This window comes from Pteronotus mesoamericanus, unplaced genomic scaffold (genome assembly GCF_021234165.1).
Source record: "Pteronotus mesoamericanus isolate MK-2021 breed Mesoamerican mustached bat unplaced genomic scaffold, CSHL_Meso_final scaffold_85, whole genome shotgun sequence".
Classification (NCBI taxonomy): domain Eukaryota; kingdom Metazoa; phylum Chordata; class Mammalia; order Chiroptera; family Mormoopidae; genus Pteronotus; species Pteronotus mesoamericanus.
In genome coordinates, this window is record NW_026555329.1 from 2,883,735 (window position 1) to 2,955,823 (window position 72,089).

Consider the following 72,089-nt stretch of genomic DNA (forward strand, 5'->3'; position numbering starts at 1 on the left):
AGGGTTCAAAACCAACTTAGAAACAGACTAAAGTGTAAGGCAGATGGAGAGCAAAATACCAGCTTTGTTAGTAAAATTCTAATTGGAAAAATATAGCTTGGAACTAAGGTAAACTGAACTTCCTCCTCTTTTCCTCCGAATTATCCCCACCCACTCAGAGCTGGGAGGGAGGAGCCAGCCTCGGTCAGCTTACTCCTATGTGGTGCTTCTCAGCCCAGGCTTTCGTCTGTGGGACAGGGCTGTCCGACACAATACAGGATGGTTCACATTCCTGGCCCCCACCCATTAGATACTACAATTGTCCCCCAAGCATTGTGACAAAAAGACTTTCCTACATATTTCCAAAGGCTCTTCCAACCAAGGGTAGTATGCTGTCCTGGGCTGATAACCAACAGAGGCATTGAGGATGAGCTGAGATAAAATCCATAAACCTAAGAGTAGAAGGGAGACATGCTTAAATAATTTTCCTAGTCTCTGTCCCCTTCCCCTGCAATAATTCCTCTTCCTTTGGGTGTGAGGGAGAAAGCGAGGCAGCAGATGGAAAGACAAGTTCTCTGCCAAATTTTTCTTTGGGGATGGGAGTTCCAATTTAATTGTTCCAGGAAGAAACACAGAGAAAAAAGGGGATGGTTCCCCTTGAACTGCACATGTCCCTGTAAAGGCAAAGAAAATGTCTGGAAGGGCATATGCCATAATGGCTACCTTGCCTGGCTGGGTAGAGGGACAGAGAGAGAAGGGATAATGGGTGCTTCTTTTTCTTTGACTCTTTTTAAACCCCAGGTTTTCTGAATGTATGACTTTCACTGTTGAGAGGGATCTCCTTTTTTAAATAAGAAAGGAAGCAAACTAAAAGGAAGAAGAATTCCTGAGCTTTCCAGAGCTGCAGTACTGGGCAGTATTTGGCTTGAGACTCCCTCTCCTCTCCTTGCTTCATTATTTCTGGGTCATTGTCATATATTTTGTGAAGATGCTCTTTGGGGACACATTGCCCATCATCTATAAAATTCAGTGTGGCCTCTAGAGTGTCCAAAGTGCTTCATAAACAAGAATGAATTCTGTTTTTACCTCCCCTTAACCAAGGAAGAGAAACATGAAATGATTTTTCTAGAACAACCTCCACTTAGTGTCCTTGTGAGACTGACATTCAGGCATGTCCTGGATCAACCTTCTCAAACTGACCAAACCAAAGCCGCAGACACCTTATTCTACTGCAAAACTGAAGTCACAAAAAAACTGTACGCATTCGACTCTCTAAAGTTCTTAACATCAAAAAAATATATAGTGCAATACAATAGTGCTACTCATAATATGGTGACATGATTTGTTTAATTTATAATGCTCTATCAGTAGCGTTGTCCCATATAGGAAACAGTTGCATGAAAACCATTTTCCTTCAATGGTTAGGTAGCCTCATTTGAAGAGAACATTCAAAATCTAGGCGAGGCCCCCTTTAAATGTGAGGATGGCTCCCACATTTCTTAACACCCATCTCGCTCCAGTTTTAGCTCAGCTACAAGTTCCAGTAATCACGACAGACCCAACCACTATGGTGAGACTAAGATTTGGAAGGGCAGAGATCCCAAAAGAATTTTGGAACCCTTCCCTAAAAATGCAGCCAAGCAGCCTGGAGGAGCCCTCCTATAACATTGCACACACACCCACAACAATTATCCACCAATTCAGAATTTTTGAAGTGCTAAAAATAGAAGTTTCTTTAAATTAATGGTTTGTCCATTTGTGGTTGTAGCAAATGCCACGGACACCATAGGAAACTATCCAAGAGCTAAGAATAGTCTTTGTAAGGGTTGCTTTGAGAAATTCTGGCCCGCTCACCCCACAGGGATCTCACTGGCCCTGGGCACTGTGTGTGTTCTGTGAAAGCGTCTCACCTGAACAGAGACTCTGCTGACCGAGGGGGTTCAAGCCCAGCATCATTTGGCTGATGTGCCACCTGGGTCTTTGCCACCTGTGTCACTGACCACCTTCTCTCTGAGCCCTGTGCTTCCAAATGCTTAGCTCAGCTCCTCCGCCCAGGGAGTAGGGCAGAAAAAAGTTAAAAAGCACACACTGAATCCTGTCGGGCAAGCACTGGGCTGCCAGGAACAATATACTTGGGAACCAACTGAGGCTCAGCATGGCTGGTGAGAACCTTGGAGCCAGAAATAGGCTGGGGATGCTCGTATCCTGGGGGATGCTGGACACTATGTCAGGGATTCTTCAAATTTTTCTCTACCAATCCATGGTAAGAGATATAGTTTACATTGTGATCCAGTGCACAGATACCTACAAGTGGACACAGATATAACCATCTAACTGAAACCAGCTCCTAGAACACTGCTCACCACAGAATAGCTCTTCAATAACTATTTTTTGAATGAACAAAGCAAAACCAAACCTTAGTAAAATAATACCATCGTGAAGTGTAATGCACTTTGCTATTTCCTATTCTATTCTATTCTATCTTTTTCATTTCTTTAAAAAGGTAACAAGCTGCAACCCACTAAGGGGATGTCAGTACCACTGAAAGGGAGCCCCAACATGCAAGGAGTTTACACACTGCCGGTCCCTCACTGAAGATGACTGGAACTTGTCCATTCGGAAGCAGGGGATTGGGGGCATTGCAGGCAAGCAGGCTGGCACCAGGTGGTAACCCGGTCAGGCATGGGAAGACTGCTGAGTGGTGCCATGGCCTCACAGAGGAGCGGCAGAGCTGTGTTCTTGGCCAAGGGTGAGGGTGCCACTCTCTGGGTGCAGACCGATGTCCTGTCTCTAGTTTCCACACACTGTCCCACTGTCTCCTCACATGAAACCATTCTTCAAACCCAAGAAGATTTTGCAAATGGAGTCAGAAGTCAGACTGGCAACCGCTTTGCTTGGGTATCACTCAAAGGCTTGAGAAAAAGCATTGTTTAGGCTGCTGTGAAAATCACGGAGTAACTGGGCGCATGAGAAATCCACTCAGACCCACAAGGAACACAAAAGTGAGGAATTAAACGATTTTGTAAATAGAAGGATCATTACTCTCAATGCATTAATACGCACTTAGGACCTATTGAAAACTTCCCATTTCAAGATAAATGAAGAGCATTAAGCGTTCATTTTTTAACCTGAATGGGCTGTTTTCAGAGCCTGGCACTGGGGGTCTGGGGTCTAGGTCAGCCGGGGCTGGTTCAGGCGGCATGCAGGCGGGTCCATGTCAGGGAACCCGGAGGGGACGGTCCTTGCATTTCTGCTATGATGATGGTTATAACCGTAGCCCCGTTTTTCACAGAAGAGATGTACTCCGTGCACACCTGATGAAGTCAGGAGGAAGGTTCTACGCCAGTGCGTTTGCCTCCTCAAGTTTCATCATCATTCACCAAATAAGCATAATTGCTGTGTGTTTAAGAGGTGCTAGGAACTGAGGCACTGCTGGTAATTGCCTAACGGCCGGGCGAAATGAGGTGTGCGGCACATCGGTGTGAAAAAAGCCGTAGCCACAAGTTTATTAACATTGAAAATTAAAATAATCCCGGCCCCAGCCAGGCAGTCCTTGCTGAAATGAATCCCATTATCCCTCTAATAACTGCACGGGCCTCAATTGGATGCCACCCAGGGGGTAGAGAGGCCTTAATACAGGTCACCTCTCTGTCAGCTGCGAAGATTCTCCGGTTCACTGATGAAGATCGCAGGGGAAGCAAACACTCCCGCCTCCCCTGCAGCTCCTCCAGTGCCACCGACATCCGCGGGCATTTGAGGAGCTGTGGAAAGGGGGAGGCCGGAGAAAACTATTGATATTTACGTTCTGACCTCGGTGTCATCTTTAATGGTTGCTGAATGCAATTCGTAAAGGTGTGTTGGAGGGTTCTGGAACTGAGTGCTACTGGGTCCATTTGAAGGAAGTCAGAGGGCCGTGCCTGGGGCTCAGCAACCACCTTTGCCTTCTTTTTTGCACCTTGATCATATTATGAGATATTTCTAGATGCCCAGGGCAAGGAGGAGAGCTGCCCTTAACCTCAAGTACATCCAGTCTATGCAGGAAACAAGGCTGTCCCAGGAAAAGTAATCAGAAAACCACCATTGTATGCTATAGTCTGATGAAAATGCAGAGAAAGGAAAGCTGGGGCAGTCAAAGAACTCCAGGCGGACATGCTGCTTAGGGAAAGGAAAGGCAGAGGGACCTGCGTGATCAAAAGCTTACAGACATGAGGCCCTTGGAGGACTAGGGAGGAGACCCACTGGGCAAAAGGCAGGCTTTGAGCTGGGAACTAGCAGACAGAAAGCTTGGGTGGGTGGAGGGAGTGGCCAGGGTAGAGTTTGTCTTTAATGCCGGGCTGAAAGGAATCCTTGTAGGTTTCGGGGGGGGGGGGCGGGGAGGAATCAGGATTAAAGTATTTAAATCATCTTACATTGAATTGGCTTTATATTTAAAAAAAAATACATTTGGATTTCATAGATCTCATTCACTTTATAGTCACAGCCACTTACTTCGAATGGCCTTCGGTGCTTCCAGAAATCCTATTCTACTCCCCGCACACTGTGCCTGTCTGTTGACTAACTCCCTCAGCTTCAGTGTAACAATGTTGCCCCTTTTTCCCTGTCCTCCCAACTTTCAGCACCTCTGCTTGTGCCCTCCCTGCCGCCGCCAACCTTGCGTCCTACCCCTGCACCCCGACCCGCGTCACCCGCCCCCCTGCCTGCGCTCCACAGCTCTGCCCCTGGCGGTCTCCTGCCCCGGGAGGCCACCCCTCCACCTGCACCAGTTCCCCTCCCTCCCCTGCTCAAGGACACCCCTCCACAACTTCTTCCCTCCTGCTCCCAACAGTACATAAAACATGTAGCATTTCCATCATCTTAAAAAAGAAAAAGGACAGAAGGAAGGAAGAGAGGGAGGAAGGAAGTTCTTTCTTGACCTCACATTTCAGCTCCTATCCCATTTCTCTGCTCTACTTAGCAGGACTATTCCTCAAAAGAGCTGTCCATTCCCGCACACAGCACACCTCTCCTCTCCTCTCATTCTCTCTTGGACCCACTCCAGTCGGCTCAACCCGCCTCTTGCCAAGGTCACCACCGGCCTCTGTGTTGCTAAATGCAATGATCAACTCTTTGTTTTCATCTTATTTAAACTCTTGACAGCTTCCTTCACTTGACTGCCAGGACTCTGCTCCTTCTCCATCTCCAGCTGATTTCTTCCCCTTTTTTTCAACCTCGAAAAATTATAGTGCCCCAGGGCTCAGTCCTTGGACCTCTTCTCTCTGTAAATTACCCCAAGTTGATCTCATCTAGTTTCTTGGCTGTAAAGAACATCTATGTGCTAACAAGTCCCAAATTTATATCTCCAGTCTGGACCACCTCAGACTCCAGAGAGATCTCTATTTGGATGTCCACCAGCCATCTCGAATTTAATATTCCCCAAAATGAACTCCTGGTTTCTGTCCTGCCTCCCAAGCCCACATGACACACACATGCATCAAAACCACCTCCTCCTCCAGCAGCCTCTCAGTTAAGGTCAATGTGCTCCTACCCTTCACTCAGGACCGAAACCTTAGTCATCCCTGACCCCTCTAAAACCCCAGATTTCAGTCCATCAGCAAATCCAGCAAATTGGCTCTCTCTTAAACTATATCCAGACTTTGACCATTTCTCACCACCTCCCCTGCCATCCTCTTGCTGCAGACCACCCTCCCTCACCAGAATGATGGCACAGCCTCTTAACGGGTCTTTCTACCTTAACCCTTGTCCCAGGACAGGCCAAGCTCAACACGACAGCCAGAGTGACCCTTTTACAGTAAAAGTCAAATCATCTCACTTTTCTCCACTCAAAGCCTTCTAATGACTTCCCACATTATTCAGAATAAAACTCAACATTCTTACAGTGGTCTGAAAAGTCCTACACTCTCTGGCACTGGCTACTTCTCTATCTATATTCATCCTCTCCCTGCCTGCCTTGCTCACTCTGCTCAAACACACCCCACACCTTCCTGCCTCAGGACCTTTGCACTTACTGCTCCTCTGACTGAAATGGAATTCTCCCAGATAGTCACATGGCCCCCTCCTTCAGTTCCCGCCCCTGTCACCTTATCGGGGAAGCCTTCCTCAACCACCCTGTATAAAACACCCATATACTGGTCCTCTAGTTCTCTGCTTCTGCTTGACTCTCCTCCATTCCACTTAGTACCTTCTATTAAAGTACATTCTACTTTTTATTTATTCATTTCCTCCATTAGACTATAAGCTCACTTTGGGCAAGGACTATGTTGTGTTCACCATGTCAGCACCTGCTGTGTCGTAGGAGCTTAATAAATGCTTGAGGGAACAAAAGTTATTTGAACTCTTCATTCAAGCACCTATCTTTTACAAGAAAAACACAAAAACCATCTCTGCTCCAGCCACCCCGTGTCAGGCGGCTCTATATCTAAGCCCTTGATAACTCCCATGGATGCACAAAAAAAAATATCTTGAACACATGGTATTGCCGGCATCCTCTTTCTTCCATCCCCACACCCCTCAGGGTTCCCAGGATGAGTTTATTCCTGCCTTCTGTTCCCTTGCCTAGGAAATGAGTTTTCCGATGCCAGCTGCCGCCTGGTTGCCACCCACCAAAACAAAAGTAATTGACTGTAGCCCACTGTTTCCTCCCATGAACCTAAGGGAGCAATGGCCAACATGTCGAGTCTCAGCTCTTCCATTTACTTCCTGTGTGATTTTGATCAAATTTCTTAATCTCCTGAATCTCAGTTTTCTTAAAAAGAGACGGGGAAAAATAAAGCTAACTTCTAGAATTATCCTGGGATCCAATCACATGAGAATGGATAATGCTTGACATACAGTACTTGTTACTAAATGTTGGTTTCCTTTCTCTTCCCACCAGAAGGTGAGCTTAGTTGGAATCACTCCAAAATCACCCTTTTAAGCCCAGTACTTGACCATGGCCCTCCAGAGAGGTCTGGCCAGGGCTCAGCTGTGTTGGAGACCAGCATGGGCTGTCTCAACCAGTTTAGGCCGTTCTCTTCCTTCTCCTCCTCCCCTCCCCTTCCTCCCTCACGCAAGCCCCTAGGGGGACAGGCTGCCTGTGGCAACCCCCATGTATTTATGTTAATCCTTCCTTGTCCTGCAAGAGTGGTGAACTGAATTCAGAAAAAATAACAGGTCATTAACAATATATTGCATGTTGTAAAATGAAAGAATGTCCTTGTTAGAAAACCGGATGACTTACTTTGGGGGTAACTTTAAATGTTAGGCACAGGATATTGCAAATGCAGAATGCACATGTACACTTTGGTATAAGACGTTAAATATACATGTGGCGCTCTAATATCGACACGTGTGGACATTGGCATTAATTCTTTCACTGGAATGCTCTCTGACATTAACTGTCCATTACTCAGCTCTCTATTGATTTGGGTTCATCTCTAAAAGTTCAGACTTGGAGAATACTCAGGCCAGATCTCCTTTGAGGAGAGTGGCATGGAGCGTTGGTAATTATCCAATGACTTCCAGTAATTATGCAATGAATTACAATTTGTCTATGCCAGTGCTTCCTGGAATATTTAATTCAACAACATACCCATGAACTTTCCAGGATACCTGTGTAGGAGTGGGTGGGGGGAGGGATGTCCAGTGTGAGGGCCTTATCCAGTTAGCACTGCCCTTGTACTTGTTCATCTACATCTCCTCACCCTCATAAATTCTTATAAACACATGAAATTTCCATGACACTGGCTTCAGTATACCACCATCTCGTTCTGCCTATAAAAGAAAAATTCTGAAGTTTTTTAAAAACCTAAAAAAGACCCTAACTGACTGTATATGTTACCTTGGGTTAATCACTATGTACACTAGATAGCTTAACTAAATTCTGTGATTCCTGCCCTGAAACCAGGACTTTGACACACAGGTCATGAGTGCCTTAAAGAGGTAAGGAAGTAACAGGCTCTACCCTCAAAGCACAATATAGCTAATAGATACTATTCTTCCAAAGATATATTTGATTGTGGTTGTTCCCAGGCTCCTGCAAACCTACTGTTTATGAGCCCACAGTTTGGCAGAGCTGAGTCCAGCATGAGTTATGTGCCTTTTGTCGGCCAAAAGTCGGCCATAGTTTTCCTGATGTTTATTTTCAACAACAGACTTATCAAAGTGAGTGAGTGCCAGAGCTGTGCAGTTTCAATGATGAATGGGTCTGGGAATGAGGGAGAAGCCTCCAGATACTTCTGAAGACATAGCATCTCTCCCACTTTCAATAGTCCTTTCTTTGAACACTGCCATAACAAATATTCATTGCAATTTCTTCCAAATTAGATGATGACAATACTAATTAAACTCCTGAGGTCTCATTTTCCCCTCTGGGTCATGATTTATATCTAGCCACGTGACCACAGTAGTTGTCTTCGGGGTAATTACAGGGCAAGAGAAAGCTTGTTGAAGCTCCCATTCCTCAGTGAGTTCAGGCTTTCTTCTGGTGTGAGTCGGTAGGTCCAGGAGCATTTCTCTCCTCAGCATAGTCACATACATGCTCACCACAGAAATAGGGGGTGTGAAGCCCTTTGGAGTTGAAGTAGTGGGTCATCGCATCTACTCCAGGGGGTCTTCATCAGTCAGTCAGGAAACTAACTGGTCTCCCTCAGAAATGTTACAGTGGTCTTCAAGGCCAGCTCAGGTCCTCAACCAAGGACCATGAAGCATTCGTGCAGCACTCATGCTGTTGGCTCTTGGGGCTTGTGCAGGGGGGTGGTGGGGGAAAGTGCTCACTCAGGAACCGTTCATTGAACATCTGCTATGACCAGCCCTGGGCTAGAGCCTGGGATATAGCAGTTAATAAGGCAGACATTGCTGCTATCCTCACAGACATTGCTCTGTGATTAAAGGAGCCCTAGGCTTGCGGCAAGAAGGTCAGCACTAGAGTCCAGCGTCTCCCACTTTACCTCCTTGAACCTCAGTTAACCTCAAGCAGAATGAAAATGGTAGCTCTATCTACCTTCCTTCCTATCTACTCACAGAATTAGATAAATAGGTTGACATGTCTGTAAACTATATAGCACTGGGGGAAAATAAGGTATGACTACTGCAGAAATGTACAATGCTTTTTCTCTTATTCAAAAGAATTAAAAGCAGGGACCTGAACTGATACTTGTATGTCCATATTTCTAGCAGCATTATTCACAAGAGTTAAAAGGTTGAAACAACCCAAATATCCATGATGAGTGGTTTAACAAAATGTGGTATATGCCTGAAACATTATTTAGCCTTAAAAAGGAAGTTCTGATACAAGCTACCACATGGATGAATCTTGAAGACATTATGCTACACGAAACACATCAGACACAAAAAGACACATATTGTATGATTCCATTTATATACAGGACCTAGAGCAGTCAAATTCACAGAGACAGAAAGTAGAATAGTGGTTACCAGAAGCCATAGGGTGGGGGAGCTCAGCATAGTGTTTAATGGTACCAAGTTTCAGCTTAGGATAATGAGAAAGTTCTGGAGGTAGATAGTGGTGATGATTGCACAATGATGTAAATGTACTTAATGACCCTGAACTGTCCACTTAACAATAGTTAAAATGGTGCCCTGATTGGTGTCCCTCAGTGGATTGAGCACTGGGCTGCAAACAGAAAGTTCACCGATTCAATTCCCAGTCAAGGGGCACATGCCTAGGGTGTGGGCCAGGTCCCCATTTGGGGGTGTGTGAGAAATAACTGATCGATATTTCTCATGCATATCGATGTTTCTCTCCCTCTCTTCCCCCTCCCCTCTCTTTAATAAATAAATAAAATCTTTTTAAAAATAGTTAAAATGGTTTTTAAAAAATGCTTTCAGGAATGCAGCTGTGCCCAGGTAGGCTCCAGGGTGAAGTGCCAGCAGCTTCTCCCGGAGGAGGCTTCTCAGCACACACCAGCTTAGTGAGCTCCCGAGGCCCCGCGTCTGGTCTCCCGCTTAAAGGCTCAAGGCCCTGCCTTTGTCAGCACAGAGAAGACCGGCCCAGCTCTCCACGGTCACGCATCAGAGGCACAACATTTGTGTGTAAGATTAAAACACATCATTGACGTTTTTAGTGGGAAATCACTGTCGGGGCTACTCTAAGTCAGTGTCATCAACGCACCTGCTTTCTGCTGGCCGCGGCGCATGGGAAGCAACAATCTGAAGGCTGTTTGGCGAACACTGAATCACGACAGGCAAGACTAAATGTTTCAGTGGCACCATGATAAGATAGAATGTTCTTACCGGAGGGACCTCGATCCTGGAAGTCTGTTGACGGCACACACACCTAATGTCTATGGCTTCCGTCACTGCATTAGAGACCACTCTTCCGAGAGGATCAGAAATTACCTGTCGATTGACTTCAGCTCTCTCTCTGTTTATCCTGCTTCCATGGCTGAGCAATCCTCCCGCTTTCTGATCAAATCGTTCTTTGTTTAGACTGTCTAATAAAATGTTCAAACAGGTTGTAGTTGAGTTGTGCGGGCTTGGGGACTATTTCAGCTCCTGCAGAAGACTTCTGGTACCTCCGCTCTGATGCATTTTGGGTTGAACATTTAAATCTCAGAGAGGAATAGCAGCTCCTCCCAGCCTACAGAGTTCCTAGGGGCAGCTCCTGGAGCCCCCAAGTACTTTAAACAACTACTATTACCCATCTTTTCCAGTTATCTCAGCACAGGGGTGACTAGGGTGAAGCTAAAAGATCTATTCTCTGTATAGGTGAGCTGGAATGCAAACCAGTGATGTCTCTAAGAGGAACTGATGCAAAAAATGATGATTTTGCTAGAGAGGCAGAGACTTCCCTCTCTCCGTTTTCCTTTGGCTCTGTGTGCCACTAATTGCCTGATGTCCATGACAAATCGCAGCTCACAATGGACTTTAGGTATTTCTCTTCCTGGCAGGCTCTGTGGAAGGAGGCAAAGGATTGCTGGCACTGAGGATGCCTCCACTCAGTTCCACCTGGCAGAGGTCAGGGACGAGGGCCCTGGGTGAATTTGACCTTGAGCGGACCAGATGTGCAGATAAACAAAAGGAACCATGGTTTCGAGCCTGGTCAGTTTCTAAATCTTTTATAAGCACACGCATTAATCACTGCAAATTCTTCTCCCAAAGTGGAATTCTCCGAAAGAAATCAATTTATGGAGGCAGATGCTTCTTCTCTTACAAGTATTCTGTTAAGCAAAATAAATTGCACAACTGGCAAGACAGATAGTAATATTAAGTTCATAATAACCCAAATCAATTCTAAGTGTGAGACCTGGAAAAGTCAGTTGGGGAGGAGTTTACAGCAAAGGCACCGTTCTTGGGAGGTGTAATACAGTTATGCCTTGTGCTGCCTTTAACCTAGAGAACGTGGACTCAGGGGTGAGGCCGACCTTTGGTCAAATCCCAGGCTTTCTATCTTGTCATTCTGGGTAATGGTAGGGCTACTCCCTGAGTTGCAAATGGGATTGTGAGATTTGATAAGCCAACTTTGGGATGACCCAGCCCCCTTCAGCCCTCAGAGACGGAGGACTTTGGAAATAAAGGAGGTGCCCGAGCTCCTGAGGGCAGGCTGCCCAGATGCTGACCACAAAGAAGTGGATGGAGCTATTAGAGGTCTTCTTGCTCCTCTTGTCCTTCCTGGACATCCCCTATAAGTTTATAGATTCCCCCAAGACCAAATCACTTCCTTTTTAAGCTGTCCTCACACTTGGAACCCCATAAAGACAGCAATAAAGTACCCTCGGGTTTCCGTCGCAGGTGTTCTGAGATGCAGTGAGTTGTGTGCATCCCCTCTTAGCGCAATGGATTCTCTCCATCTGTTCTTGCCATTCAGTCGAGACTCGTATTTCCTGATGTACAGCTTTCCTGAAGAAAAATCAGTGTTTTTATTCACAATGTTAGAACCAGAAATAGCTTCTTTTCACCCCAAACCATATCATTGCCACATTACAAATACATTTTGTACGTCAACCTTCAAGGTGGTTGTGTTTCCTTCCTGCTTTCCCTTTTCATTATACAAGATTTCCAGTTATTCCCTATTTTGTTCTCATTAGAACTCTGCTTGTCACATGTTTTCACCAGAGACATTCATCACCAAGGTCAAAGGGTGAATATTGTGATCTATTACGCTTAGAGGAGTCTAATGAAAAGCCACATAATTATCCAATTTAAAGAGGAGCATGTGAAAAAAAAAAAAGAGGGGGAGCACTTGCTATAATTTAAATTGTTTTGTTTCCCTGAAGCAAAATTCAGCACCTGATTGACAAGACCTAATGATAATTCTTATTGATATGGTGATGTTAATTGTGGAGAGATATTTAATAAGTCCCGTATTCCGGAGGTAAATGCGTGCTCTTAACCTGCACCTGAACCTGATTTTTGATGCAGCGTGGGGATGAGGTACAGATACAGATAAGTGAGCACAAGTGGATTTTCAGTCTTGTGTGGCAGAATGGAAATTGGAATCTTCAGAATCTATTAGGAGAACAATTCCACAGTTGCTCACACTTTTATAAATTATACTGTATATTATAGAAAGACACAAAGTCAGGGGAGGTTTAAGAAAGGATATTGTCGTGACTTTGCTGAGGAGTTTTTAGGTGGGCATTTGGTGGTGGCTTTGTGTTACTGTTTTTAACCAAAGACACACACCAGAGAAGGTGATCTGTATTCATTTTCAAACATAACGGACTAACAAAATCCATTTCTGGCGTCATCTCTCTCCCACCCCCAGGTAAGGCTGACATTCCAGCAAAGGAGGCCAACTTTAAACCCTGGGTAGGTTCTTGAGTGAAAATAAATTCTTACACCATGAAGTAAATCTTTTGAGAGGTTCATGGGCTTAAATTTTAAAAGTAACTCATGGGAGCTGAAACACGACTAAATCAGTGCCCATCCGGAGATCACTGGGTTTCCCGAAACAGCTGTTGAGTCTGTAGACAAATCTGGGATCAGCAATGTCTTTCTTTTGTTCCCTTTTTATTGAATTTATTGGGGTGACATTGGTTAATAAAATTATATAGGTTTCAGGCATACAATTCTATAATACATCATTTGTATATTTTATTGTGTGCTCATCACCCCAAGCAAGTGAAGTACCCTTCCACACCATTTATCCCCTTTTTACCTTCTTCTACCTTCCCCATCCCCCTTTCTCTCTGGTAATCACCATATTGTTGTCTGTGTCTATGAGGCTTTGTTTTTTTTCAAGGGGGGGAGGGTTTAGTTTCATCTCTTCACCTTTTTCATCCATCCCTGAAACCTCCCTCCCGTCGGACAGCTGTCAGTCTGTTCTCTACCTGGGAGTCTGTTTCTATTTTGATGAGAGACTGTTTCAACCATTACCAGGACAGGAGATGATGAGTCACCAGATCTGGTTGTGTGTGATTTCACCATAAGCTGCAGCTTTCCCCAATTGGGAAGCTGTGCATTTTTTGGTGTTTTATTATGTCCAAAGAGTGTTTTCAATATCAGAACATTAACACTCCACCTGCTATTATGAGACAATCCCATCATTTGGGAACTAATACTCATGTGGACATCTTTGAGCAAATAATAGAAAGTTAGAAAAAACAAAAGTTACTCTAACAATACACAGACTTCCAAAAATAATCAAAGTGGCTTAAATTGGAGGGAAGGCACATTGTGGACTCCAGTTCAAATTACTTTTTTAAAACTCCAACTTCACTTAATTTTCTGTTTTTTTCTTAGGAAAAAAAGAGTGTTACATGGTTAATATCTTCATGTGATAGTTTGATCAATATGATTATTTATGCCAAACTGTATTTCACTTCAAAATAACCAAGCCAAAGATTGTTACATATAACCTGAATCACAAATGGATCACTGTCACCAGAAACTACGAGTTGTTAATCTACAAAGTAGAACAGGAAACCCAAAATGTAATGAATAAAAGGATGTCCCAGAAAACAAGAGTAATTTTTAACGAACAACATATTTAAAATGTTCAAAGCATTCCAAGGTAAGATTCTTCTCAGCATGGCCTCCAGACTCTGGTACCTAGTGGATGATCAGTAAATGAGCAAAAACCAAGAAATTCTTTCTTTCTTTTTGCTTCACTGTTTTTGCTTTGCTTTTAATGCATGCACCTTCAAATACTCTGGATTTAAATTACATTGACATTGATCCACATACTCACCTTAACTGAAAAAAGATTAAGTTAATTGGAGACAACCAAATTGATCACAGTTTATGATAGCAATGGCAGTTCAAACTACTGCTATGATTTTCAACTTCATAGGCCAAAGCATTACATCATGCACAGGAGATTATAATTTCTCTGAACATTTCTGGTATCTCACTACCCAAAAGGCAATATGCCCGCAAATTGAAGAGTTCAGAGAAAAGCAATAAAGATAATTAAGGAGGCCCTCAGATTGACTGATGGAAAGAGCTGTAAAGAAGTAAATGTGGGCTGTGTGGCCCTACGATGACCCGGTGGTTCTAGGAATGATATGCAGATATCTGGAGGGACGAGATTCCCGTCTGCAGTAGGCATTAGTCCACACAGACTCACAGTGAAATAATAAACAGAAAGGATCTGGCCCTGGTCCAGGTCAAAAGCCTGGGCTATGCCAGCACTGGGAAGCTGCGCTTCTGCACCTCTTGGTGCAGGATCGGGGTGGGCCTGGCCTAAGAGAGGCTGGGATAATGCCAAGGTCCCCCTATTTCTACTCTGATGACTGCCTGGCTGTACACTCACCCTATGCAAGACACCTGGGTCTTTAACAAAATGCTCAGGAGTCTGGGCTCAAATCCCAGCTCCAACGCCTTCCAGCTGAGGGACCTTGGGAAAGTTACTCAACCTAAGTGGCTCTTTCCTCACTTGTAAAATGGAGATAACACTAGTGCCCTTCTCCTAGGGCTGTTGAATGAGATTGTCCGCATAAAGCATTTCCCAGAGGGCCTGGCCTATGGTAAGAACTGAACACAGAGTAGCTATTGTTCTTGCTTATTTTAATTAACAGCAAATGCAGGGAAAACCCTAAGGATCAACAAAGATCGACCCTCCTAAAAGGGCCTCTGGGCCCTAAAACATTCACCTGTGTTGGCCTTGCCTAAGGAACTAAGCCAGAGTCTGAGCAGATTTCACAAACGTCTATTACTGCTATCTTCTCCCTAGCATGCCAGTTTTCTTTATACCTATTATAGGTGTGGGGACTAAATGTCCCAATTTTCCCAGAACAGTCCTGGATCATACCTATTGACTCAGGGTCATTATTAATAGCACATTCTTCTGCTCATAAGAGTCATCATTATGATGATGAATGATACGATCATCCTAGTTACAGGTCTCTTGACAACTTTTTCTCTAAACCTGTTCCATCCTGTACCACCTCTTCATAGTGAGTTTCCTAGTATATTGAAGTTACTATGAAAAAGCATTTTTCATCAGTCTTTGCCTTACCTGAGCCAATGTTGAGGTTTCCCTCAGTTGACTTCAAAATCTGGTGAATGGATCCATGTCCACCCTGGCCCAATACTATCCACATTTCAATGTGCTCAACCCAAAGGGCCTAGCCAGTTATTCTGTCCTATATCAATAAGTTTCTCTATCACCATTTTTAATTTATTATCCCTGGAAAATTTCCAATGCCACTGAATCTTTTGTAAAACTTTACTGTTGATATTTTTTAAGACAATAAAACATTCCCTCTTTTTCTTCCAATGTTTGGAGTCAGAAGACCTAGGTTTCAGTGTCAACTCCATCTTTATGACCTGCAAGAAGCCAGCGAGGTCCCTTAATCAACCTGAGCCTCAGTTTCCTCATCTCTACAATGGTAATAATATGAAGACAGTCATGTCATCTGTGAATAATGATAGCTTTACTTATTCTTTTATAATCTGCAAGTCTTTTTTTTTTCTTGCCTTAATACACTGGCTAAAACCTCAAGTACAATGTTGAACAGAAGTGGCGAGAGTGGACATCTTTGCTTTACTTTCATTCTTATGGGAAAAGGACTTAATGTTTCACCACTAAATATGCTGTTACCTATATATTTTTCACCAATGTCTTCCATTAAATTGAAAAGGTCCCCTTCTAGTTCTGTTTACTGAGAGTGTCAAATTCTGTCAAATATGTTTTCTCTATTCATTGACATGATCACACAATTTCTTCCCATAGTCTATAATTTATCAAATTATAGTGATTAATTTTTAAATGTTTAAAGAATCTTACATTCTTGGAATAAATCCCACTTAGGGCTTGACTCCATTTGCTAATATTTTGCTAATGACTTTTATGCCTATGTTATTAGTGTAATGCTATAAGAAAAGTATTTTCACTCCCTTCCTATACTTGAGAATCAAATGAGATTGCTCACTTTAATTCATTTTGTAGGCTGTAAAGTGCTGTCCACTTATAGTCTCTAAAACTGCTGCACCTGCAAATGATGATGTCAACATGTGGTGCAAAGGTGGTCTCACCACAGCCACAGTTCACAGGCTGGTCAGGAACCAGGCTCAATGATTCATTCCCACTGCCTCGCAGATTTGGTCATAACCAATAACTCAACCCTCAGCCTATAAATCTGGCAAAGAAGTCTCCTGGATTTTCCAGGGAGGACCCAATTTTAAATATTCTCTCCTGCTATCTAATCTCATCACACCATGTGTCCTGATTTTGAGTTTAAGAATAGTTCTCCCTGAATACATTGACTTATTCTTGCCTAGAAAGAAACTCATCTGCCACTTTCTTGACTGCTCAAGTAGATTCAAAACATTTCCCCACAATGCCTAAACTCAGGAAATGACAGGGCTTATGATAGGCATGGAGTTTTAACATGTCTATAAAGATTTCAGCCTCTACTTCAGAAGTTTAAAGTGAAGTAAGGGTCCCCAATTTTGACAAAGGTTATTAAAATTATCCTAATCTGTATATTTCTTGCATAATCATGCATGTTCTTTCATTCAGTCATTTATTCAGCAAATATCTACTGGGCATCTGCTATGTGCTGGGTGCTAGGCATTGTTCCAGATGCAGGAGCTACAGCAGGGAGCAAGATGGGCAAGGCAGTACTGTCATAAGGCGAATGTTGTTCAGGTACTAATTTGATGTTAAAGCCCTGCAGTGCTGCCCAGGCCTCCCTTCGGGACCACAATACTCACTCCCCTAGCTGCCAGGAGTTCTGGTTACGGATAACTCACATCTGAGAGCCTCCCAAGGCCTTGCCCTTAGCCAACACCAGAAGTTACATTCCCTTCCAGCCACAACTCATACTGACAGTTAGGGGTTTGGTGGGTAACAAAGGCCCACTCCCTTGCTTCGGTAGGAGATCACTGTGAGGGGCCATCTTAGCTCTATATCCTACCTTCATTGCAACTCAGCTCCTTCTTCTTCCCATTCTCCTTTCCCCACCTGTCCTAGGTATCTTTTCCAGCACATTCTCTGATCTACTTTCTGCACACAAACCCCCAAGCTCTGGAGGAATGAGTTTAAAACAAGCCTAAATCCTGCTATCTTCTTAAATACTACCCTGGGAGGAGGTAAGAGATTAACTGAATGACTATTAAATGCCTTTCTTCAAAAATAGCAGAGCTTAAAAATATACTAGAACCTAAGTAGAAAAGTTCATTGAAAAGAGGAAATCATTTTTTTTTCCAAAATTAAAGCTATAACTGACAATTCCTTAGGGAAATCATGACTCTCAACTAATATACTTCTTAGAAGTTTAACCAAACAAACAAAACCACTCACCATCACGGAACAAGAGTTCTGGAAAACTTGTCTAACATTAAAGGTTCAGGTGCACAATGTCTCAGACTTGAACTGTGGAAGTTAGTGTAGCACTTTTAAATGGGCAGAACCCCCGGCTATGATGTGGGCCACAGGCTGCCACCAGCTGTGAGATGGCATTTCTGTCTCACACGAGAACTTTTATAACAGAGCGACCTAGAATCTTCACATTACTTACATGCTGCATGGTTCGTGACATTCTTTCAAGTTTGGTTTCTTTTGGATGGCAGAGCCAAATTTGTCAATGGTGCAATGAGACATTGCAAGCCACAAGGAGGCTTTCAGGTGGCAAGACTTGGATACCCAACCAGCATAGGACAGTTCATGATGTGTGTTTCTCCAGTACCTGGCAGGTGCTCAGTGAGTGATTCCTACTGATGACAGCCTCATCTTGCCCCTGCGGTACGATGACAGAGGGTAAAATGACAAGCCCCTGATGATTCCGCTCATTCATGTATCAACTGCTTATTCAACAGTGTATTGGTCAGGCTAAAAGCTAAGCCAAATCACAGAGTCAACCACATAGAGTAGCTTAATGAAGCACAGGTTTATTCCACACCCATATAACATTACAAGATGAACGGTCCAGGGTCGAGGGAGCTCTGCCAGATGTGCTCATTCAGGCCCAAAGCTTTCCATCCAATTGCTCTGCTGCCCTCAGAGTGTTGCTCTTGCCTACACAGTCAAGCTGATGATGGGCACCCCACACTCCTGCCACCAGGAATGTGAGTACCAGTGTAGGGCTAGGGCTTGGCTTCTGAGCAAATGAGGCAGATGTTACACATATCACTTTCTCATTCTGCAGGTAATGACTCGGGCACCCAGCCACCCAGCCACATGGGGAACTCACCGTGCGGTCTAGCTGGGCACCTGGCGATGTGCAGCTTAAATCTTACTCATATGAGAAAGAGAACATGCTTTGGTGGGCAACTGGCAATTTCTGCCAACAGCACAAACTTTGAGCCCGCGTCCTGGACAGCAATGAGACCTATAGTGCTTGCTCCCATGGAGTTCGCAAGTCTGGTTGAGAAGAAAATAGGTAAGTAAAGATGTAATTACCAAACATAAAGGTGCAGGAAGAAAATGAAAGTGATGCTGTGATAAAGACAAGAAAAGAGGGTACTGGACAGGGGAAGCTAATGCACGAAGGCCCTGGGGGGCAAAGGGTTGGGTGTCCTTGAGGCCAGTGCGGAGAGCGGAGCTGGAGCAGAGTGAGCAAGGGGGAGAGGCCGCGGCAGGGATGTGGAGGGGGCGGGGCAGGACCCAAAGGCCCCTGCAGGCCATGGTGAGGCAGTCTCCTGGTGAAGAGCACTGAAGAGATTACCTAATATGATTTGCTTACATTTTTTAAGATCCTTGTGGCTGCTGTAGGGAGAACATAGCCACCGGTGTAATCCACCCATTATAATGAAGAAGGAATTCTAAGGCCAGAGTATTTAAATCTCGTCTCTAAAGAAAAAATTTTAAGTACAAATAGGTAGTTACAGAATAGTCATGAGGATGTAAAGTACAGCATAGGAAATAGAGTGAGAAAAGAACTCTTATGCATGGCCCATGGAAATGGACAATGGTGTGGGGATTGTCTGAGGGAATGGGGGAAGGAGAGCTGGGGGCAGGGGACAAAGGGAGAAAAATTGGAACAACTTTAATAGCATAGTCAATAAAATATAATTTTAAAAAATACAGATTTTAGCCCCTGGGTATGGCTCAGTGGATTGAGCGGTAGCCTGTGAGCCAAATGGTCGCCGGTTTGATTCCCAGTCACAGCACATGGTTTGGTTGTGGGCCAGGCCCCCAGTGCGGGACGCGCAAAAAGCAACCACACATTGATGTTTCTCTCTCCCTCTCTTTCTTCTTCCCTTCCCCTCTCTCTAAAAACAAATAAATAAAATCTTTAAAAAATATAGAAAATAAAAACACAGATTTTTTTAAAAAAAACTTTAAGGTAAGAAATTAATCCCCTGTTGCTGAAGCTTTGTTCGGTTTTCACAGAGCCTTCTGAGACTGGCCACCAGGACAGCAGCCTAAAGCTATGGTCAAAAACCCCGGAGCCTTCAAACCAGCTGTGCTGGGAGGGAGAGAATCAGGAAGCACGTGAGGGGTGGGCAGAGCGATGGGATTTAGGATGAGCCACCGATCTCCAGTGGAGGGGCTCCTCCTGCTTTGGATTGCAAGGTTGCTACCTGACCTGAAGATACAGGTAGCTGGGGCGCAAGAGCTGGTTTCCCCTGAAGATACGGAAGGTTATGAAAAGTTGAAATACCTTCTTTGGTTTTGTTTATCTTAATACGGAAAACAGTAGAGCTTTATTTGTAGCAGAAATGGTAGGCAAATATTTGTAGTTTGTCTATACCTTTTTAAAAATGCAGTCTTGGATTTGCAATTACCTGCAGGCATTAATAATATCTAAAAGTTGTATAATTTTCACTAATTTATAGTCTTTGTCCACATTGCCTTTTGCAGATACTTAGTTGAATTGATTTTTCTATAAATGACTCTTAATAAGTAAATGAGATCAATTGACTAAAAATTGAAATGTGTAATGGGCCTATGTTACACAGTCATGCATCATAAGCACGAAAGTCTTTAAAAATAGTGAGTAGACGCTGATGATTCAAGAAGCCTTGACTTCTTGAGCCCTTGGTTTATAAACTAGTGATAACCTTGGATGAAATTCTGCACATTTGTAAGTAAAACTCTGAAACTTTGGAGGAAGAAGGTTATTTCAAATCTTATGAGAATATCCATGAACACTGTGTCTGTGTTAACTCAAATTCTAAATTAGTTGCAGTGTGAACTAATCATTCCAAGCACTAAAGCTTGGCCTTAGGATGAAATTAAAGAAGAAACATTTAGGTGGAATCAGTGGAGAATTACCCTCAAAGTAAGATCTCTAAGTCCATAAATATTTTCCTAAGGGAAAAAGTGAAAGTATCATTGGTTTCTGATTCTAAACAGAAAACAAATTAGCCTGTGGACCATAGAAAACAACCTTGCGTCAGACACTGAATTATATTTTTCCCACCTCTCATTTTCATTGTAACTAATATTTCCTAATACATTCCACAAAGAAATGTAAAATGCAAATCTGCATTAGAGGGCTCCGGTTTATCAATCATAAGAGCTCAAGTGACTGTCCCGGTACAGGGCTATTACCTGGCTATCCATGTCCCCAGTACATAAGCCCAGCAGGTATTTGGAGAAAATTGAGGATGCCCCCAACTAATGAGTGTGAGAGGAGAAATGCAAAGGAGAGAGAGAATTAAAGAAAAACAGGAGACAAGGAAGTAGGAGATACCACTTACCACTCTTGACTTACCACTCTTTTCAGAAAAACACCTGCCCATGTTTTTCCCAGAGAACACTTTTCCCCCACCCCTCTGCCAGGCACCCATTCATTCATCTGCAAGCATTTGCTGAACATCTACCATAAGACCCGTGCTGAGCTGGACCCTGAGACTACAGAGCTGAACCATACCTGGCCCCTATCCTCAAGGAACCAGGAATGCTAAGAAATGAGCAAGGAAAGGAACACTCTAGAAAGAAAAAAGTGCTGAGTGTTAGGAGCCTAGATTCACTCTGGCCTCTGCTGTTGGGCTGGTTTTACAAAGAGTGAGATTTCACCAGCTTCAGACTATGGATATGCTTTCCCCACGCAACACAGAGGTGCGAGCCGGGGCAGCTGGACAGAGCAGAAGGAGATGAGGCCACCGGGAAGGTGAGGGGCCATTGTGAAGGACATTGTAAAGAAGAAACATTTAGGTGGAGTCAGTGGAGAATTACCCTCAAGGTAAGAGCCGGGCATCAGGCTGAGAAGTATAGGCTGGATTCTGCAGGGAGGCCCCAGCAGCTTTTAAATCCAGGGAGGGGCATCTGGGTTTAGGAAAGGCCAACGGCACAACACGAAGCAGATTGTCTCACATTTGACCTTGAGACACATGGTCTGCAGAACTCTTCTCCAGGGCAGCTCGTCAATGTCAGAGCCCTCCTGTATTGTAGATCAGCGACTTCATCCTGGGACTGCTCAGTGAGGACAGCTTGCCTCTGCATCCCCATGAGGCCGGGAGCTCAGCCAGGAAGATGCAGAGCCTAGACCGACTTCACCACTGGAAGTTGGACCCATGGGTTGCTGGCAGTGGAAAAAAAAAAAAAAAAAGCTGGGTTGCTAAGTGCCTTCCATATCTCCCAGCTTGGTGAGGGGACCTGCACAACGATTCCTCGCTGTTGGCCTATTTTGACCTATTTCCCTTTTATTTCTTACAGTATCATCTGGCTGTGACCCACCAGACAAAAGACCTCCAAACTGTATCCCTTTTCAGCTTCGTCTCCCACCCTAAAACTGCGGCAGACAGTTGCCTGAAGCGGCCCAAAGACACTCTGTCTGACTCCCTCTTGCCTTTTCACTGACTGTGAATGTTCTCCTCCACCTGGAATGTTCTCTGTGTGCCTGGCAACTCCTATTTCCCTTTCCAGATTCATTGCTAGGGGAGCCTCATGTCTGAAACCTTTGCTGAGGTCTCCAGTTGGAGTCGATGCCCACCTTCTCTCTGCCCCTTCTGGCCTGATCGACACTGAGCCCATTGCTGTGATTAATATCCTCCACAGCTGCCTCCCTCCCTTGCTGTGAGCCCTGAACACACGGGAAGGATGGAGAACGTGTTAGTTTATTGGTTGCCTCCCCAGCTCTGAAACATCTCAGCACATAGGAGATGTTGAGCCAATGTGGACTTTCCATAGTGACTTTCAAGATAACCCTTCACATTCTTACAGCATTTTATAGAGTTTACACTAGAAAAGCCCTCTGAACAGCTTTCATCTTCTACAGGCAATAATCTTACGTTTATTAGCCCCACGTAAGAGATGAGAAAACAGAGGTTCAGAGACTTATGGTAATTTGCCCAAAGTGCCATAGCCAAAAAGTAGCGGAGCTAAGTCTTGCTCCTGGGTGGCCTGGTCTGCTCAGTGCTCTCTGGGTTGCATGATAGGGAAGTGGCGCTGAGTTCCAAGTCTCAGGTTCAAAGATTTACTGTAGACACAGTCTCTACCTTGCACCCTGGGCCTCATCTGCTCCGCTCCCCATCCAGTCCCATGAGTTCCAGTCTGAGCCCCCCCACCCTTCCCCCGCTGGGCCAGCCTGAGGGTTTAGACTCCAAGGAGCCAGACAGATGGGGCGCGGTGAGAGGTTACTTGGGGTGGCCTCTGGCAGGCTGACTCAAGTACAAATTACGGTCCAGTCAGCAAGCTGAGGCTGCAGCCAGGACTGCAGTACCCAGGAGGAGAATGAGAGCTTAAATTAAGTCTCTTGCAACCCCATCCCTTCCGCGGATTTGCATAGAAAATCTGACATTGAAGCCCATGTCCTACTGAAATGACCATCAAACCAGAATTAGCAGAGCTCAAATCAATGAGATTTCTAGGTGTTTATGAATTGTCTTCATTGTAACTTAACTGACTGATTTTTTGGAAGAGGAAATATACTTGCAGGGTGTGAAATTCCAAGGGCACAAGAAGGTAGACAGCAAACGTTATCCTTCCAACCCTTGTTCCCTCCTCACCAATTTTCCTTCTCCAGAAATATTTCACAAATATCCAAGCAAATACTCACACGTGTGCACACACACACACACACACACACACACACACATATTCTTTTCTCCCACTTTTATATGATGGGAAGCTTATTTATACACTATTCTACTGTACATCTTGATTAGTTTCACACTTGACAATGTGCCTTGGAATTCCTTGTGTCTCAGCACACAAAGAGGTACCCCCAACTTTTTTATAGCTGTACAGTATCCCATTGTATGACTCTGCCAAAATTTGTTTAATCCGTCCCCCAGTGAGGGACATTTAGTTTGTTTCCCATCTGTTGCTATTATAAATAACATTGCAGTGAATAACCTTATACATACATCATGTTGTTCACATGGGAGCACATCCATAAAACAGATTCCTAGGCTTTGAACTGCTGGGTCAAGGGGTGCGGGCATTTGTAATTTCAATGAGAAGTGTTGCCAAGTGGTCTTCCACAGAGTTTGTACTCATCTAAAACCTAACTAGAAGTATACGCTGTCCCCGTAGAAGTCCCTTTAACACAGCCATCAGGGATGGTCTGAGGAGTCAAAGAGACAGGAAGCCCAACCAACTCCTCTGCATTTAGAAAATAAAGACGGGGAAAAGCAAATCAAAGTCACATGGCGACACCCCTTCCTGCCCCCTAGCGTGGCTAGAATAAAAATAAAAATAAAACAGAAAATAAGTGTTGGCAAGGCCATGGAGAAATTGGAATTCTTGTGCATTGCCGGTGGGAAGGTGCAGCCACTTTGGAAAACAGTTCGGTGATTTTTCAAAAAGTTAAACATAAAATCTCCATATGAACCAGTAATTTCCTCACCTAGGTATGTGCCCATAAGAATCCAGGTACTTAAACAAACGCTTGCTCACAAGTGTTCATAGCAGCATTATTCACAGTAGCCAAAAGGTGGAAACAACCCAAATATCCATCCAGGGATGAATGAATAAATAAAATGTGATAGGTATGTACAAGAGAATGTTACTCAGCTATAAAAAAAAAAAACACAAAATTCTGATGCATGCTACAAGAATGAACCTCAAAAACATTATGCTGCTTGAAAGAAGCCAGACACAAAAGGTTGTATATCGCATGATTATATTTATGTGAACTATCCAGACAAGGTTAATCCATAAAGACAGAATGCAAATTGATGGTTTCCAGGGAAGAGGCTTGGATTCCCTGACCTGGGCCCCAGGTGAGCAGTTCTGCCTTATTCTAGCCCATGCTGGCCATGAGACCGCTTTTTCTGATGTCACCCCTAGTGAATCCTCTTTTCTTGAACTAGCCTGAGAGGCTGCTGCTCCTTGCATCCACAGCATCCAAGCAGACACTTACTCAACGGGTCACACTTCTTGCTTTGGGCCCCTCCCTTGGTACCCAGGGTTTACATGTACTCGATATGCATCTGTTGGGAATAAAAACGAGTGATTGAAATTTACATCCAAAATGATGGCTAAGAGGCATTTGGAGCTTGTCTTCCTCAGTTATAGTAGCTTTAATTGGCACATTCTGCACCCTGGATAGAAAATGAGATTTTCACATGTGGCCCCTGCAGTGAACCTTGAGCAGAAGGTCTTGGAGGCAGCGGATGGGGAGGGAAGCAGAACAGGGCAGGGCAGGAGCTCTGTAACACCGGTTCCGTTAGACATTTACCTGCAAGCAAATACCTCTAAGGACCTCCTCCATCACTAAATTTGAGTGAGGACAGTAGCACAGCACCCACAAAGGAATGCGTACCTGGATGAAAAGCCAGGTACTTTCTCTGTTTAGTTACTGGTGTCCTTTTCTTAGAGAAAACATTTTAAGCCTGGCGCTAGGTGGAAACCTCCCACCCTAATGCAGACTTGTGCTCCTCTTTACTTGTAATGGCCTCATGCACCATCGTCATCTTTCTTGTTGTTACTATGGGGGCCCCAGTCAGTGTCACACTCATTCTGTGTCCACCCCAGCTTGCAGCATCCAGATCCAGTCCCTGGACAGGGTGAAGCCATGGCGTCTTCAGGCACAGACAGGAGGTAACTCTCTGTGCCTTTGATTCCAGCTGCCATTGCCTCAAAGCCAAACTCCTTGAGCAATGGTCAGTCAGCCCAGCGGGGCCTTGTCATTAACTGGACAGGATTCCAGCTCTGTAGGAAATAATTCATTGCCAAAGGAAAAAATGGAAAAGAAATAGTCTGATGGCCATTTTCTTATTCTACACGAATAACAGAAGTCATCATTACCTGTCCTTTTTTCATCTCGAAATTTATGATGAAATGGTATATGGGGTAAGAATCAGATTCAACGAACATCATTTAGCGTCTTGCAATATAGGCAATTCACACTCACCGAATATGTGGTCCCTTCCATTTCCCAGCCTCCTTTGCTGTTAAGGGGCCTTATGACTAGTTTGAGCCTTTGGGCTCTGGGAATGTCCTATAGGCTACGTCTAGGCTGAGGCAGGCCAAAGTCAGCTGACTGGCTGCCTCCACCTCCTTCCCCTGCCAGAGTCTCACTGAAGATCACCTACTCTAGAGAGCACAGCCACCAGGCAAAAAAGGGATGCCCACCATGCATCTGACTTCACAAGAAAAAGAAATGAACTTTTATTGCTCTAAGCTTCTGCAATTTGGGGATTTATGTGTTTGTTACCACAACACAGTTCAGCCTGCTCTGGGCCTAACACTGCAAGGCACTAGGTAGGAAACACCTAAGAAAGATCCCAATTGCAAGGAGCTTACAGCCTAGTTTGGGAGAGCAAGCAGGCAAATACTCCCACCTCAAATGTTGACATTCAGACCACAAAGTCAGCAAATGGATATAGATATTCAAACAACTCCATAATAGAAAGGTGATCTTTACACTGAGGTAGAAAAATAGGCTGGCAGGCAAACAGTTACAACCCTGAGAGAAAACACTTCATTCAATGGGAGGTATAAACATGGGGACCTACACAAAATACTTAAATATGCAGTCCTGAGGTGGCAGGCTACATTCTTCTAACTTTGTAATTTAGGCTATCTTAAAATGTACAGATAATCATAACCCAACTTGGACAATAATTATTTCCCAGTGTGGTTTTAGCTACCACATATGTTGCTTTCCCTCTACTACTTTTTAAATGATGTAATAACCAGTCCACAGTCAAATGTCCCCAATTGTCTTTAAAAAAAAACCTTTTCCCAGTTAGTTTGTTCAAATCACGACCCAAACAAGTTCTAAACACTGAACCTCATTGGTATGTCTTTAAAATCTGATTTCAGTTATGAGCTTATCCTCACATACATTGTTCAATGCCATTTATAAGCATCAACTTCATAAACATAAATAACACCTTGTAAAGGCCTTGCCTTCTCTGCTCACACATAAGGACAAAAGAAATCTCATAAACATCCCCAAAAATATCGACAGCCACCTAATCATGTTGGGTTTGTAGAGGCCAGACAGCAAATTGTCTGGTCAGGCTGCACGTGTCAAACACACATGACACGTGGCCCGTGAGGGAAGTCAGATCTGAGGCCCAGGCCCTTCAGAAAGTGGCACAGGAAGAAGAGAGGGTGCAGAGTGTGTCCGTCTGCTTAACCACTGGGATACGTGCGGTCCCATCAAGAGACTCGGGGAACTGTGGGGAAGGTTGTATTCCATCATAAGGTGGAAAGCGGCCCGTGACTCTGGTCCCTATCCTTGGCTTATCACCGAGAATAAGTAAGTGGAGTTCTGGGAGGAAATGACTGACACCCTAGGGGGGGTCGAGCCTGTGTCTTTGGCCCAATTGCATACTACCAACCAGGTGAGCAAATGAGACCCGAAGGTCTCGTGGCAAAATTCCAAACTGAGATATTTCCATTTACTGATACTGTGGAATCAGAGAGGATTTTAGAGTGTGTGTGTGTTTGTGTGCGCGAGCGCGCGCGCACGCGAGAGAGAGAGAGAGAGAGAGAGAGAGAGAGAGAGAGCGCACACAGGAGTGAGGAACAGAGACCCAGAGGACAAGAGTGGGGAAGCATCCATCCACCCATCCACCCACACAAAGGAGAAGTGAAGGCAGCAAGAAGAAGGCAGAAAAAGGGCTAGGCCAAGAGCAGGTGTGAGGCAGAGTGAAGAACAGAATGGAGGAGAATGCCATCTTTTCAAATCTGACAGTTTTCTGAAGAATTCCACTCCAAAAACTAGGTATTCTGGAAGAAAGTAACACGTAAGCTTTCGATTTCCTGCAAAGGACACTGCCCAGCCAGCTTTGTTGGATTGCCCGCACTGCACTCCTTGGATGGGTGCAAACAGCTGGCCCTTGTCCAGTTTTCCCAGCTACGGTGCTAAGGAAATCGAAGCAGTGAACACAGCAGCATATCTGATGCAGATTACTGGTGTTTAAGAGAACCCAGATCCCAGAAACCAGCCAAAGAGACCGTGAAAAGGTCTGAAGAGAAAGCAGAGGGCTGCAGCTGCGGGGATGTGCCAATTAAGAGGGCTTGTCTGGAGCCACTTCGTGTGGCAAAGCGAACAGTGCATGTAAATGATCAAAAGCAGTGGGGACCCTCTCCCATCAGTCACAAAAGATGCTTAAGGCCGGTGCCTTTGAATGCTGTTTTAGTAGTGGTCTCATACAATACATCTTAAGGAACATTTATACTGTGTTCACTGTGCATTCAACTGTGGCCACTTCAAAGGTTTAGCCAAGTATTTTATGGCCATGGTAAAGGGTTCTTATTGATTTAAATTACAAGCTTGGCTCCCGTCAGCTCCACTTGAGGGCAAAAATGCAATAAAATATCCCACAGCACAAGAGACAGACATATCGTATTGAAAATTTTAAGAGATCCTTTTCGCTCTAATCACTCTCAATGATACTTATTTATATGGGCAAGGTTATCAGAGAGATTTGTCTATAAGCTTTAGGCTTTGGGGATTTGTCTCGGTTTGGGCGTTTGCTTGTTTAAGAACCTAGCTCCGACCTGGGCCGGAGAAAGGGCGGGAGGGCATCTGTAATCCCGGCGGCGGCGGCGCAGTCTCTCCCTGGCTCCTGACAGAGCGGCTGCTTCCAAAAATGGTGACATCGACACACTGGCCATCACAGCGCAGGGATTATGGTTTTCAGTCCCCCCCCCCCCCGCCCCCGATCATTTGCATATCCAGCAGGCCAAACTCAGATGAATGAGAGGTGTCAAGGCGTGAATGACAAGCCCATCAAGGCGATGCAAGGCTGTCCCCGAATTAACTGTCAGAGAGACAAACGCCACTCTGGAGGCAGAGGCTTGAACGTGCTGTTGGAAGACTCGGGAAAGCAGAGGGGTTCAAAGCTGTCAACAGGAAACGCTGTTTATGCTACTCACTAAACCCTGGGATAATCGGCACAAAGGGAGTTCCCTTATGTTATGAAAAAAAGGAGAAAACCAAAGCAGCACGCTCTGGTCGGTGTCATTCCTGGTTCCTTTATAATAATTTGCCTGAAACATACCCAAGACGGAGCTAACCCCTGGACATACACAGAAAATAGCGAATGACTATTATGTATCTGACATTTGAAATAACATGTTTCTGGAGGGTTGGCATTACAAGAGTCATTTCACTTCAAAATGTTATTCCTAATGTAATTTTTTAAAATTCATAAGAGGCACTTGCTAGAATTCATTGTAGCACTAAAGTCACTCAAAAGACAGAGGTCAAATTCATTTCATTTCTTTTATGTTTTCTTCTCTCTGCTAGATGAAATAAATGATTAAGCCTAGAACACTTGGCAGTTCAGCGAATGTGCTCCGTGGCACCATTACAAGATCGATTTTCTCAATACAGGAGTCTTTCTAGGGTGCACATTGCTTAGCTGACATCTGTCGCCGTTGTCATGGCAGCGCTCTCTCCAGCATAGTGAGAGGTCAGGCCTGACAGGGAAGGCCTCGCCAGCTCTACCCCAGTCACTTCAAGGTTAACAGCCAATGGACCAAAGAAATAGGCAATTATAGTACAGTCAATTCCAGTTAAGGAAATATCTGAGAAGTAAATATGTCTGATAAGTGAATGGAAATGAAACAGCCAATGTTATTGATGCAATCCCATAATATCAATATCATTTTGTGGTGCAGTTTGGTTGTTCCTTGTAAAATTTCCACACTCAAAGAAATCGAGCAAGCGAGAGTAAGCAAAACTCCATTACACTGCCATTAGCCTCTTACTTGAAGAATAGAATTCTCACAAGTGGAGAGATGAATAGCAGAAGAGCAAAGCTTCTTCAAGGGAAGAGTGCAAAGAAGATTCCCTGGGTCTCCATCCCCTGCTGGTTTAGTTCTCTGATATTTCCATGTATGCCTAGAAAGACTCTCAGCATCTTAAAGGAAACTGACTAAATAGTATTTCGCATTGCTATTTCTTACTTATGAAATTTATTATTTATCAGGATGAATGTCCTTCCTATAATTTCAACAACGCTGAAAAATATCAAGCTTTCCAAATTACTAACGTGTTGGAATTAATAATTTCCAATGATATACATTTCTGCTAAAGCATAACTTTTGATAGACAGAGAAAAGGGATTATTGTAATAGACATTCTTTGAATAGAATTAGAAAAATGACAGGTGGAACTAAAATGTAAAGATTTTCAATTACAAGTTGCATAGCCCAGGAATTCAGTTACTGACAACCTCTGCAGGTTTTACTACTTGAGATTCATTAAAGTACATGCATTCATATTACCCACTCCTGATTAAATCTTGCATTTAGTATAACAAGATCTTTAGATTTCATCAGACACTTGAAAGAATGGCAACGACTATTCTTCAGCTATGAGATTTTGTTACTCACAAAGAAGGGTGGAAAATTGCAGGTAAAAAAATTTATAGGTTGTCACTGTGGTTACACGTCTCAGATTTTTGTCAAAATGTCCCCAGCTACGGTCAGTGTAGACCATAGTGACTGCTGAGGTCTTTGGTCCATCCTTGGCCACATCAAGAGGAGACATCTCATCAAGCAGTGCTCAAGTCTCACTTGCCAACTTGTTTCCCAGAGTTCTCACCAAACTGAGGCCATCCTATCTTCCACCTGCTTCATGAGTGGAGGCTGGTTCAGCACCTAAACTGGTGAGTTGGCATTACTCCCTTCAGCTTGATGGTCTCTTGAGAACCAATGACTCCATTCGAAATTCAGCAGTATTTTAGAAGAGTTATGTGTGGATGCAAGAAAAAAGAACCCACTCAAATTAGCTTAAGCATAGAGAATTCTAGTAGCGATACACAGGCAATCCTGAAAAGGGTTGGAAACACAAGAAACAAATCACTTGCAAGCCAAACAGAAATGAGAACTGAAATTGGAAAGCAGGAACCAGGGTTACTCTCACTACGTGTATTTCATCTCTGCCATGTGTTTCTTCTTATCTCTCTTTCAACACACTTCCTCTGCTTTCAGTGTGCTTAGCTTGGCACAGCCCTTCAGTTCTGGCATCATTCTCATCTGATTCACTCAGTTCCTCAATGTCCAAATTTCAGGTTCCCATAAGACAGTCTGATTAGCTCTGCCCAGGCAACAAATTGGTTCTCCCATAGTCAGGTGGCCAGTTGGATTTAACCAGCTGGGGTGGATGTAAGAGCAGGTAGGGTTATGCGATTTAAACATGGCTGCCCCTTGGGGAGGATGCTTTGTAAAGTATATGATTGTCCAACCACTATGCTGTATACCTGGAACCAATGCAAATAGTATTGAAAGCAAAATGTAATTTAAAAATAAAAAAATGAAAAATAAACATGGCTGGCCAAGTCTGCCTCTTAAGCAAGGGCAAGGTATATACTCAAAACATATGCTCTATGTCTTCAAAGATAACACATACATTGGAAATCTTCCACATACCCAAAAGAGTTCTAAGAAAAATGATGCTGAGATGGTTATTCAACAATATAACTGTGAATTTGCGTTAGCTGCAGTATCATTAGAGTCATCCAGTAAGTATAAAATGACCACCCCTGCAAAAACTCTGCATAAACTCCTCCTTCCTGGCCCAATTACAGAAAAGAAAATACACATAAATACACATTCTTAAGCCTTGGCCTTCACAACAGGCTTTTGCCACCATTGCACCCAATGTCCCTCTGTAGCCTGCATTTGTCCTGCACCTCAGCTAACCTGTACCGTGTCCTGTTTCCTGTTCAAGCCCCACCCCTTCCGTTTCTCCTGCCTCCTTCCACACCGCGTTTCCATTCCATCTTCTCTCTGGGGCACACTATAATTAAATATAACTAACACATAGCGGCTCTCAAAGAATAACCAGGAAGTAATAAATGGTCCCTGGAAATGGGGTATTTTCTCAAGGAGATAGTTTAAATGGACACTTGAAGTCATTTGTTAAGAGAAAGCATACAGGGCCTGTCCTTGAGGGCCAGCTCAGATGCCAGCTCCCTCATAAACTCTTCCCTTGACTATCCAGATGAAAAATCAATAACCTCTCCTTAGGGGAAGCATTTATTGTCTCTATCACTGTTTTCCAAGTGTAAGAACTTGTGGGTCCTTGAAATTACAAGCCCACAGACAGTTGAGAAACAGTGTTTTAGAAATTAAACCGCAACACTTGGAGGAGCCATTTGAGTCATAGTCAGTCATAAGCTTGGGACTTGAAATTGCATGGCAGTTCTAAGTTGTTAGCTTGATCTCCAGATGATCTAGAATATTCTTTTACTAATATTTATATGATCATTAAAATAAAAACACAAATCATCATTATTATTAAATCTCAGTTTTAAATACCTAATTGTTTATGGCCTGTATAGTCTGCCATACCCAGAAGACTGTTTTCAAATCACCAGGCCCACATGGAATTAACTAGAAACCACTTTAACCATTTTGATTTGACAATATATTTGACTATGTAGCTCTGGCTTCTTAAAGAATAATAATAAAACAGTCCTTGTAGCTAGGTAAAGTAAGTACCTCCTATTTACTCTTATTCAAAGTCATAATTCTAGGGCTCATTTTGGATGGTGATTTCCATCCAAACTATTTCCAACTAGTTCACCTGTAACCCTACTCAAAACACTAATCCTGGTCTTTTATAGATCCTGTAATTCTTGACACTTCATCTTAACAGGAATGCTTATCACTTGCTAAAACAAGAGCCCGGAGAACTGCTTTATATGCTCAAGCATTATGAAAAAAAAATACAGTATTGACTGAGTTTGAGGATTTTCTGCTTATTTATCATCTCTGGTTAAAACTGCGAATCACTGTGGCAAAGACAGAGATGACTTGTTTTATTCTTTGTCTTATTCTCTGAGTGATTTTTTTTTTAGATTTGGTCTGTGGGTATTTTTTTAGTCCCTTATCCACTATATAAGATGACAAGAACTATGCAAGGCACCTAAGAATACAAATACCTTTTACTTAATGCAGAAGACAGATGAAAATACATAATGAAGTAGAATAAATTTTGCAAACAAGCTACACTCTAAAGGCTATGAGAAAGAAGAAAATCATTAACACTCACTCAAGCATTTCAGGAGAGTGTCAGTCATAGAAAAGAATCTTTTTGGTGGGGTGTTGTATTAGTTATAGATTGTTGCCAAATTTGGAGTAATCCAGATTACTCCAAAACATAGCTGCTTAAAATAAACAATTTTTTTCCTCTCAATTTCTGTGAGTCAAGAATTTGAGAGCTAGCTCAAGGTTTCTCATGAGGTGGCAATCAAGTACATTCGTGTGGCCATTGGAAGGAAGCCTCACTCAGTTCCTCTCAGCGGGCTTCTCCATGGGGCTGCTTGAATGTCAGCTGGCTTTCCTAAGAATGAGTAAATTGAGAGAGAGAGAGACAGGTCCTAGCTTGGACATCACATAGCACCAATTCCTGCTTATTCTATTCATTGAAAGTTACTAAGTACAGCTCACACCTAAAGGGGTGGCAATTAGGCCCTGTCTCTTACAGAAAGAAGTATCAGAGAACTCATGGACATATTTTTTAAAATTCCCATGAATACTGAAGAATGAATAGAAGCTTTTTACAGAGAAATAGAGAGAGAAAGAGCTGACTGGACAGAAGGAATGGTATGTAAAGGTGTGAAAAACCATGAGTTTCAAGAAAAGTGAAGAATTCGTTGCAAATGCTCAAACTATTTTAGCCTTTTAATTAGATAAAATCTTACAAAGAAGCCCATATGGAAAACAAATAAAATTTGTTCTGTTACAGTTGAAACTAGGTGAAGGAAGGAGAGAGGAAACTCCTACTTCCAGGCAGCCTTTGTGAGAAAGAGCGCCCTGGAGGCTCTAGAACTTCACCAGTTGTCTGAAAGCCACTGCTATTCTCAACAGCTATTGGTGCTCATCTACAGGTACAAGGTGTACTCTGTTAATCTTTGTCTTACAGGTAACAAATTGTGTTCTTATTCTATCACTGGGCTGTAACGATGAAAAAATAAACAAAATTCTCATTAAAAAGAGAATAATGATCTTGTTGCAATATGGAAATATCCCAATTTACTAATATGCTATATTCCAAGAGTTCACTTATAAGAGGGTTCTTTAGAAATCTGTGTGTTAGCCAGCTATGCCACAATGATGCTGCGTAACAAACCATCTCAAAACTCAGTAACTTAAAACAATTCATATTTATTCTCAAGCTCCAGGTCAGCTGAAGATTAGCTAATTTAAGCTGCTTCTCAGCTCTATGGCTCTGCTTCAAGTTGCAGGTCAGCTAAAGGGGTAGCAGCTGCCCACAGATAGCTCATCTCATAGAGGGAAGAGAAACACAAAAGGGCACAAAAGGGCAGAAGAAAATGACAAAGCCTTTTAAGGTCTAGGGACAGCATTGGCACACTTTTTCCCTTAAGGTTGGCCAAAAGAAGCTTCATGGACCAGTCCAAAGTCAAAGGGTAGGAAAATATACACTACCCACATAAGACTAAAGCAAGAGGGTGAATAATTAAAGCCAATCACTCAATCTACCCCATTCTCGTCTTTCTTTATAAAAATGAATTTTAAATTGTAGTTTATTATATTAGCTCATCAACCCTGACTTAGTGTTGGGAAGAGTAATGCCAGTGGCCTAGTTCAGGGAGTCACATGATGCAGGCACGTGTTTTAAGTAAGCCAATTTGTCTTCCCAGCTCGTCACCTCCTTCTCAACAATGCTCACATTTCTCCCCGCGTGCTCTGCATCTTCATGGCTGCCCTGAACCCCTCACCGCTGTGCCTCACTCCTCCGTCAGCACTTCCCTCTTCCCAATTATTTCAGCCCCCAAAATCAGAACTCTGAACCCCTCAGCATGGACCCCCCCAGCCGGCTGCCGAAAGGAGTCCCATCTGACTCACGCTCACACATGAACGGCTCATTGCTCCTTAACACTCCCAAAGGTGTTTGCCTTTGAAAGGGGCCTGTCCCCTAATCCAATGATCCGCGCCCCCCATGGTGAGATTCAAGACAGTAAACACATTGGTAAAAGTCAAAGAGTCTGGGCCATTTTTCACAAATGGGCTTTTGTCTTACATAGGCCTGCCAGTTACTCTCCTTTTGTAGAGGAATTCTCATTCATACATGTGGAGCCTGCTGTATTCACTCTACTACTCTCCATTCCAATATTTTCTTTTCCTCTCTATGCTGCCACAGGCAACTTGGTGAACTCCCCAAGAGAAGATAAATGTTGATGGTATGATTTACATCTCATTACAGGACCAGTGTTGTTTCCCATTTTGAAATTTACTCTATAGGCCAACTCTTCAAAGACATTCTTTTTTATTTTTCAACATTAAAATGACATATTTCAACATGATATATGCCTACTTTGACTTAGAAAGAGCTTAATGACTTGGCCCTTGCATTGGGTTTTCATAGGAACATCCCTATTTTAAACAAACAAAAAAAGAAATTACTATCTTGAGAACAATGCTATTAATCATCTTTGAAAATGTGTTTATTTTTAAATATAGATCATAAAAGAAGATTTCAAGCATTAAAGTTTAGTAACACCACTTTTCTACCCTGTTCAAATGTCTGGGTACAGACAAGAGGAAGTGGAAAGTTGAGGATTGAGGGTACCACCTAAAAGACTAATCTGAATAATTTGGACCAAAAAATATAGCTTTATTGATCCTGAGGTATGAATTTATGTATGGTTCATCATTTCTCCTGATGTTTTCATGACAAAAAATAGCAATGCCTATATGCCTTATGACAATATTATTATGTCATATTTTAGCCATTTTGAGCCATCTTTGAAATAGTCAATATCTATCCCCATCGCTGTGCTATGCAAACTATGGTACCTATCATCAAGGTACCTGTGGATAGGCCAGAAACAATTATTTCTCTTTTTGTCTAGTCAAGTGCCAATAACTGTAGCACTGATACCAGGTGGGCTACATTAGGTTAGTATTTAAGGTGTGTTGATGAAAGAGCTCCTTCTCACATTTTTTCTTACATTAGCCAAAGAGGTCATCCAAATTCCATACTATCTACGGAAGAATGCTTTTCTTTTCTTAACAATCAAATTCTAATTAAATCAGGACACAGTCAAAACTCTCAGTGACAAGATCTGAGAAAAGAGGTGTATAATAAGGAGTATTTCTGGAAAGGTAACTTCCCCACCTCGAATGGCAGGGTAGTCGGTCACTCGTCAATCATGAAGCTGACTTTATTACTGACCCATTTAGAGTAAACTCATAGGTTAATGGCTAAAATGAGACATGGGGTTCTGAGCAACAGTTCAAATTCTAGCTCCTACATTTACCAGCCATAACTTGGGCAAGTTGTTTAACCTCTCTGTGCCTCAGTTTCTTTACCTATCAGTGAGGATAATAGGTAAAGTTCCTTTACCTCTTAATTGTAAAGATGGGATGAGTCTATGTGTTTGATGTGTTCACAACAGTGCTTTGCATCTTGTAAACACTCTCTCAGGGTTTATTGTCCTTGTCATATGATCATCACTACAACATCATCATCTTTCGATTCCTCTTAACCATGCAGTCTCTTTCCTCTTAACTCAGATATTTGAGAGCATCTGAATCAGCCATAATTGATTCGAATTCTTGAGTTCCTTCTTAAACATTGCTGTTCAGAGTTCAGATTGGACAACCACAAAGAACGTGGCATGAGCTAATAAAGTCAAAATGCTGGTTCTCTATAAGCTAAGAATACTACCCTCAGGCATATACAATAAAGGAATTTTTGTGCCTGTGCACAAAAAGACTAGATTGGATTAGAATTCGTGGCAATGTGGTTTATAGTACGCACACGCACACACACGCACGCACACACCCCCCACACACAAAATGAAGACATCCAGATGGTCATCAACAAGAGAATGGACAAACGAGTCCAAGGGTAGTCGCACAACAGAGTAACAAACACCAATGAATATAAATAAGGCATGTTACATGTGTCCACCTGGACAAACCTCACAAGCATAATATTGAGTAAAAGAAGCAATTCATGAAAGAATGTATCAGCATGAATCCATTTACCTATGGCTCAAACCCATGGAAAACTTGCTTTTAAAAAGCGGGAGAATGATAAGCACAAAGCCACGATCGTGGTTACCCCTAGAAGTGAGGGAGATGTTACTGGAGTCTCAGGGGCAGTAGTAACACATTTCTTAATGCGAGTGGGTAGACGTGCAGGCATTCATTTCATTGCAAGTTGCCATAACACATATATTATGAATCTGTGGGCAGTGTAACATTTTATTTACAAGATCTTCAATGAAGAAAAATAAAACCGCCCCCTCGCCGGCCAGGCCCTTTCGCCGCAGGGCACAGGACCCTTCCCTGCAGGGGTTTCTTCAGGGATGTGCGGTCGTGTCCAGCCAGGAGGCCACAGTGCCTCCGCTGGCATTTTTGTGTGTTTTCTTAATATAAGACTGTGGTATCACGCCAAAACGATCTGGACGCCTCTTCTCACAGACATTACCTATCGCCTCCCAGGGCAGGAGGTGGGTTTGCTTTCCTATTTTGCAAAGAAGAAATGGAAGCACGGGTCAACCATGATCCTCCCGCCCAGCTGTGATAGTCACTTAGCTTCCTTCAGGTGACTTCTTTTTCACCCCCGGAGGGCCCCTCATGCCTTACTTTGGTCTTGGCCAACCATCCACACGTTCTTTTGGAAGCAGGAGAGCTATAAATCTTAAATTAAAAAAAAAAAAAGAAAAAGAAAAACCGATAAGGGAATGGTACCCCTGGGATTAAAACCCAACTCTCCTGATTACAGGTTCCGCAACTGCACATCCTCCAAATGGGATTTAAATCCATACGTGCTGTTCATTATGCAACAACATGCGAGATGAGGTTGGGGGGGAGATCAGAACACAGAAAGCTCAGGCAGCACGCACCTGCGACGGTGGGAACTAGCCTTCCGCCAAGGCCGCCGCCACTAGCCCACCCCCACTCGCCCTTCCCCCCGCCCCCCCCCCCCCCCCCGCAGCCACCAAGGGCTTCTCTTTGCATTATTTATTTATTTCTAAGGCTTGGGGGTGGAAGAGGAAAGAGAGGAAGAAAAGGAAGTGATTTTTCTTAATAGATTTGCTCCTCTCGCTCTTAGAATCAATGCGAGTGGGTTGGAGCGCACCTCCTAACGTCCCCTCCCCTCCAAACTGCTTCCTTCCGTGGTAAATAATTCAGACAAAATAAAATAACCCTGTGCTGGTAATGACCACGGCCCCTCCCCCCACACGGAGGAGCGGTTGCTGCAAGGCTGTCCCCCTGGATGCTGCGGCGGGATGGCCGGTAATGGGCCCGGGCTGGGGGCAGCTTGAGGCTGGATGTGTGTGGCATCCGCGTTGAGGCAGGAGGGCTGCGGTCCTTACTTCCTGAGCAGAAGGTTCAGCAGTGAGGCTGCTGGGCTTCTGCTAAGGGGCCTGGAAGCAGCCCAGAATTTAAAAGCCTGCTCTGAACTAAATCCTCCTTATTTTTATTCTAATTTCCACCTTTGTGCTTGAGAATGAAGCTTTTATGAGAGGCTCCAAGGCACCTCCCCAGTATCTCTCAAAAAAAAAAAAAAAAGAGTGCCTTTTCTCCCCGCCTCACCTCTTCCTAGAATTTTTATTTAGTAGGCTTATTTCCTCATATAAACCCTTCGCGTACCTGTGTGGGCCTTATTAACAATAATCTTTATGAATAGGGTCATTCAACTTTGGCACATCAATCGAGTTCCAGCAGAGATGGCACAAGTTACAACAGGAGAAGGAACATTCTTGACCCTGGAGTACAAAAGCAACTCACAACGACAAGAACACTGTCGACTGGGCCAGAAACTTACCACCCTGAGACCATCCCAGTTGCCAGTGGACTGCAGACTCCAGCACCCGCCCTCGTTAAAGAAGGGCAGCCACTCTATCCACACTTGCAAATACTGCAGAGCCTCTGTCTAGTAAGCCCACTCCGTGATGGGTGCTCCATTACGTCATCGGTTATAATGCCAGGCACCAACAACACCAGAGTCACATTCTGTCTTCGTTCCTCTCCTTTTCAATGTTTACCTTACAGTTCAATTCATCTTCAGAGTGATAGATCTTTTACAGAAACACGCAATTACCCCAGGAAGGTGAAGAAAAGGCTTTGTCCTCCAAGAGCAGAGATTTGTAGCAAGGTGGTGGGAAGAACCCTGGCCTTGAAGCCAGAAGCCAACTTTGGCCTGGCTCTGCCGTTTAGCAGCAGCAGGCAGCCGGCAAAGCATGCACATGCCTTGACCCTCAATTTCTTATCTTGCCGTAACATGGAGGAAGATAAATGATGTCGCCCTCACTCATCCACAAAATACTGGGAACACAGAAGCTATTATTACATTTAGATAAGAGTTTGGAATAGTTAGTATTGATTCATCATCTGACAAAAATAAACCCAGAATAACTTTTTCTCTGTGAATAATGTCCTCTTCCTCTTCAAAGCACTAATTTTCTTTCTAATTTAAAGCTACTATTCTTTTTAAGATTTAACTTATTTTTAGAGAGAGAGGAAAGGAGGGAGAAAGAGAAGGAGAGAAACAGATGTGTGAGAGAAACAGCGATTGGTTGACTCTTGCAAGCCCCCAGCTGGGGACCTGGCCCACAACCCAGGCAAGTACCCTGATTAGGAATCGAATTGGCAACCTTTCAGTCCATAGGCTGGCGCTCAATCCACTGAGCCACACTAGCCAGGGCTATTTCTTTAAAAATATTTTATATCCACATTGAGATTTCTTTTGCTCTTTTTTTTATTCTTTTTTCTTCTTAGCTTTTGCTTGTTATTTAATTTAAACAAAGCAAAGGATTCATTTTGTGATTTTAATTTGATTTAAATTTGATTCAGTTTGTGATTTAAATGGAAACTGATCGTGAATTCCTTGGAATCCTACTATGTGCTTAAAATCATATTGCTGGCCAGGTAGGATACCAAAGCAATCTTGGGTGTGGGTTCAGATCACAAAGATGTTACAATCTAACTAGTTACTTAGGGTTATTTATGTTGTTACATTATGTGCACAGTTAGAAAATCAAGGTGTAAGAATAACTAAAGCCCTGACTGGTGTAGCTCAGTTGGATGGGTGTTGTCCCACAAACCAAAAGGTCGCTGGTTCAGTTCCCGGTCAGGGCGCGTGCCTGGGTTGTGGGTCCAGTTCCAGGTCAGGGCATGTATGAGAGGCAACCAGTCAATGTTTTTCTCCTCTTTCTCCCTCCCTCCTCCTCTCTCTAAAAATAAATAAATAAAATCTTTCAAAATTAAAAAAAAAAAAGAATAACTAAAGGACAAACTGTAGTTAAGACCACATACATGCTTCAGGGCATAGAAAAATGGAGAAATCACCAAAGGCAGGAGCAGCCGGAGAAAGTTTCGTTCAGTAGGTGGGTTTGGGAGAGCCCTGAGGGTGGGCGGGATTTGAATGGAAGGTCGGGGAGGAAGGGCACCCCGGGCCCTGGAAAGGCAAAGCCACAGTTACAAGCAGTACGTGGCCACGAGCCAATGAGAAAGGTGGCCAGATCAAGTGGATAGAAAATGTGCAAAATCAAGGGATAAAAGATTGTGTCAGATTATGAAAGATTAAGAATTTTAGCTCCATGGAATAGATGCCTTTTGATAATTTGAACTATTTGGGGTCACATGTAACTCACTGCAACAGATAGAAGATAAGTAAAATTCTGTTTCAAGGTACTAATACTCTGGGACAGAGGGCTAAGTCTCTGGACGCACAACTACTTGGATCCAGTGAATCGGGGGAACCGAGGAAGCTTCTGGGGAAAGCCAAACAAGTCAACAAACTTGAACTGTTTCATAACCATTGGCCAGGTGAGTTTGTACATATCTTGAGAGGGGAAGCCAAGTTGTGGGAAGGATGGAGAGATTACAGGAGAGAACTCTCTGTGCGAGGAGGGGTCTGGCTTTGAAGAGGACCTGAGATCCAGATGTGACAGGTGATCCTGGATACCTGGTGGTGCCTGGTGCCTGGAGCCACGTGACTCAGCTAACTTGATGGTGTCAACATACCTGTGTAGGAACCGAGGCGGAGAGCTTCCATACACTCCTTACACACTTCAGTGCTCCAGCAACAATGTTGCAGGACCCCACTCTCACTGTAACATAATGGAGGGAGCATTTTCCCTTCCAGGAGACCGGTAAGTACTCACAGCCCTGTGAAAACGGATTATATCAATGGGGACAGGGCAATCTTTCAGGATCTGCACTAGGAGGGCTATGCAGAGTAGGTCAGAAGTAGGAACATGGTAGAGATAGCAAAGGCTAGGAGTGTTATGGTTAATTAGATATATTATTAAAAACATTTAATTTATCTCCCCAACCTCCATGGGAGGAGTACACTTCCCCTACCCTTTGACTTTGTTGCAGCCAAGTGAATTGCTTTGACCAACAGGATGTCTGATAGGTCACAAGCGGAGGTCAAAATGTGCTTGGGTGGCAGGGCTCGCCTTCTGTTTCAGCCATCACCTTGAGAAAATTATGTCCCTGTTAGCGGCTTGGTCCAAGGAGACGCAGGCCCAGACCTGCAGGATGAAGCAGAGCCAACCCCAGCGAGCCTGCACAACCATGAGAATTAAACGGCACAATGTAATTCACACACACTGGAAATCCAGGTCTCACAAACTGCAGGATCCAACATTCCATGAACTGTGATTGTCCCTAGTGAATGTACCCATCAATGTGTTATCACAGGAAGAAAGCGTGAACAAGGGCCCCACACAATGAGTCTTGTTTTGTTTTTTCCCATTGAAAGCAAGGGTTTACTCCAGCTTTGGCCAAAATAAAGCACAACCGTGACCGGAAGCTAAAACTAGCCCGGACTACAAGCTGGGTTCTGCAGCAGAAGCTCCTGGAGCTCATACATTTTTTTTTTCTTTCAGGGCTTCATTCCTTTTAAAAAACAAAACAAACAAACAAAAAAAGTTTTCTACCTTTTATTTAGACCTATAGAAAAGTTGCAAAAAATACTACAGACAGTTCCCATAGTCCCTTCCTCCAGCTTCCCCTAATGCAAACATTTATTTGGATTTCACCAGTTTTTCTACTAATTATCCTTTTTCTGTTCTAGGATCCAATCCAGAATCCAACACGTATTGTATTACCTCCTTAGCCTCTTCAAATCCATGGCAATTCCATAGTCTTCCTTGACATTCTTATCCTTGGCACTTTTGAAGATTACCGGTCAGTTATTTTTCAGAATGGGTGTGTCTGGCATTTAGTAAGAATACCACAAAAATAATGTTGCGTCCTTCACAGTGCACTGTGGGGGTGGGGAGTGGGAGGGGCTATCTTATTACTGGAGATGTTAACCTTGATCACCTGGTTGAGGGGGTAGCTGCTGCATTTCACCACCATGAAGTTACCATTTTTCCTTTGTAATTAACAAATATCTTGAGAAAGGTACTTTGAGACTATACAAACATCGTGTTTCTCCTCAAACCTTCACCGCTGACTTTGGCATCCATCAGTGGATCTTGCTTGCATCAATAACGACTGTGGCATTTGCAGCATGGTAGCTCACACACCTGAAACTAGAAGGAAGCAGCTAATGAACCGTTCCCCTCGTTTCCCAGCCTCAGCCTAACCAGTAATGAGATCTGAACCAAGTGTGCAAAGGAGTAAGAAAGGTCCAGTTCCTGAAACTAAGGAGTCTCAGCCACAATTTCTAGGCTGCTTTGCAGAGCTGACTGAACAGCAGTTGACAGATCTTGCTTAGAAGGCAAAGGGGAGAACAACCAGAGAGCACAACCAACTTCCATGTTAATCAGGGTGAATGAAGCCATGACTTAGAACAGAAAACCACAGGACTTTGTTTAACACGACCAGGGAACTCAACTGACTCAGCCAGCTACCTTGTTTTCCATTTGTAATTAGAGTCACAAAGAAACAGCCTCCTCGTGGCCTACCGCCTGAGCGGAGCTCCAGACAAGATCCTCATTTTCAATAACTCTCCCCCTTTATCTCACTCTGCCTGATGCCTAATAAGCTGATTGCTATTTACTTTGGACCAACAGCTAATCTGTTAATGATTGATTTTAAATTTTTACAGTCATTTGTCTCTGGCAGGACCTGGGACTGCAAAAGGCAGTCCTTTCCTACATGATGAATTGGCTTTTTCTTTAAAAAAAAAAGAAAGAAAGAAAGAAAGAAAGAAAAATAAAAGGAAGAAAGAAGAAAAAGAGAAAGATTGAAGTCAAAATCTTTATGGTTGCATTCTGCTGACAAACAGTTGACATTCACCAAGAAATTTCAATATAATAAAAGAAATGGCAACTTTCCTAAAGATTCATCTGCCTTTGAAATTGTCAGCAAATAATAGAAGTAGACATTTTGCTAATGGTGGCATGGTGTAAAAACTCTCTTCCATATGAAGCAAATTGTAATTGTACTATAAATTTACAGAGCCTGAAATTCTTAATGAACAAAATTGATGCTCATTGCCCAACTGGAAAGGGATAGCTAAACTAATGCCATCACTGTCCTTTAAAACAATCTACATTGCACACCATGTGATATATGTATTTTATTTTTGTAGGATATATGCAGAAAAGTGAATTCTGCCTTCCATTAAAAGAAGACTCCTGGATAAACAATGGTTATTTTCATTGGTGTCACACAGCAGTGCTCTGCAACTTATTCACTGCTTCTAAAAATGGAGCAGTGGATCACTATTGTGTTCTGAAAAGTAGGCGAAACCCATGCATGAGAGCACCATGCACATTTATGAACACTGCTTCCTCCACAGAGTTAAGCTTGCCCGAGAGACACCGTCTCTAATTCTGTAAATCAGAATGACTCCCATGGCTAGCATTCCCATCAAATATTTATTAAAACGCACCCCAAGACCTCCCGTCTCAACATGGAATTAGACTCATCCAAGTGTCTCTGAAAGATGAGAGTGATTTAAAACGCAAGTTACTAGACTTATTGGGGGGATCACTTCATAAGTTATATAAATGTCTAACCACTATGCTGTACACCTGAAACTAATATAATATTGAAGGTCAACTGTAATTGAAAAAATTTACATTTAAATTTAAAAATTAAACAAACAAACAAAAACATGGGGACCAGCACTTCCAGAAACTGAAAGGGGAAGGACACAGGTCCAAAGGTGGTGTTTTGGCGCCTGTTCGCGGTGGCAGATCTTCCTGGAGAGCCAGGGGTATACATTAACAGATTTGACATTTTGCAGAGCCTCTAAAAGGAAAGGCTTAACTGTTTGAAGGATAAAAGCCCTAATCTTATTAATATTTTAGTTCCTAAAAGACAGGGAGGCTCCATCTGCTGTCAGCAATACCTGAGAAAGAATCGAGGCGTCAGGGGTGGGGAAGGGAGGGGGACAGAAACCACGGCCTCTCAAATGGTCTACTGACCTTCCTGAGAGGCAGGTATCATGTGACAACAATTGCCTATCTCAGCAGACATGCTGGAAACAGGAGAAAGTGTTAAATATAACCAGGTAGACAGTGATGAATTGACATACTGAACAATCGAACGCTTCAGTAATCAGCCTAAGGATCTGATATCAACAACATTTTTCAGTTTTGTCCAAATTCATTGAAAGGTGTACTTTAGCAAGTTCACTTCTCATTGGCAAGACCTTTCATCTTTATGCTGCTTTTCTGATTGGATTCTGTGTCATCGTTGGTTTGGGTGGCTCTTGCACAGGAAGCAGACAGACTGTTCACTTGTGAGAGAGGAAGGACTGGGATGAGCACAGATATAAATGGGTTTTACTCCAACATTAATTTAAAAACTATTAAATATCTATCAAAATGGTTATTTAGAAAGAATTATTAAAGCCATGGTATATGAAAATGCATCAGGTACTGTGGCCTAACAGCACAGTAAACCTGAAATATTGAATAATTGTCCTCTATTTTGCAGTAGGAAGCTTCTATAACTATAATTCTAATTATAGAACTCTAATTAATGTCTACATGGCTTCAGATTACTTCATTAAATCTTTGGAATACTTATATTATCCACAGACAATCTCCATCCATTAGAATAAAGAAATCCTTTAAAATAACTTTTTAAAAATGCTAGTGATGTGCTTTTCTTTCTATGAGACACATAAGTCATACGATTCACTTTAAGGTTTCATTCATCTTTATTGCAGTATCCCAAAAATTCTGTAACTCAAAAACACTTTTTGTCTCTGGTACAGCTGTAACAGGCTGTTGGCTGAGGTCACTCCCTCCTTATAGAATGAAATAAAAACTGGTTCGAATGTCCATCCCACATCCTGTGGGAGCTCCAGTGTTCTCCCCTGGGCTTCTGAGACTTCCTGAGAGCATACATTTTCAGTCATTTTTCTCTCTCTCTTTCTAATGACATCTTTTCACTAGGTTCTTGATCTCACAGCCTAGACTTTGAAGCCTGATTTCTGTCAAAACATCACTCAAAACAAGTATTCATATTGAGTGGACTCTATACTTCCTTAAAAGTTGATCAAGTGCATCATGCCGCCATCTTGCTTTCTCCCTTCCTCTCCTTTCTTCTTCCTCCTCTGCTCTCCCCATTCCCAAACTCCTGAAAACTTCTTCCACAGAGCAATTTTCTGTTTCCTAGTTTAGCTTCAGACAGTCCTATCTCCTGAGGGCCTTATCTTCATAGCCAAATGCTTCCATTAGGGTAGCAGACAGTCTCCTCCCTGAAAGGAATTCCTGGCTGGCTCTTAAAATAACAGATTTTTCCTCTGGGTTGCTCATATGTTACAAGAAAGATCTGACTAATTCCTGCAAACAACCAGGAAAAGAAACACAAAGGACAACTTTGTGATAAGCACCCTAGGAAAACATAGAAGGTCTACAACAGATAGGAATATAGAACCAAAATTTGGGGCACTATACTCAAGGTACGGCTTGAGGGGACTCTGTTTTCAAATTCATCCTGAGAGTGGTCAATTAAAGGACTGCTTTGTGGATAGCCAGAGAGCCATGTTGAGCTGGAAATAAGCCTTCATCTCAATAACTTCCTAACACTGTAAGTTCCTGGTTTTCCCAGAAAGTTCAGTGCGGAAGCACTACAGTGGTCTGTGTGAGTGGCTGATTGCCTCTTGCAGACTAAGTCAGAACCTAAAATGAGATAATGCTCTGCAACTTGGGTGGGTAGAAAGAATTCCAGGAACTGACAAGAATTCAACTGTTCTCACTTCACTCCCTGCTTGAATATAGGAGATAAAGCAACTCTCCAATATTCATAAGCTTCAGGCCACTCAGAACAATGCAGATAATAACTTAGCATCTAACTGACATGCCCACACTAGATCAACAACCTTAGCAGAGTGTTAAAGTATAGATCCGTGAACACAAATAGAGGATGACTCTCTCCATTGGCAAATTCAGACACATCCTAACACCTCTAAAGGAATAATTCATGCAGAAGAATTATCCATCAGTATACAATGGAATAAAATCATTGCACACTGCTTGAGAGGGAATCAAGGAGTCAACTTTATTAAAATTGGGTGCAACCCATAGAAACATTACCCAGCTATAATATGGCTACTCTGCCAGAGACAGGATGGACAAAATTTGCCCATGTACTGAGGAATATATTGCATTTCAAGGAACCTGGAAAGAAAGTGACTTGTGATTGGTCAAACATTGTCCTTTAAATCACAATACATATGATTTGGTATATTCATATTTAATTCATATATATTCAGCATATGATAATAAATAGCAAACATTTTTATAATACCTACTGTAAGCTGGGCACTATTACAAGAACTTTATACATACTAACTCATGTATTCATCACAACACTTAAAGGAAGTTCCTACTATTATTCCCATTTTACACCAGGGGAAACTAAGACATAGAAAGATAGTATAACTCACCCGAGGTCACACAAGTAACAAATAGCAAATAGCAAATCTGGGATTTGAACACAAAAAGTCTGGCTGACCAGGCTTGCACGCTTGGCTTCTGTGCCTATAGGGCTTCCACTAAATGCAGGCCCACAGCTGACCCTCAGCAACGTCACACTAGGAGCACCAAAAACAAGAGCTGGCTTCCTTAGCACTCTAAGTACTTGAGGTCTAAGGACACAAGAACACCTCACAAACCCAACCTAAATGCAGGGAGGGCAATAACTGAACTAAGGAAATTTGCATTACAAAGTATTTTAGAATGTGCTGATTTGGTAAATTCCAAAAGCATATAGTGCCTTCAACCACAAGCTATTAAGTGTGTCAAGCTTAGGTTCCAGGGGGCTGCTTAAATAAACTATTACTACTAACTATGGCAGAACATTAAAAATAATGTGTTAACACATTCTTTATAGTCCTACTTGGACTACTCATTTCTTTGCAAATCATCTCTCCCTTGAAAATACAAGGAGAAATGCTAGTCTGGCCAAATGAACCAGTGCACACATTGTATGAACAGAGGATGCAATGAGATTATACTCCATAATTATGGGTCTGAATCTCTAACCAAATCCATGAGACATTGCAACACTGCAAAATACATCTTATTCTACTTCATCTTGCATTTAAGTTCCCCCTTTGACATAGCCAGTTGGCAACCCCAAAAGTATTTGTTACTTGAATGCTTGAATAGGCAGGTGGGTAAGGTACATTCCTCCAACTCTCAAAATGCAATTCTCTCTTCACTTATTATCCCCATATAAGATAAAAACTTACTTGTTCATGCACTTGTTTAATTAATTTTTGCTTAATCTTTCTTTCTTTTTTCCAAAGACTTCAAAGAGTAAGTATATCCAACATAGTTGACTGCCCTCTGTTCTTCCTTTTTGGCAAAGGCGAGAATCTGTTTCGATTTCTACCCCTCCCACACATAACTCAGGATTAACCCTAACTGATCCAAGCCACTAACTGGCTTGGGTGTGTATGGGTGAGCAAATGTCAGGTGAGGGGTTTCCAGAAAAGTCAGCTAGAGGGTTTCCGGGTTCTGTATGAAAAGATATACAAGGAAGAGAGAAGCTCTCTCCATTTCTGTTGGATGTTACTATGTCAAGATGTGACATCTGGAACTGCAGCAGCCATTTAGAACTATGAGATCAGCTAGGCTGAAAATGACAGAGCAGAAAGACAAGAAGACCCTGGGCCAGCCATGATGACACTGAACCATCACATTAACCACAGAACCTCTCTACTTCCTAGTGGTATGAAATAATACATGTCCTCACTGGCTCAGCCAGTTGAGTCAGGGTTTTCTGTTTCTCAGAGCTGAAACATGATGGCATAATTCACTTTAATTAATTTGTTCAACATGTATTCATTGAGCATGCCCTATCCCCAGGCATTGTTCTAGAACTTGGGGATAGAGCAACAAATAAAATAGACAAACTCCTGCTTTTATGAACATATGTTCTAGTAGGGAATCCACTTTGTGCAATGCCTTATACACTTAGCACAGCACAAAATGGGAAGAGAGAAAGCATCCAGTGCTGCCGGGATGGAAGAAAAGGTGCATTTATTTGCGTCAGAGCCTTTTTCAAAGGCTGTCTCCTCCGGTCATCGCAGCTGCATGGTGACATTGGTATTACGACCCCAGTTTACAGACGAGGGTGCAGGGGCTCAAAGAACACAAATGGCAGAGCCAGGATAAGAATCCAGATCTTCAACACCGACTCTGACACTCCTTTGGCTCTCCTGATACATCAAGCCTGCAGGGTAGTAACAGGGCCAACAGTAGCAGCAGAACTAGACCAACCGGATCCTGGCGAGCCAGCATAGGGACAAGCCATGGATACACGTCTCCTACCTGGTCACAGACAAACAAAGGGCCATTATGTGGCCTGGGAGGACTGTAAACAGGACAAGGCAGTAAAATTCAGGACAATCCCAAACAGATGGACATCTGGCAACTGGGAGATAAACTCAGAGCTTTTGATGAGTGGGTGACAGTGCAGGAAGGAGCAGAGATGAGGGCCCTGACGGGTCTGTGACTTCCTGGCCTGTCAGCTCTGATCCAGAAAGGGACGAGGCTCAACCCTCTGTAGAAAACAAACAAAAACAACTCCTGGGTCACAGACAGGCTGACAAAAAATCGGGGCTGGAAGGGAGGGGAGGAGAGCTATGTGTTTTGCAATAATAATGCATAAAGGAATCCTTCCAAAAAAAATGTCTGCCTGGGAGCTTCTTAAGGATATAATGAAGGTGGTTTCCATTTATTGAGCATTTGATACATGCCAGGCAGTGTGCCAAGTCCTTTCTCTGTAGGATCCTATTATGAAGTTAATTCTATTGTTATTCTTGTTTTTACCAATGAGGAAACCAAGGCACAGAGCATTTTAGTAGTTTGTCAAAGGTCTCAGAACAAATAAGGGGAAGAACTGGGATCTGAGCCAAGTCTGCCTTTTAATTACTATTCTAGGGTCCCCTCTGTGAGGGTTTATGGAGCTTGAAGACCCTGGCGTCTGCATCCTGCACCCTGACCTAGGACAATGCTTTCCAGCCGATCCAAAGTGAAGGACTGGTTTGTTTGGTTGTTTGTGTATTTTGTCCTATCTGCCATGGATTGATACCGAGTTCTAAGGTACCTACAGAATCCCACCGGACAGGCTCGTAACCCAACCTGCTCAACAACTCTGACACTGTCTTCTGACCCCTCCTTAGGTGGTGCAGCGATGCCAAATCACTGCGAAAGTTTTAGCCCTAAACACTTGCTCTCAGTTTCTGTATTTGTGTCATTGCAGACCAGCAGCACAGTTCAGACAGGCACTGGTCCACAGAAAACGCTTTGCCCAGCACTGATCTAGGACATTTAACATGCAGCCCCCTAATCCTGAAAATGCAAGAGGGCCCTTTAACAATGATGAGTATTTGTATGCACAGGTACATCCTGGAGATGGAAAGCTCAGCATTTAAAAATCCAAATGAAAAAGAAAATAAAAGGAAGCAAAGACATTGATAAAAAGGTAGTTCACAGGCTTGAATACACCTTTCATATAAACTGCTAAAATGCAATTCTCTTACAGTAGAGGAGCAGAAAAATAATTCTGGTGAATTTAGTCATTGGAATAGTATACAACCACTGGAGGGATAGGTATAATATTAAATAGAAAACAAGACTGACATACAAAATTATACAAATAGTATGATCTCATTTCTAACACATCAAAATCCGCTATGAAGAAGGGACATTATCAACTGTCTTGTCTTTAATTGTAATTCGGTAGGTTATTTTGGCTGGTGGCTAGCATCATTTTTATTCCTTAGCATACTTATTAACATCTCCTTAATTTATTTTAAGAAAGCTGTTATAAATTCATTTTCACTAAGGTGTAAATGACTGATAATATCTAATATTTCCCAGGGACCATTTGCCCTTTAATGGGAGACATAGTTAGTTAAAAGGAATTAATTGCCAGATTTGAATCAGCTATGCAATAAAAATAATACTTTAAAATCAGGGAACAGATGAAGCTGACTAGAATCTCTGACATTATATGCCACGTGCTCACAAGCCTGGTCTAAGTTCTTCTCCTTCCAAATGAAGAAACTAGAATCCTTGCCTACACCAGCAAACTATGAGACCCAAAATATATGTAGGTCTGTAAGTGAAGGCTTTTGAATTATTTAGGATTTAAAACTCACCTACTTCTCAAAAAAATTTAAAAACACTGATGAAAATTTAAACAATTCAATTTTTAAAAAACAGTATAAAAACAGTTTACAATGTCCAAATGATAGCTATAAAGATACTATTATAGTGTGGCAATGAATTAAATTTACATTTTCCTCCCAGGACCCAGCATTATTTTTTACTCACCAAAAAAAATTGCTGATTGACTGTATCTCCCAATAGCACTTCTCACATCAGTTGTTCAAAATGAACAAATCTAATTGGAGTGTGTCGACTTCAAGGTTTAATTATTTCTTCCTAAGGAAACTTGTGGAAATCAATACATAAGTTATGAAGTATTTGGGAAATTCCAAAGCAACAGCATATTCCGATAACCTTTTTATTTTTTCCACTAAGCCATTTAAAGCATCTCAGGCTTGACGTACATTATCTGTGACCACTTAGTAATGCAGGTAGAACTCAACAGACCTCCTTTCCTCTCACCTCACCATCAGATGATCCACATAGGTCGAATTTGGTGTCAAGCAAATTAAAAGTGTTATTTTATTATCCAAAGTAATTGTTTCAGTATTAAAAGACCATTATGCTGAACGGGTTATGTTGGTGATTATGCCATTAAGTATGTGGGGCTAACTATTGGTTTAGCTGAACGCCCAGGATCGTGAAAGCCTTGTTTGAGCTCCCCTGCATGTGGCAAATCATTCTTAACTGGGTGCTCCAAATGGTCTGTGTACCTCCGATGCATTTTTCTAAGCCATTAACACATGGAAGCCCCTCCCCCAATTCTCCAAGCAACCATTAATTAACAGAGGAAGAAGAAAGACCCAGGCCTCCCGTTGTGATGTGGCTGGGGCTAAACCTTTCAGCAATGATGGTGCTCAGAACCAGACGCTCATTGGATGAGATCTATTCACATGAAATATTCTACGATGGGAAGGAGGGCCAAAGAGAGAAGACTATTAGAACAGTGCTTGTTTTAGAGCTTTTTTTTAATTTAAATCTTCTGGATACAAATATATTTTTGAAAGCTTCAAGGAAACTCAAGCTTGTAAAGAATTTTGAAATGAACTCCTTAGCCTGGCCCTCAAAACAGCTCCCATATCTGACAATGCAGTAAGTACTAAACCCCACATTAGGGGATTCAAGTATCATCACTGATGCTTACAAAGCCCTGCAAGGTTTCTTACTGTACAGATGGGGAAAGAAGCTTAGAGAGAAGAATCTCCCCAAAGCTTCGTGGTAACTTGGAAGTTATAGCAAAGACCCACTTAGGTTTGTCTCCAAAACACAGGCTCCCAATGTATACTGACTCCCTAAAACACAGCAATCCAGCTCCAAGTTTACATTATATGCCAGAGGGTACTTATGTAAGCCCGTACCTAAATACCATATGGTTGATCATAAAACCATCAAAACCCCGTAAAATACCCAGAAACAAGCTTTACAAGAAATGGACGAAATCTATTTATGAGACACACGCCAAGGAACATTTCAAACAAAGCCTGGAACAATTGGAAAATCGTGTCTCATTCTCACACAAGACTCAGAATTGCAAAGAAGCCAATTCTCTCCCCTAAACTAATCTATAAATTAAATGCAATTCTAACGAAAATCCCAACAGGATTTTCTTTGAAACTTTGAAAAATGATTCTAAGGTTCATCTGGAAGAATAAACATTCAAGATACCCAGGAAGTTTCTAAAAACAAACAGTAATGAGATATTAAAATGTGTGGTCCTGGCACAGAAATGCAGAGTGATCAAATGACCACGGTGAAAGCCTAGATGGACATTTAGCACATACCAGAAGTAGCATTTTATATCCGTGGGAATAAGATAAATTATTAAAGAATTGGCCTTGAAAAAAACTAGCTAGCCATTTGGAAAGAATAAATAGAGCTGGATCCCAGCCTCATTCTTTATACTGAGTTAAATTCCAGAGGGATCAACAATTTAAATGTAAAAAATTGGAACTATAAAAATAACAGGGAGGGGAAAAGATGAAGATTTTTATTATCCAGAGAAAATAGCAGTCTTTCTTATCATGAGTCCAAAGTAATAAATATAAACAGGAAAATCTGATAAATTTTATTTTATAAGAAAGTGTAAAACCCCTGTAATTTTTAAAAGACAAATGACAAATAGAAAATTATTTGCAGCAAATATGATTTTAAAGAGTTAATATCACTAATCTAAAAGTATATAAAATATTTTTTCTTTATGTTCTCCAACATTGTTTCATTTTTTTTTTATTACAATAAGCAAATACCATTTTTTTCTATGGGGAAAAATAAAAAGCTGTTTCTATTTTTTAAAATAAGTATTTGTTTAACTAGGCCTATGTCCTCCAGCATATAACTTCCAATATTTAAAGGCACTGGCCCATCACTTTAGATCACATCACTGCGGCCCTAACCACAGGATGCGCTTAAGAATCACTGGGGGAGGTTTTATTGCTGAGGTCAGGGGTAAAGGAATTTGCCTTTAAAATTTAACAAGCATCTTGATGTGTCTCCCCTGCTAACCCTACTTTGAAAACTACTGTAGTAGCATATTCCATCACAAAACATTTTAACCTGCAGAAAAGTACACTGGGAAATGGTCTCTGAATTTACCAAGAGATGGAGAAATATCCAGGGCATCTTAAGCAGCTACATTCACCATTGAAGAATTGTTTTCTCTGTCTCAGAGCTTTGGTGGCCCCTTAAGATCTGGTGTTAAAACACTCGTGTCAAATGAAACTTATCCTCTAGGTTTTGTCCTCGAGGTCTCTTGAATTTTATGTCAGGAAGACAATTCTGGGTATGACACAGAATTCTCTGCAGCCCTTTGATGTAAAGGAAGCGTGGGGACTGTTTTCGGTGGTTAAATGACTCTTACAGGCATTCGGTCTGTGTGCAGCCCAAATTTCATTTACTGAAGATGCCATGTATGTCTTCTAAGGTGAAAAAATAATCTGACTCCTTATTGGAACTTTTCTGCTTTATCTTGACAATCTGCTTTTCTCATAAAGTTGGAATAAGCATTGCAAGTTTCTATTATGGGCTCTTTGATTCCTCAGTTTTCACTTCAGTGTGAGGAGCGTCCCAGGCTTTCAGTATTGAGACACTAGTACAGTTCACTAGGTATGTGTGACTTACTCAAAGCCATCTTGTTGGAGTCAAAACTCAAGATTTCGAGTCAACTGATGACATGTCTAGATTCAAATGTACTTTATTTTGAGAGATCTTGCTATAATTGGGTTTTTCAAAGGATCTGAAGACCTTAGAAATTGATCAGTTTTTCTAATTTTTTTTTCCTTTTTTCAACTTTTAGTGACAAGTAATTAGGTCCTACTGCCTATACGTTTAAGTTTTTGGTCCTTTCTCTCTTTATGCATAGGTATTCTATACTAGATAGAAAAAAAATTTTTGTTACCTCTTTATTTAACAATGCATCATTTCTTCCTTCCTTCTTCACTCATGATTTGATCAATGCCTACAGAGCACCTAGATATGGCCTAGTCACTTTGTTAGATTGTAAAAACGTAAGAATTTTTGGACACTAATTCTAAATCATATAATTTTGTTCTTTCCCCAGCTTCCCCAAGAAAAAGACAAACTTCAGTCACAATATGGCTCCAGAACTATACATCTACTGTGAAATTTGTCTCAATAATCCTGGTAAATGGCCATGAAAATAATCCAGGGTGATTTCTCATCAGTTAGGTACTAACAACTGACATTACTTTCATCTGTTGCTCATGGTCCCCACACGGGTACTTTTGGACCTCCCAGTCTTCACTGGTACAAAAATACATAAGCTTCCTGACACCCGATGATTATAGGACATGCTCTGACCATGGCTTTACTTCAGACCAGTTAAGGGACACACTCTTTCACAATGACTCTTCTTCCCCCAAAATCTTTACTCTCCTCCTTAAATCTGGGAGTGGATCACTTACGAAAGACTCTGGTGTCTAAACAAGGATGACACGTCCCCCAAATCCTGACAATGATTTGGGATTGCTACCTATGCGCCCAAGCAGTAAAAATTGTCACTCTTCACATTCTCGACAAACTTGTCCTGCTGTTTGATTTCTGAGAAAATCAGAAATTTGTTTTCAGTGCCCTGGCCTTGCTCCATGCCAATGAAAATATCAAATTTGGTTCCAGTAGGAATTCCTCTTCGAGATTGTTTCTGTGTATTCCACATATGAGATAATCTCATAGGAAGTTATTTCGGAAATCGCCAAAATCAGCATGCAGGACAGGTGGCTCGACTCTGTGAGGTTTCAGCAGAGCCTCTCAGACCTCTTGCTTTCATTTGTAAAATTCGAGACTCTGGACCGTGACCAATTGGGCTGGCAAGACATCTTTGTTTAGTAACTTCAACAAACTCCCTGACCTTAGGCAAGTGACTGGTCACAAGATTTGTTATTGTGTTACATGTTTGGTCCTATAGGAAGGCTGCTTATGTTTATTTTGTTTGCTTTCAGATGGCCTCAAACACAACTTGGAAAACCCTGAGCCTACGAACTGGGGGAATTACATACAGTTCATCTGGAAGTCAGCACAGACTTAATCCAAGTTCCTCATTCCTTTGGGCAAGATGGGCTGGGCAGTAATTCTCAAAGAGTATTGGTTGCAGCTCGGAGGGAGGTCTCTCATCAATAGGTCACAGGGCTCTCTGTCTATGTAGACATTGCCTCAGTCAAAATGTTCCCTTCGACCACAGATGAGGACATGGATGGCATGCTTATCAAATCCAATGAAATTCACTCAACATGTGAAGACCAAGAATAGGACACTTGGCATCCAACCCTGCAATATACCTCAGTGAAACCATTTAAGAAGTGTCTGCAACTTCCAGTGAAAATCGGACTTAAGTACATATGAAGAGTAATTATCAAAAGATTTATACTGCCTACTGTTGTTTTCTTTTCTTCTTCATTCTCATTAGTCTTTCACTCTCATTCACGCTTTTATTTTCTTTTTGCGGGGGGGGGGGCCATAAAGTGTATACAGTTTTTGAAATCACAGGAAGTGGCCAGGAGAGTTAGGTCCAGCAAATTTTAACCGCTATTTACTACCATCTTAAAGGAACACCCCAAGATATCACACAGTGCTCCTTGGCACACAGGACCGATGAAGATTATACAGGCAAGTTCAAGTCCTGCAGCTCAAGGCCATAGAATTTTAAAGCTCACAAAAATATTACAAATGATCTAGCCTAAATAAACATCCTATTTTACTCACAAGGCACTTCACACGATTTCCATGGCTTGCGAATGCCCCACTGCAATTCAGATATAGAGCCTGAATGAGAACCCTAGTCCTTCCTTGTACCTCATTTCCTTTATGCTCTAGGGCACCCGACTCAAGGCCAGCTCGTAAGTAGGTGGTGGTCCCCTCCTCAGGACACACACCCCGGGGAGCCATTCATGCCAGCATTCCCATGAAGCTCCATCCCTTCCACTGTGGTTTCCTCTGTCTAACAGTCCTTCCTTGCTGGCCTGAAATCCATTCCCAAACCATCTCCCAGGATCCAGTTCAAACATCGAACGTTTGGGAAACTATTACTCTATCATACTTAGTTGCTCATTGTTCACCTTGCGTGCATGAGCATTTTCAAACTGGTTTACAGCTCTCTTGTCTCTCCCACCTGGAGCTGCCAGGAACAAGGACTAAATGTCAGCCATCTTGAGTCTCTAGCTTCAAGTACAGCCAGGTATATGGGGGACAATAAATGGCCAAATTTTAAAAAGCAGATAAAAAACAGAAAAGAAAGGAAAAGAAAAACATTAAGCCAGTCTTCCTTCCATAATTCTGGGGAAGTCACAATGATGAAAAGAGAAAGCTTTTGCTCTCAAGGAGCTTATAATCCAGTGGAGAAATCATTTCTAACTTCCCAACAAATATGTGTTGCATAATGAGTTAACATGATTTAATTCCAGTTCTCCCATACTGAGAAGCTATTACCCAAATTCAACTGGTCTTGCAGCAGCAGGTAGTCAGAAGGAGGAAACTCCAGAGGTGCCCCAGGGCTAAGATAAAGAACTTCAATAAAGGACCAAGACCCTGTTCTAAGACTGGTAGTTTCAGCTTTCTGGGAAAGCACTGAATCCTAGTGAATCAGGAACACACCTGCGCAGAAGATGCTACATGAATCCTGCTTCATTATAATAAATTAGCATTGTGGGACCCCCCCCCCCTTCCCAGTGGCTAATGAAGGACATCATGGGAGACCACATGCGCAGTAACTTTAAAGTAATATAACTACTTGTACTTGCTCAGTAAAAGCCCACCAAAACTAGCCAGGAGAGACTCGCCCTACAAGAATAAAAGCCCTCTAGCCCCTGAGGTCAGGGCTGTTAGGTTATGAGCTGCTGCACTCTGCTCAGCTCTGCTCTGCTCTGCTCTGCTCTGCTCAGAGTTGGCCTGCTCCCGTGCTCCCATGCTCCCAAGATCGGTGTGGCTTAATAAATCTGCTTTCTCTCGCTTTCTGCTATAAACTCTGTATGTTCATTTCAATTTTTTGTCCGCAATCACCAAGAACCTGGTTACCTGTGCCCACCTATGATAGTCTTAGTGTGTCCTGTGGAGCAATCATTTCTTACTGTGACTAACAGGACTTCCTATTTTGTAGTGTGACTTCTGCACTTCACTGCAATTATCACGGTCCCCAGTGTCCTAACCATAAAGCTGAGCAGAGAACCTGGTAGGAAAATTCACTCAAACACACTGGAAGCATTGTCCATGCTAGCATGCTGTGCTGGCCCAGAGTGGGAAAATAATTTACTGCTACTTGGAGTGTAAGGTAGTACAATCATTCTAGTTACCAACTTGGCAATATGTATTGTCATTTTAAAAGTGCATCCCTTTGTTCCAGCATTTCCACTACTAAAAATTTATCCTGTGAACATATGGACACAAATCTGCAAATCTATAAGGATATTCATTGCAGTGATGGTTGAAATGGCACGAATTTCAAAACTGTGACGTCCATATCCTGGAATTCCATGCCATCATTACAAAGGATGGAACAGACCTAAATGTCCTGAAAAGGAAAGAAGTTCATATATTATTAACTCAAAATCCAAGGCATTGAAGAGTGATGTTTGGTATGAACCCATTTGTGTGAAGAAAAAAAAAGAGAGACATATATTTATATATGTATAAAAATATGAAAGAATTTTTTAAAATATTAACAGAGATTATAACAGTGTCTGGCACAGCATGATACTGGCATAAAAATGTAGATCAATGGAACAGAAGAGAGAGCCCAGAAATAAACCCACACCTTTATAGTCAATTAATATTTGACAGAGGAAGCAAGCACATACAATGGGATAAAGATAGTTTATTCAATAAATGCTCTTGGGAAAATTGGACTGGTACATGCAGAAAAATGAAACTACTTTCTTACACCACACACAAGAATAAATTCAAAATGGAAGAAAGACTTAAATGTTAGACCTGAAACCATAAAAATCCTAGAAGAAAACACAGGCAGCAAAATTTAAGACATTGTTCATAGCAATATTGTATTAGATATATAACCCCAGGCAAGAGAAACAAAAGAAAAAATAAACAACTGGGACTACATCAAACTAAAAAATTTTTGCACTGCAAAGGAAATCATCAACAAAATAAAAAGACAACCCACAGAATGAGAGAACATATTTGCTGGTACCTCTGATAAGGGGTTAATATTCAAAATATATAAAGAACTTACAAAACTCAACATCAAAAAAACAAACAACCTGACTTAAAAATGGGCAAAGGACCTGAATAGACACTTCTCCAAAGAGGACATACAGATGGCCAATAGACATATGAAAAGATGCTCAATGGCACTAATCATCAGAGAAATGTAAATTAAAACCACAATGAGATATCATCTCACATCTGTCAGATTGGCTGATTCAATAAATCAACAAGCAAGAGCTGGCAAGGATGTGGAGAAAGGGGAACACTTTTGCACTGTTGGTGGGAATGCAGACTGGTGCGACCACTGTGGAAGGGAAGGAGGCGGGGGCGGGGAAAAGGAAGGGAAGGGGAAAGTCAAGGAACACATAGCAAGGACTCATGGACAAAACCAAAGGGGAAGAGCTGAGGGAGGGAAGGAGGGAGGGGGCAAGGGAAAGTGGTGGGGGGGAGGCAGAGACAAATGTATTTGAAAAAATAAATTAAAAAAAATAAAGATGAAGCAGAGGAATATTTAAAAAAAAGAAAGAAAAGAAAGCAGTAAGCAGATGCCTCAAAAAATTAAAAATGAATCTGCCTTTCAACCCAACTATCCCACTTCTGGGAATATATTTGAAGGATTCCAAAACAGTAATTCGAAAGAACATAAGCACCCCTACGTCCATTGCAGTGTTACTTATAATCGCCAAGACATGAAAGGAGCCCAAGTGTCCATCAGTATGTGAGTGGATAAAACAACTATGGGACATTTACACAATGGAATACTACTCAGCCATAAAAAAAGAAGAAAACTTAACCCTTTGCAACAGTATGGATGGACCTGGAGTATTTCACTATGCTCAGTGAAATAAGCCCGTCAGAGGAAGACAAATACGATTTCACTTATATGTGGAATCTAATGAACAAACTGGACTAACAAGGAAAATGAGGACAGACGCATAGAAGGAGGGCAGATGACAGCCAGGGGCGAAAGGGTGATAGTGGGCAGAGGTACCGAGCGAAAAGGAGAAAGGACTCATGGACACGAACAACAACGTGGTGATTGCTGGGGGGAGGGGGATAAAAGGGGGCTAAGTGGTAATGGGAAAAAATTAAATAAGACTAAATTAAAAAACAGTAGATGGCATAGAAGAAAAGAAGAGATGGGAGAATTTCATTTTTAATTTCATACACTTCTGCAGTATGTGAATTACCTTACCATTGACTATATTAATTTTATGATTTCTAACAGTGTCTTCCATCCTCTTACCACCTTCTTGTTTCTATTTTAGTTTAGTCAACTAGATTTTCTCGGGACTGAGGTTATTTTTTCCATATTAACTCTCTCTCAAACTCATACACATCTCGTGAACTTATTCTGTCCAAACCACCTTTTTACTTTAAGTATAACCTTCCCGAGGTCTTTAGCTTATTATTAACCCATGAAAGCATCAGTACCTGCCCCCCCCCCTCTTCCGCCCCACAATCCAGGTATTGAATTACAAAAAAGCACATTTGGGGTGGGAGGCGGAAGCTAACTCCATTGAGTCAGTTAAAACATCAACAAACATTAGCAACGCCACATTGTCATGATGCAGGAGGTCAAAGACCCATGCACTCTGCACCAGGAGTCACAATGGGACTTAACTGGGGCAGCTCTGGTTCTGCCATTAAGATCATGAGCGCTCCGATCTCAATGAAAGTGCATAAGACTCCGCCATTATCCGCGGATCATTGCTACGATAGACCCAAACAACTCCAGTCTATCGTGTCAATGTGTACTTAGGGAGTCTTTAGTGCACGGATCATTGGCGAACTTCCCCATAAAAGCCCTGCAGGAGCGGTGGCCGTGTGTGGAGTCAGTGCACACCCGGGGACGCCCCCGCGCCTGGATCATTTGCAGCGCATCGTGTCGATGCACACTCCGGGAGCCCTTACTCTGCCGCCTGTGCGTGCTAAGAAACAACGTACACCAAAAATACTTACGAGAGAGTTGTTACAGTGCATACACAGTATTCACTCTTCTAAATGGCATGTCAGCAAGTTTAGTGTGCAACAAATAAGTCCTAAAAGACACAAAACACTCCTAGAGGCCCAACTTCACACATGGACAATTGGTCCATGGAATTGTGACACGGCTGTGGTGGGAATGTGGGTCTTTCATCATAGGGAACAAAAAGAAAGGAACAGCGAGTTTGTGCAACCTAAACCGCTTCTACTCAGTGTTATCAAGGTTTTCGATATAACCCCAATTACTTCCTAATTATTTTCTGGAGCGTTTGATGCTTAATATCCAGGAACCTTCCAGCTTTCCCTGCTCTGTTCCAAAGCACCTGCAGAGGAAGGTGAGAGGGTTACAGAAAAGCTCTATCTTAAGCCTCTAGATCAACATGGTCCAACAGAAATATAAGGTGAGCCACATACATCATTTTAAATCTCTTTATAGTCACATTTTTTTAAAAGGTAAAAAAAATTCAGCCCTGGCTGGTGTGGCTGAGAGGGTTGAGCGTCGACCTGGGAACTGAAAGGTCACCAGTTGATTCCCAGTCAGGGCACACGACTGGACTGTGAGCCAGGTCCCCAGCTGGAGGCATGCGAGAGAGGCAACCCAGGTTGAAGGTCTTCTCACACGTTGATGTTTCTCTCCCTCTCTTTCTTCCTCTCTTCCTCTCTCTCTAGAAATGAATAAATACAATCTTTTTTTAAAGGTAAAAACAATCAGATTTAATAGATTATAATAATATATTTTAGTTCCCCAAGACATCCAAAATAGTATCACTTCAATAGCCAATCAGTATTTTTAAATAATGAATGAGACCATCTTCATCCTTTCTTTCACAGAGTCTTCACAATCCAGCCTGTACTTTCTCCCCTTACAGTCTATCTCAATAAGGATTTTAGCCACATTTCAGGTGCTCAGTAGCCTCAGAGGCGGCGGCTGCCCCAGTGGACCGCACAGCTACAGAGGCCGAGGAAAATGAGCCCCAGCAGCTTCAAGGCCGGCTGTCCTGCGTCACCTACCTATCTCAAAGCAGGTGTGTGTGTCTAGCTTTCCACCTCATTTCCTTACAAGTGCTGAACCTGCCTTTTCTTAGCCCCCTGAGTGGGCAGATGTGTGTTGGGTTTTGTCATCACAAAAATGAATAGAAATAGGCATTCGGAAAGGGGAGAAAACCACTTCAGGCCAAAGTGGTAACTCAGTCTTAGGTCCTATCTCTTGGAGATGGACGTGAAGAACAGAGCCAGGGGCTGCTGGGGGAAGTGAAGCGAGGTGAATGGGAAGTGAATGGGTGGTGGCCTTGCTGCCACTAACTCTTCCCCGTGCGCGCCATCAGCAGGGCAGCGCGCCTGCGTCGGGGCGTGCGGGGTCTCGGGCGGCCAGTCCGGGTAGGGTGGCTGGTCTCCGGGGCTGAGTGTTTCCCAGCGACACTAAGCGGGAGGGGGCGAGAGGAGAGGGAAGCAGACAAAGACGCGGGGGAAGAAAGGGAATAGAGCGACGGCGCCAGGAGGCGGGCAGGCGCGGAATGCGGGGTGCGGGGCGGCGCGCGCAGGCAGGCGGAGCGCCCTGGCCGCCCAGAGGGAAGCGGGCGCCGGCCGCTCGTCCGGGGACGCGCGGGGGGCAGGGCGAACTGGGCAGCTGTATTGGAATATCAGGCTCTGCCACACTCGGGGCGCCGCTGACAACTTCATTACCTCCGTGTATAAAAATGACTGCCGGCGAATGCAAATGGCTTGCCCGTCTCAGCTGCCTGCCTCCGCTCTGCCGCCGGCTGCGGGCGGAGGCCCCAGGAGCCGCCGCCGCCGCCGACACAATGGTCGGCCCCGCGGGCGGAGGCTTCGCCTCCCGCGCCCCTGGCCACCAGGCTCCGGCCCCGGCCCGACCCGCTCCGGCTCTCAGGGCCCGAATGGACCCCGGTTTGGAAATAGAAATGCGGGTGGGGGTAACTGAGGACTGCGGTTCCGCTAAGATTTGCTCGTGAATATTCGGAAAATGCCCGACCTCTCAACTGTCTTCTAATTAATGTATAGAAATGCAAGGGAAATAGACTACACCGTGGGTAGGATTCATAACCTTGAACCCTGATGGAAGATGTTGGACGCCCTGGTCCCCGACCACCCCATCCACGGTGATGAATTTGGACGAAAGCTGTCCCCAGCGCCCTGATTGCGCCTACTGAGCAGCGGTGAGAGGGTGTGCTGCCCCCTGCTCCCCAGGCCTTCGGGGCCAGCTGCCCCCATGAGGAGACTGCGGCAGGACCCCCTCCCAAGGCCCTGCCCTAGCTGAGCGATCCGTATGGGAAGAGGCTAGCCGTGTGCAGAAGGGAAAGCAGTCCCTCCAGGGCTTCTCTCCTGCCTTTGGCATGAAGAGGGGAAGATGCACCACCTGGCAAGAAGTCACCTCCTGCCTTGTGACAGCGCCAGTCATTACCTGTGGACTCCTTGTGGGCTCCTTGAGGACAGGAGCTAGGTTACTTTTATTAATACCAAGCAGCAGCAGCAACAACAATAGTATCGAACATCTCCTGAGGGCTTATTGTGCACAAAGCATTACGCCATCTGCTTTACCTAGAGTATTTTTGGCCACAACAACCCCATTGCTCTCCTGGAACTCGAGGCTTAGGGAAGCCAGGTAGGAAGGGATGGAGCTCTGTTGAGAAAGCAGGCCTGCCTCCCTCCAGAGCCTGAGCTCTCAATACCAGGCCTTTCTTGCAGCTGACACTGCCATCCCACACCCCCTTCCTTCACCCTCCCACCCCACCTCCAAACCATTCCTTCCTCTTCCTTGTGGTTCAAGGGTAAATCCCAAATAGTCTAAACCTGTTTGATCAACCCCTTCTTTTGTCCAGGGCTTGGTTCAGAAAGAGTATGTGACCAGTGCTGGCCAACGCCCCACAAGGGAACATCTGCTGGGGGCGTCTGGGAAGCTCTCCCTTGCCCTGAAAGAGACAGAAACAATTCCCATTTCTTCAGTGGGATGCTGCCTTGGCACTGTGTGTGGTTTGACTATGTTTACCGCCTGGTCACCTTGGAAAAGCCAGGCAGCCGAGAGCTACTCTTTGCGTACCTAGCTCTGCAGGATTTCGTGCTCTTAATGAGAGGGCTGAGGTTTAGGCCCTCCTAGCCCACCTCTACCGGCAGGGGAGTCATGATGCCTCATGTTTATTCAAGGTTGGATTTAAGGTTAATTCCTTTTTGATACAAGAGAAAACATAAAGCAGTAAGCAAATGAAGAACTCCAGAAATGTGGTCATATCTCTTCCCTGCTCTGTTTCCCTTTCTTCCTCAGTAAAACGACTGAAGAGGGTCGGCTGGCGGGCACTTAAAATAGCACCTCACACTTCCAGCTTCTCTTTCCAGACACTCATCTCCAACCTCATTCTGTCTCAAGGCTCTAAGCAGCGTTTCCCCAACTGCCTTTTCCATCGAGACATCTCTGCAGATACAGGCAAGATTCCGCTTCCCCCTCCCAGAGCACCAGACCCCCCATCTACCTGTCGCACCCACCACCACCCAGGTGTCTGCACCCGACTGCCTCACGTAGGCTGTTTTCTGGCCTCCAAGCAGTCTCTCTAGAGAATGTGCATCTGGTTTCAAATGTTTTAGAAAACAACAGCTACTTAACCAGTTATGTTAAGACATAGAATCCAAATGAGAATGGAAAATGGATTTTGATTGTCATTAAAATCATGTACCTTTTTCATTAAAATATGCAAAAATGTAGATAAAATGCACACTAAGCACTTTAACAAGTCATCCAGAACCAGCGAGTGGGGACCTGCTCAAATCTCTCTAACATTCCTCACCGTTGAGGAGAGGAAGCCCGAACTTCTCAGCAAGACATGTGGGACGCTCCACGGTCTGTACCAAACCAGCTCCAGCCTTATCTGTCTACCATTACATATCCCCAAACACACTGTTACCCTCCAAACTCTCTAGAATGCCCTCGAACCCCATATCCAACTGTGCAAATACCACTGATCCTTCCAAGTCCAGATTAAATATCATTTCTTCCAAGAAGTCACTCCTCATGTTTAGTGACACCAAATGTTGAGTTACCTAGTATTTGTTCTCAGTAATATTGAGTGATATTACACCCAGTATTCTTAAAATAATACACATGTCCAAATAGCGGAGGAATTAAATATTTTCATGCAAACAAGTAAAATGAGTGATAAATATTATCAACAGAATATATACACCTCACTCCCAATTTAAGGATAAACTCCTCTCTTACATTTGATAAAATAAACTTCTTACGCCTTGTGGTTTTGTTAAGGTAACTTGATGTAAATAATAGAAAACTTGTCTCTACTTGCTTTTCCAACAAGGAAAATGTAGTATTTCATGATGAAGTCTCAAAGTAGCAGATGGTGAGATGGATTAATTCAATGACTCAATAACATTTAATGTTGTTAAGGACCCAGGTTCTTCTCATCTTTCCACTCTGCTTTCTCCTCAGCTTGTCAACCTTGTCCTTGGTTAGTTCTCTTCAAGGTCTTGAAATGGCTGCCATCATTTCTGGCGTCACTTGAAGACGTGGAAAGTCAAGCCAAAAAAGTAGAACTACTCTTATCTTAGATTTCTTCCTAAGAGCGGGGACATTACACCAGAAGACGCCTCCAAAAATCTTTTCTCGTTTCATTGGCCAGAACTGGGTCACATGCCTATCTCTGAATTTTCACTGGCAAGGGAGATGAGCTGATGACGTCATCAAGTCAGGACTTACCCTTGAGTTACCTTAGGGTGTGGGAGGGGAGGCAGTGGGTAGGACAGGCAGTATCAAAACAAAGTCTGAATGTTAACCAGTCTCCCAGTCATCTGTTTCTGTGTACAAATCATCCTAAACTAACTGGCTTAAAAATAATGTATTTTTCTCAAGAACATGGACTTGAGGGAGTGATTTCCCAAGGAAGAAGGGAACTAAAACCATCTCTCTGCAAATTATGATGGTTTATCATTTGGAAGTCAAAAATAGTCACATTTAGATTATTCTTGTATTGATTCTTTCTACAAAATACATGTTGAAAAAATGGTATATATGACTTTAGTCAATAGCAAATTGATTGGCTGAATTCAACTGGTCATTTCTTGCTGGGTGGTAAAATCATGTTTCCTTTTTTCCTGAATAAATAGCCATAATATAGATTCCACCTAGGGGTTTCCTTTAACAATATCAATGCTTGACTGAATTAAGCTATTTTTGTCCTAAATTCTTTAGTTTGTAGACATCTGAGAATTAAGGTCAGGAGGATAGCAAATAATTCCATTTATCTGACAAATAATGTAATAACTGGATTATTCACCAATACCCTCACCCTTTTGAAAACCTGTAAACCACAGAAGTTTTTGAAGGCAAAATTAATAAATAATCATTCCCCTCTTTTAATCAAGGCAGCCAGGAAAATTGCAATATATGTTTTGTAATGTCACGTCCTTCTCCTAAATAGGACTTCTGGTTCTCTTTTAACTTTTATGTGTGAGGTAGAAAGTTCTTAAATGGTGGCTATAGTTAGATTCATATCATTTACTAACATAATACATGGATTTCCTTTTGTGATTATATCTTCCACCTTCTAATAAATGTATAACTACCTCTACGACAATATCAGTCAGACGATAAACGTTCATATAATACTACCACCTCTTTCCCCCCATTTTTTCAATAAGATCACGGAAGTGCTTCCACAATACCTTCTCTGTGAATTGTAGACCATTAAAGCCAGAATTACAGCCTTCTCATTTGATAAGTGAAGAAAGCGAGACCCTAGAATTTAGAGAATTTTCTGGAAGTTTTCAGGCTAGTTAGTGGTAGTGTGGGATCTCATTATCTTGTTTTCTGGTTGATTGCCCTTTATGCCCCACATGCTATTAATGATTAACATTAAGGACAGAACTAAATCTAACCAGGTTATCAGTCAAATTCCTTTATATGGAGTTGGTGGCACCCACTCAGCCAGGTCTCTGCGGGGGCAGGTTTCAAACTATATCCTCCGGGACAGAGAGCATGTCCTCTAACCTCCAACCCATCATATCCAGAGATCCCACCTAGTATTACGTACCGTTAAGCCCTACTCTTAAGCGTGTTCTCCTCAAATCCATTTCCTTACATTTCCCAGCAGCCCACACAAAGCCAGGGTACAAGGAATATGCTTGACAAGCAGCTTCTCTCCTCCACTCCCACTCGGCTAGTGAAGAAAGGGAAACACAGAAGAGTTCAGTGCGTGATGCATTTCTTGCCGTCTTTTCACCATTGGTGAATTTCAAGCCAAATTTTAAGATTAGACTCTGACCGTTCACTCACAAAAGTAGGTTTTTCCTTCCCAGATATTAGTGGAATTTTCCCCATTAAATAATTGTTGAGGTTTAGAAACCCTGAGGTCTGTATTTTTTCAACATGGAATTATTCTTTTTGCAGCATCTTCACTCAAACCCACAGCTCATTATTCAAATCATACATTTCTAAACAGGAGAAAAGAAAATGTGCTCCAATTCACTAATATTTTTAAACAATTAAAGTGCAACTAAGAAAACGAAGCCTGATGTCCCCTCTTCATCCCCCTCTCCCTCTTCCTCCTCTTCCTTTCTGGCCAACAATTGCCATAATCTGCACTAATGAGGTGGACTGTGTTAAGAATTTTTTTCACTTACCATTTCTCATTATTAATAAATTTTACACTGACAACTATAAAGTGAACATTTTGGATTTATGCACCTAACCTAATTACATATGCTGCATGTACGCATTTCATTATTTACTTGACAGATTCATTCCTTGATATCATAAATAATTAAACAAGAATCAAATATTAACAATCAGATACATGTTAATTCTCCTCAAATCTGTGGAAACAAACTATATTTTTATCTTCAGTTCAACAAGCACTGATGAAAATTTCTTCATTAGGCAAATTTCCTAAGCAAAGTTCTTGATCTACTTTTCTTATTTTCACTGAAAATTAAAACCTGGGGAAAATTATACCAGGATTACTTTGTGGGGAAAAAAATGAATATAACAGTATTTCTAGCAAGCCATTGGCTTCATAATCTTTCCCAAGCACTGCTGTATCTTTGAAATGAAGCATTAATCTGTGTATTTGTTAGGAATTTTCAAATAGGGTTTTTAAGTATAAGCTAGGGGCCAGCACCATATTGGTTGCTAGTAGTACATAACCAGAGCTGCTTCTTAAGTGGGAAGATGGTTGCAACCAATCATTTTATAACTTACTTAAAGAATCATTTCCAGGCATCATGGATCATGCTAGAATTAAATTTATTGGGGCTGAAAATGTACCCTGAGGTCTAAGTATAGCTGTTCCTTTTTCTGCTTTCATGAGCTAGGTTTAAATTTTTTTATTCATGTATATCAACATCTTCATTGATCAAACTATTCTCACATTCTATCAAATTTGCTTTGGTAGGGCATACCATACAATTTCATCATTTAAAAAATATTAAAGATTCATAGATAGCCACATTATTCATAATACAAGATTAATGCCAGGCTGACAGGTTTTTGTAAAGATCTGACTCTTTTTTTCTAAGTGCATATACCATATCTATGTGAAATGTACCCCTGATGTTGCATATTGATTCCTCCCTTCTCTTCTCTTCTAATGCTAAAGAGAGAATATTATGGAATGATTGTCAGGGTTAGTGTGTCTCTGACCTACACATGTACTATTAATAATTTATGAGCTGCCTTGAAATACAGCACCAAGAAACCAACTGAGGACCACTGCCTGGAATGACATATACTCAGGATTGACAACATGTGCACCCAGATTTTGAAGTCCTTTTGTTAAAATAGGTAGAGAGACATACATGTTCTAGGTGCCAGAGCTAACTGAATGGAAGGAAGCCAGGCTTCTTTGTTAGCAGTTTCAAGTAGCTACATGTACCTCTTTTTATCTTCAACTTCCCATGACATGAGATTTTCTTTTTAATGTTTAATCACATTGCCAAGTGAACTCACATTGTCTGTAAACATCAGAGAATCTAAATTCAAATAATATGGAGGTACATAAAGCAAATGATCAAGTCTTTCTTCTGATTTCCCCTGTTCCTTTACACCCAGAGTTTGTCCGGTATATATCCTTCCAGAATGTTCTAGGTGTATACAAAGATAGAGGAGGTAGGGAGAGTTTCCCCTACCCTCGAAAACAATATTGCACTCTATATACTGTGCCGCCATCTGCGTTTTTCACTAAACAATATATCAAAGACATTCCTCATATCTGCACATACATTTGATAGCTCATTTTTAAAACAACATTGTAGTCTTCCATTTTATGGAGAGGTAGCATTGGCTCACTTACCCAGTCTTTCATTAATAGATTGTTAAGCTGTCTCAGATTTTTCACAATTAAAAAACAGTGCCACACACACTGAAGTATAAGATGTGCACCTGCTCAACTATTTCGCTAAGATAGATTTCACTAAGATGGCCCTAGAGGTAGAATTGCTAGGTCAGTAACTGATTTTTTAAAACTCCTTAATCCATTAATTAGGCAAGAATCAATAAATATTCCTATTAAGGATTCAAACAGTATAATATTTCATGAATAGATTTGCTCATAACATTTAAGTGCATTTTGAAGGTATATTTTTAAAACTTTATCATACTATGGAGTAATCTAGGAAAAGATTACCTAAGTTTTAGTTACCTTAATTTGATGTGTGAGTAGCTTCATACAAAAGCAAATGGAAGTCTAAGTTGCTTCTAATGGTTTAGCAATATGCCATCAAGCCACACACCTGAATGTGCCATTTTTTACATCAATGTCCAAAGCAGCCGGTCTTCATTTTAGCAATGCTACAAATAGCTACCCTTTAAAGGTGTGATTATAGAGACTGACAACTGTTAAACCACTGAATGCTTCTCAAAATATATTCAAAAAAATTTCGTGTTTGAAAACATTTCCTCCAGGCAATCTAATTAAAAACAGTGCATGTTTATTTGTAATCATCATACATAAGTATATTTTTAAAGTGCTCTGCTTTCCACCTAAATTACCTGAAGCCTTGACACCTGCTGGTTACCCGCCCAGTGTATCTGCCACGTTCTGTTATATGAATTGGAATCTGCTTTCAGAAAAGATGTCTTACATCCAATGACAGGCACTTCCTAGCTGCTAGGATTCATAAAAATAGAAAGATTGATCATTTCATGTAGAGATTTTCTTTAGCAAGAAGATAAAGGGAAACCTTGTTATGCCAAATGACGTACTAGTCAAAAGTAGCCAGGACACTGAAAAACTGGAAACTAGTTAATGGTTCGTAACAAGTCAGAAATAAAGACATTCGACCAAGAAAATGACATTAAGCAGCAGTGGCTACAAGAGGAAAGAGCAGCCTGTCAGAATCAGGCGAGGGCTGCGGTGACAGGTAGACAATAAAATGGGATGACACCAGTTCCCCTCACTGGGGGTGCTTTCGACAGCTTTCTCTTGAGAGTTTCGATGCGCTTCCTTTGTAGGAAACCTTCCCTCTAAAAATGGCAGCAGGCCCTTTGGAGGTCTTATTAAAATTCTCCTTCTGTGTCCTGAAATGTATTGCAGAAGGCAGACGGTAGTTCCCAGACAGTGAAGTCTTCACTGTATAAAGGAAAGGGGGGAAACATCAGGCCGGTGAGGTAGCCGCGGCCGACACAGCCCAGGAACATTGCGCAGTAGGCATCATGAAACAGGAAGAAGCCGGGGGCGGAACCAGTGCACAGTCCCACCTCGAATGGCAGATACCATGAGTCTGAGCAGGAGCAATATGGCCCATAATGTATATTTCACATTCAGATTGGTATCCATTATATCTGCAAATGAATTTCACACAAAAATTTAAACGTCCACAGTATACGGTCCAACAGCGCCATTAGGATGACACTGTTTTCATTTTTAAGAGAAATGTTCTTTCATTCACTCTCCATCACAAAACTACAGCTATCATATTGTATGTTGCCAATTGTATGAAAAAAGAGCAGAACCCAGCTATTGCCCAATGAGTTCTTTAATACCACTAGTTTTTTTTTAAATCTACTTTATCTAAAATAATGCGATCACTGTTTTTTACTTAACACTGTTCTAATGTAAAATTATATCATTTCATACATATCTATTTTAAGTGTAAGATTACCATTAAACTAATGTCCAATAGAATAAGAGCTATCAGATCAGTCTTCTAAACTATTTCTCTCTTTTTTATTCTATTCCCAACATATTTTAGGCCATTTGACAAAATAAACATTTCATAACCTTTTTCAGCTGATTTTTTTCCCTACAAATGTCATTGAAACGAGTGGGAGGTCTCCGGTTTCCCCACTGCAGTTTCACATCTAAAATTATTTCTGATATAGATTAGCTGTCCCTTAGTGAGCTATGAAAGACAAAATCTTAACCTCTTTAAGCCAGTCTCATTTGACAGCATGAACATATTTACATGAAATAAAAAGCAAATATTTGTTCTTTTCATACAAGCTGTCAACACAAACTTGGGCTGTTTAGAAACCTGTTCAGACAGAATTGGGTTATTTAAAAGGAAGTAAAGAGTAGACATGCATTTTTGGAACCCAAGGTGATCATGTTATGCCATAACTTACATAGCACATCCACAATTAAAACTTCATTGTTTATTCATTTGATTATTTGTTCAAGAAACCATGGGCTTCATTTTAGTTGCTTGCTTACCAGACTACTAAATTTAGACCCATGGCAGGGATAGGTGTAAGAAAATGTTTGGTTCCCTAAAAATCTTCCAGTTAAAGGTGGACTTTCAGCTCTTTTCTCCAGGGAACCTTCTGGCTGCTAATAGGGGCATAGCTTGGAGTGAGGCAAGCTGAACATACTGATGTCACCGTCACCTACTCAGGACCACTGAGGCACCACCTCCAGTTGCCCAACAAACTCACATTTCTGCTTTAAGAAGCTGCTGGTTCCTGAAAGCGCAGAAGAAGCAGCGATGCTTTCAGGGGCAAATTTACTTTCCTCCTGCCTCTAGGATTTGCACCGTCACGGCTGCCCTGGGGGACGCCTCGCTCCTGGGGGCAAATATCACCGCAGAGACCGCTCTGTTCCGAAGCACAAGGACTGAACTTGTTCGGCCTCCTGCGGACAGCACCCCATCTGCCGAACACACATTTTAATAAGGAAACTCTATTTCCAGGCAAATACCTACTGGTATTAACGAGAAAATAGCATCTCTACAAGATTCTCTGAAAAGGAATCCTGTCAGCGCCACTCATTCTACCTTGAAAGACAAGTCCCTGTAATTACTTTCTCCTCTTCATTTCCTTGTCTGGGTAAAGCAACAAGATCAAGAGAACCTATCCATTTTCCCCAGATACCTTCCAAAATGTGCGTCGGCTTCTCAGGCCGGGATCAGAAATTTCATTATCTGTATTTGTATTAGTAATTCACTGCACAAAGAGAACAGGGGCAGAGGAGGAGAGCCAGCTTGGAAGCAAACATCAGACAGACAATTGTATATATGCAAATGCTTGCAAATTTCTGCCGGCATCTCCCTATCTATAACCGAGCAACATGGAAGCCTTTTCATCCCTCAGCTTCTCTGTTGCCAAAGATGGTTGTGGTTGTGAAGGGAAATATTCAGAAAATGTTAAACTTTCAGCTACTGAGACTAAATCTAACTCAAAAGATGATGCATACATATAATCAGTGATTTTTCTAGAATGACAGGAGATGTGCAACCTCCCGGCTACAGAGGGTGACAAACAAGATGCCCTGGGAGGGGGCGGGGAAGGGAATAGTTGCGAGCAGCTCCCCGCCCCAGTTGTCAGAGGGCTGAAATGCGGCCTCTTGGCTTCCGGGTGTTGTGAGTGTGTTGTGGGGGGAGGAGAGGGTGGTTGTGCACTCACTTAAATAACCTGGGCAGAAAGGGGCAGGGAAACCTGAAACAGGCATGATGAAGAAAATGACAAATTCTAATTAATAATTACAAAGTGCTCATTTTCAAGGGAATGTGCATAGAGTTTGAAAATAGCAGCAAGAATCGTTGTGCATTTTGTTTTGTCTTGAAATCAATTTTTCCTCAATAATTAGGCTTATGGAAATTTTCATGACACTCTTGATTCGTACATATTTACTCTCTATATTTATTCTACTCCTTGAAAATCAGTAACTATGTTAATAATTCACTGATATATATGACTTTCTCATACAGTAATTCAGTTTATCTTCAAAAATATG